The sequence below is a fragment of the Ceratotherium simum genome, chromosome X (genome assembly GCF_057802395.1).
Source record: "Ceratotherium simum simum isolate JZ-2026a chromosome X, ASM5780239v1, whole genome shotgun sequence".
NCBI lineage: Eukaryota > Metazoa > Chordata > Mammalia > Perissodactyla > Rhinocerotidae > Ceratotherium > Ceratotherium simum.
In genome coordinates this window covers 18,763,942-18,836,030 of record NC_141940.1, presented here as the reverse complement: position 1 = coordinate 18,836,030, position 72,089 = coordinate 18,763,942, and the positions used below count along the sequence as shown (strand labels likewise).

The 72,089-nt window shown below is 41.9% G+C and overlaps 1 long non-coding RNA gene and 1 other non-coding gene across 4 annotated transcripts; one reads left to right on the top strand and one right to left on the bottom strand.

Moving 5' to 3' along the window:
* Positions 1 to 30,441: 30,441 nt before the first annotated feature.
* Positions 30,442 to 71,777, bottom strand: LOC147911771 (uncharacterized). 3 transcript variants are annotated; one of them, XR_015550368.1, is made up of 4 exons: positions 71,563 to 71,777; positions 34,233 to 34,352; positions 33,526 to 33,672; positions 30,442 to 30,567 (listed from the first exon to the last, which is right to left on the bottom strand). It is a non-coding gene; the product is annotated as an uncharacterized LOC147911771 (long non-coding RNA). The 3 variants fall into 3 exon arrangements; XR_015550366.1 differs by lacking the exon at positions 30,442 to 30,567 and adding an exon at positions 32,094 to 32,582; XR_015550367.1 differs by lacking the exons at positions 30,442 to 30,567; positions 71,563 to 71,777 and adding exons at positions 32,094 to 32,582; positions 36,813 to 37,136.
* On the top strand, positions 42,929 to 43,035 carry LOC147911772 (U6 spliceosomal RNA). Its single transcript, XR_015550785.1, has one exon. It is a non-coding gene; the product is annotated as a U6 spliceosomal RNA (small nuclear RNA).
* Positions 71,778 to 72,089: the final 312 nt, after the last annotated feature.

Genomic DNA, 72,089 nt, shown 5'->3' with positions numbered 1-72,089 from the left:
CCATTAAAGCCATCTTCTCTGCTCGGCTCTCTTTGGTTCTGGGCCTCGGAAAGGGGGATTAGAAGATTCTCCCCTCCTTTTGGATACTCAATTTCTCTGTAACTGCATTTAGAATGTAGAACTCTGATTGGTGGAGATTAACCACAAACAGGTGAGGGTTTGAGAGTTTTCCTGCTTGTCTGAATTCTGATCTAAGGCAGGGCAGACTGTTTGGATTTCATTCAAACACAGCCTCAGCCTAAAGTATCATTGTGTACATTGAAGGGAGTAGACAGAAAGAAAGGGTGGCTGCTAGAGACGTGCATTCTGGGGGAGCGGGAGAGAACCCAGGACACACAGTCGCAGGCTGGAAAATGGCTCAGAATTCCCTCTGCTGGGGATGGTAACTCTCGGGCTGCTCTTCAAGGCTCCCAATACCAGGCCCCACCTTACCGGGGACACTGAGACCCATCCCCCCTGTCCTGAAGTTCCTCCATTAGAGATTCAGGCCTAGTGGTGAGGCAGTCTCCTCTGCCTCCACTGTGCTCTTAAAAAAGGTAATTCTCCTGGGTAGGATGCCACTTGAAGATGTCACCCCCTACATGTTGAATGAGGCCTTAGCTTCTTTCTCCCAAGGAACTAGAGAGAACTCAGAAGCACTCAACTCAGAATGCCGAGAGGAGCAGGGCCAGGAAAGGGGGGAAGGAGGAGAACAACAGAGCTCAGCCCTACCTGCTTCCTGATTAGGCCTCAGGCCCTCCCTGGCAGTCTAATGGCCCAAGAAGGCCCGAGCCTTAGGAACCTTAGGAACCAGGAAGGAACTCACACAGGCCAGCTGCCTTTGCTCCTCAAGAGCTAGGCCAGAGAAGTGTCCCTCCCCCAAGCAGTATCGCCATGTCCTTTCTCTCTTCCACCAGCTGTGAGTCAGGTAACATTTTTTTCCTATATACACGAGATAATATACATAAGTCAGTGATTTCCTTCTGAACTCCACCCTTCCCCTTTGGAATTTGAACATTTGTCTTCCATTTCCTGGCACATTCCCCTCCTTAGCAGCCAACTCCTTCAAGGAAGGCCAAAAGAGCCTCTTCTTTCCAAGAGCAAGGGGCTCCCTCTGTGGATGAGCAGCAGAGGGGCTGGAAAGGCAGCTCCAGCTCTGGGTCCCCAGCCAGAGGGCCACCTCGCACGCACCTCTGCCAGCACCATGGCAGGCATTCCTAGACACAGGGCCCACTAAGGGTCGTGAACCAACCCTGCCACACAGACAGCTCCTGCAAAGGCCTCTGGGGCTCCTGCTGAGACCCAAGGCTCCAGGAACCTGAAGTCTTTGTAGAGTAGATGATGTACAGAGGAGCTGTCTAACAACGCCAAGGGAACCAGGTCCAAAACGACTGGGGAAAATGTGAGTTGGGCAGGTAACAGCCCTCTCTGCATTCCCAACCCACCTTTCCTTCCAAATCAAACAAAGCCTTGCCTCTGTGGTCAGAAAGGAGAGGAAAGGCATCTGAGAAACTCATTCATATGGAGGAGCTAGCAGCTTAACGGGTACTGGTACTAGGGTGATCTGTGTTTTTAAAGACGGCAATGCTTAATGCAAGAATGCTCAGGTGTAATTGCTGGCATCTGGGGTGGGGGACAGTAAGTAGTGAGGGAAGACTTTTCTGATGCCCCTCAAAGTACAACATACAAGTGATTGTCTTTCTGGAAGACCAGGCCTGGCTCTACCCTTTTCATACATCTACTTCTCAGCTCCCATGGTCATACTTGAGCCACAGAGGAGGGCTGAAATTTCCCTCTGAGATGCACTTCATGAACCTCTTCCCTTGGGAACACACAATTATGGATCTCACTGCAAAACCACAACACTGGATACTCATTTTCTGTCCCCAGAAAACGTTCTTCCTAAACCCACAATTGGATTGCTTCTTGAAAGCTATATTTTCTCTGAGAAGTGAAAGATGTTATGCCAGGGTTGCTCTCTCAAAGTTTCTGAGAACAACAAAACAATGCTGGTACCACCAGCATTCAGGCTTAGGACAATTATACAACGAATCAGCAACATTATAAGGTTGTCTCTCATGAAACTTATCTTGCATCATTGTTTCCAAATCTCTTAATCATCCAGAAAGCTATTATATCTAGGGATTACCAAGTTAATTGAAGGGAAAAAAAAAATCCCGGAATTCAATAAAACCTCAATGGCCCTAAACCACCTACTACACCTTTTATGATTTTTTCAGTTATGTAAAGGGTCATTGGTTTTGTGGCTTTGTTTTAATGGTGGTGGTAATGAGACATGAGGAGGGAAGTTATTGCCTCATTTTCTACTAGCAATCCTAATGCACAGAAGAGCTCTGGATTTAAGAGTCAGAAAATCTGGGTTCAGATCCTGCTACCTACCTATCAAATATTTCCACTTTAAGATGAAGGACACTATTGAGCTGCCCAAGGAAAATAAAGAAAATATTTAAAGGATGCTTCCGAATCTTGCCCCTCATGCTCTGGAGAAGAAAAAAATTATGAAGGAAAATCTATGCAAAACTAATTGAATTGGGGCTATTATCACAAGGATCCAACCAAATTGAGGTTTCTTTTGGAAAGCAATATATTTCAGGTTCTAGAAAAACTGCAGCAAATTGTCAACATGGTCCGATAGGGAAATTGCACATTTTTATTTCCTTTAATTCTCACAACAATCTTGTAATATTTGGTTCATATTTAATAGAAAAGAAAATTGAGGTTCATAGGGAGTACAGGACTTGGCCAAGGTCACCCACCTAGTGAATGGTGGAACTAGAACTTGGATGGGTCTGAACTCTACATGCAGTATCCCTTTCACTGAATCACACTGGCAGAATACCCATTATAGGAACAGTAAATATGGCTTGAATGCTCTTTTTTTTTTTTTTTTGTGAGGAAGATCAGCCCTGAGCTAACATCCATGCCAATCCTCGTCTTTTTGCTGAGGAAGACCGGCTCTGAGCTAACATCTGTTGCCAATCCTCCTCCTTTTTTTTCCCCCAAAGCCCCAGTAGATAGTTGTATGTCATAGCTGCACACCCTTCTAGTTGCTGTATGTGGGACATGGCCTCAGCATGGCCGGAGAAGCGGTGCGTGGGTGCACGCCTGGGATCCGAACCTGGGCCGCCAGCAGCGGAGCGCCCGCACTCAACCGCTAAGCCACGGGGCCGGCCCTTGAATTCTCTTCTAAAATGGTAAGTGACAGACTGACTAAAAAATATATCTCATTGCCCACAAGAAACTTATTTTAATAAAAAGACATAAACTGATTCAAAGTTAAGAGCTGGTTTAAGGTCTATTATAGTCGATGCAAATGTCAGTAAAACAGTGATTCCTAATTATATTAAAAAAATAGATATCACAGCAAAAGAATAGGAGATTAAACAAGGAAACCATGATAAAAAGTTAACAAAACATAATATTCTGAATTTTTATGTCCCAAGCTGCAAAGCAACAACATGCATTTAAAAATAAAACCCACAGGGGCCAGCCCAGTGGCATAGTGGTTAAGTCCCCGCGTTCAGCTCTGGTGTCCCAGGGTTCGCCAGTTCGGATCCCGGTGTGGACCTACTCACTGCTCATCAAGCCATGCTGATGTGCCGTCCCACATAGAAGAGCTACAACTCCACAAGTATGATATACAACTATGTACTGGGGCTTTGGGGAGAAAAAAGAAAAAGAGGAAGATTGGCAACAGATGTTGGTGCAGGGCCAATATTCCTCAAAAAAATAAATAAATAAAATAAAACTGGCAGAAATTTCAGAAGAAAGAATCACATTACATTTAATTAGAGATCTTAATATTTGAGATAGGACAGTTCAAAGAGTATATTAGTTAGGGTGATGCTAGCTTCTGTAATAAAAATAAATCCCAACATTTCAGTGGCTTAACACATTAGAAGTTTCTCCCTGACTGAATAGTAGAAAGTGGATGCTCCTGATCGGTGGGCAGCTTTCCTTCCTGTAACAATTAAAAACCAAGTTGCTTCCATTCTGTGTTTCCACCATTCTCATAGGACCCCAGAGTCCTCTGCTGCTGGCCGTCAAAAGAGGAAAGGAAGTGTGCAAAAACCCCACCACTTCTCAGAGGCCCCAGGCTGGAAGTGACACAGACCATATCAGCTCACATGCCATTGGAGAGAACATGACCATGCCTAGATGCAAAGGGGGCTGGGAAATTTGGTCCCTAGTTTTGCAGCCACCTCGCAGGAACAATTCCACACTAGGCAAGAGGGAGCAGGGTTGTTTTTGATGGACTAGCTAGCCACCTCCACTAGAGAGAGGCAAAGAACAAACAATTAAACAGAGTCAAACATGGAAAATAAGGTACCATTTGTCCATGAGTTCATCGCAAGTCTGAACTGCAGACGAAACTAGGAGATGAATTACCGGAAGTGGCCTAACGTTAGAGTCAAAGGAGCACCTAACTTTGTCAGAGGGAAGAATGAAGTACTCATTCATTAATTCCAAAGGGCCAGTTAAAGGCATACTAGAAAAGGAATAACAAAGTCAGTGGCTAGGGGAGTAGAACAAACAAACAAGCCACCTCCCCCTACAAAAAGAAAAAAAAACAAATCAGGACAAAGTTTGAGGTTTGAGTCAGATTAGTTGTTCAGATTTGGTTTAAAAAAGGAGGGTATGGGGGCCGGCCTGGTCGCGCAGCGGTGAAGTGCACGCGCTCCGCTGCAGCAGCCCGGGGTTCACCAGCCAGACCCCAGGGGCACACCTCCGCACTGCTTGTCAAGCCATGCTGTGGCGGTGTCCCATATAAAGTAGAGGAAGATGGGCACGGACATTAGCCCAGGGCCAGTCTTCCTCAGCAAAAAGAGGAGGATTGGCATCAGGTGTTAGCTCAGGGCTGATCTTCCTCACAAAAAACAAACAAACAAAAAGGAGAGTATGTTCCAGGGAACTCTCTTTAAGAAGTGGCACATGGTGAGGGAAGCAGGCGCTGGAATAACTTTTTAAAGGAGTCTCACTGGGCCGAACAGCATTACTACATAGAAGCAACTTCATGATCAGACAATAGAAGACACTTTGTTTTTGGTTAATATGGAAATGTCACAAAAATCGGTCACATCGAGAAAATGCAAAAATTCATTTTGTAAATATTAAAAATTCGACATAGCATATTCTCACACTACAATGAAATAACATTAAAAATATATAGCAAGAATGGAACTAAATAATAAACAACAGTGTAGAATTTTAGAGACTCGCTTCCGTTACTCCCAGGTCAGGGAGGAAATGCAATACAAAATGACACAATATTTTTAATTGAAAATAGAAATAAAGAATTTCATCATACGTGGCACGCCGCCCATGCAGTACTTAAAGGAGCATTGTCACCGTCGGTGCCTGCATTCACAGGTACGAAAGAGCGGGAGGAACACAATGAGCCAAAGCTCTAAATCCCTTTACAAGAGAATAAAGCAACTCCCCGCAAAATATAGAAATAGAACAGCCAAATAAAAATAAGCAAAATGGAAGAGATAAAAAGAACCATTTGGTAAACAAACCAATAGTTGTTTCTCCGAAAAATTAGCAGAATTTTTGGCCCAATGATTTACAAAAAAAGGAAAAAACAGACAACATGATAAAGCAGAGATAGGAAAAGAGACAACAACGAATAAGAGAGAAATTCAAAACACTTGGGGTTATGCGCCCCTCTTCTCTGTTTCTATAGCACCCTGTGTATATCCCTATTAAAACATTTATTGCGCTAGACTTTAATTATATATTTATTTGTCTGTCTCTTTGTATTAGCCAGGCTCCCGTCGGGAAATAGCTGGCACACTCCAAAAGGTTTTACTGAAGAAACTAACGAAGGGACTATTTGCAATAATATGCGCAGGGTTAAGGGAACCAGCAAGGGACACTGAAGTACCGCGGCTACCGACAGCAACAAGTCAATACTGCCTGGAGCCCTAAGGGGCAAGGAGCAGGAACGGTGTTAGGGGAACATGACAAGAGCTGGAGCTATGAGAGAGGGGCTGCCTGACAGGAGCTGTGGTGCTAGGTAGAATGAAGCCAACACCCAAACACAACCTGGAAGGGAGAAAGCCAGGGGGAATAAATACCCCAACCCCTCCTACCTCCTTACCTCTCATTTCCTGCCATTCTTCCCAAAGACGGAATCCTACCTGAAGCCAGAGGGCAGGAGAGCCTTGGTGGTTGAGTCCGTAGAGGTCAGCCTCCCAGGGCACAGAGCAGAGCAGAGAAGGGCAGAGAATGGATTGGGATGGGCTAAGGGGGCCACAAACAGAGACTAACCAGCACCCTCTACAACCTGACTACCGAGTCCTTGAGAACAGAGACTACGTCTTATTCATTTTGTGCCACCAGTACCTAGGGGCAATGATTCAGAAAGTATTTGTTGAATGAGCGAGTGATTGAATTGAGTGAGTTATCATTCTCAGCTACATACTAATGAAAATGATAACTGAATAGCTATGAATGAGGACCTACACAAATATATACAATACCAACTATGACACAGGAAAATTAGCATGAATAGACTATTCATAGAGGAAACAATAAAAAAGGAATATTAAAATAATATAGTCAATTATATCTCAGTAAAGCTGAAATAAAAAATAAAATAATATAAAATCAGGCACCTGGCTCTGATCGATTCACTGGAGAATTTTTCCAAGAAACAATCCTTCTATTAAACAGTCTGTCCAAAAATACAGAGAAGGGTATACTACCAAACTTGCTTTATGAGGCAAATATGGCTTTTATTTAAACACTCAAAAACAACAATATCAAGAAAGAAAATAATAGGTTAGTTTTATGAATATGGACACAAAAATTCTAAACAATATCATAGCCAAAAAAAAAAAAAATACAACAGAACTGCTGTGAGCTAGGTACAAAAATGTTAAAACCTTAGAAACAGTTTTTTGTGGGGTTTTTTTTGCTAAGGAAGATTTGCCCTGAGCTAACCTCTGTTGCCAATCTTCCTCTTTTTGCTTGAGGAAGATTGGCCCTGAGCTAACATCTGTGTCAATCTTCCTCTATTTTGTATGTGGGTCACCACCACAGCATGGCCGCCAATGAGTGATGTAGGTCCATACCCGGGATCCGAACCCGGGCTGTTGAAGTGGAGCACGCCAAATTTAACCACTAGGCCACAGGGCTGGCCCCCTTAGAAACACTTTTAACATAGGATATCACATTAATGGATAAATTATAAAAATTATATCCATTTTTGCCTTCAAAAGATATGTATTGAGTACCTAGTATGTATCAGGCACCATTCTAGGCACTGGGGATACAACAGTGAGCAAGACATGCAAAAAGCCCTGCTTTCTTGGAGCTTCCATTCTCATGGGGGAGAGAGACAATAAAACGATAAGTGACTAGAAGTTTCACATAGTGACAAGTACTCTGAAGAAAATAAAACAGAATGATACGATAGAGTGTGACCAGAGGTGAGTGGTCACATTACATAAGGTTATCAAGGAAGGCCTCTCTGGGGATGTTTGAGCTGAGGCCTGATATTTCAAAAGATGGTGAGAAGACATTTCTTAAAATTCAAAGCTTCCATTGGTTAAACAAAATAAAAAGGCAAGGAAGATTTTCTTTCTTCACAGGACCAGAGGCACTGGAGACACTATTAAAAACAAATATGACAAGGATGTCTTGCTCATCAGTCTTAATTAACTTTGTAATAAAGTGAGATTGAAGAAGAAAAATAAATGAGTTATAAATATGTGGAAGGAAGAAATAAAAATATCACTCCACTTAAGTGACAGGATTATATAAAGAAGTCCAAGGCATCAACATAAAATTCATTAAAGATAACAAATATGTTCAGCAAAGTAGTATAATATAAGATAACTGACAAAAGTTAGTCGCATTCCTAATAAGAGTGACACAAAGCTAGACAACATAATGAAAAAGGTGATTCACTATAATGACAAAATGTTAAATACTGGATTTTTCACTTAATGTGAGAGAATAAAAATATATTAAAAGAAAATTATAAAATGCCAATGGGAGAAGTAAAGGAAGACATGAATAAAAGATGCTGTTTACCAAGAAGAAATCATACTTGAGAGACCCAATATCATAAAAGACAGCTAGGTTTACATATAAATTTAATGCAGTACAAACAAAAGTGACCGAGAGAAGTTTTATAGATTTTGACAAGTTGTTAGAAAAATTCTTCTGGAAGAATACATTTATTGTAGACTCATTCCTTAAGATGTTTTAAAAAATTATCAAAACTATTTGATTTCTGCTTTTTAAATGCTCAAGGAATTATTAATATTCCAGAATAGAATTGATTATTTAATACCAACACAGCAAACCAGAAACAACAGAGTAATAGAAAAAGAAATCACTGCTTAATTAATGGATTTCAGTATGGGTAAAAGTAACTTAGATCTATAGCTTAAATCATAGTGTAAAATAAACTCTAGATGATTCAAAGACTTACTATAATAAAAAACATTAAGAAGAAAATGCACTAAGATGTTTGCCCCAGCTGCAGAAGACGGGAATCATTCTACTATCAAATAAATGAATGCTATCATTTGTCACATTTTAATAGACATTTTTGCAATGACATAAAATAAAACAAATATTTTTAAAGCTGCAAGATGGAAACACAAATGTGAAAACATAATCGCTGAGATCGTACTATTGAAATGTATTTAGAAGTGAGAAAAAGATATGAAATCAACATCCAGATACCACTAGAAAAGTGGTCAAAGGAGGTGGGCAGCTTACACGTGAGGACTACAGTCAATCAACTACCCCATAGAAAAATGAACAGTCACCCTAGCCATGACAGAGTAGAAATTAAAACAGATGTACAGTGTTATTACACACCTTATAAACTAGGGGCGGAAAGGTTAAGACGATAACACCTAATGTTTGTGAAGCTGTGGTGAATTAGGTATAGTTACACATTGCAAGCGGAACTAGAAATTAATTTGTGTTTTCAGAAAAAGCAGTCCACCAGTATTTGACATGCTTTTTGATCCATTAATCTTGCTTTGGAGAATATACTCTATAAAAATAACTTGGGGCAGCAGTAATATATATAAAAACGATCATAGTATTATTCATAATTTTGAAAAATCAGAAACAACTCAAAAGTTTTCCCCTAGATAGGGAAATAGCTAAGCAAAGTATGGCATGGCACCATGATGCACTTTATTTTTGCTATGCAAAATGACAAACAGATGGGTGTAACTCACTTTGAGAAAATTCACTAAGATGTACTCATATAATTTGTGTACTTTTCTGTATATTACATATGTTACACTTTGATGAAATTTTATTTTAAAAACAGCAAACATATAAACTAGGTTAATATAGCCCATGGAAATGTATGTGAAATGATATTAAATGAAAGTATAACACAAAATATTGGGCACTCACTGATTACAAATATAAAAATAAATATACATGTAAGCACTGACAAGGACTGCAAGTGAATTGAGGTGATAAGGCATTTATGTTCATTTCCTGTTTTTAATAACAGCTTTATTGAGATATAATTCCCATACCATAAAGTTCCCCCTTCTAAAGTATACACTTTAGTGGCTTTTAGTACATTCACAAGGTTGTACGACCACTGCCACCATCTAATTTTAGAACATTTTCATCACCCCAGAAAGAAACCCTTACCCACTAAGTAGTCACTCCTCATTCCTCTCTCCACCCAGGCCTGACAACTACTAATCTACTTTCTGCATCTGTGGATTTGCCTATTCTGGACATTTCGTATAAATGGAATAATACATTACATGGTCCTTTTTGACTGGCTTCTTTCACTTACCATAGTGTTTTCAAGGTGCATCTGTGCTGTAACTTGTATTAGTACTTCATTTCTTTTTGTTGCTGAATAATATTCCATTGTGAGGATATACCACATTTTGTTTATCCATTCACCAGTTGATGAGCATTTGGGTTTTTTCCACTTTTTTTTGTAGTTTATATATATCTTTAAATTTTTTCCAACTTTATTACTATAGTTGGCAATTAAAATGGTATATATTTAAGATGTATAACTTGATTTGATATAGTATACATTTTGAAATATTAATCACAATCAAACTAAGTAACAAATTCATCACCACACAGTTATTTTTGTGTGTGGTAAGAACACTTTAGATCTACCCTCTTAACAAATTTCAAGTATACAATATTGTTAACTATAGTCACATTGTTGTACATTAGATCTCCAGAATTTATTCATCTTGCATAACTGAGACTTTGCACCCTTTGACCAACACTCCCCATATCCCTTTCCCCACATACACTGGTAACCATCATTCTACTCTCTGTTTCTATCAATTTGACATTTTAGATTTAGAGATCATCCAGTATTTGTCTTTCGGCATCTGGCTTATTTCACCGTAGCATAATGTCCTCCAGGTTCATCTGTATTGTCACAAATGGCAAGATTTCCTTATTTTTTTAAGACTGAATAATATTCCATTGTATATATATTTTTCTTTATCCATTCATCTGTCAATAGATACTTAGGTTGTTTCCATATTGTGGCTGTTGTGAATAATGCTGCAACGAACATGAGAATGCAGTTATCTCTTCAAGATGCTGATTTCATTTCCTTCAGATAAATACTCAGAAGTAGGATTGCTAGGTCATATGGTAGTTCTATTTTTAATTTTTTGAGGAACCTCTATACTGATTTCCTTGGTGGCTACACCAATTTACATTCCCACCAACAGTGCAACGAGGATTCCCTTTTCTCTGCACCCTCACCAACTCTTACCTTTTGTCTTTCTGATAATAGTAATTCTAACAGGTATGAGGTGATATCTCATTGTGGTTTTGATCTGCATTTCTCTGTTTAGTGAAGTTGAGCACCTTTTCATATACCTGTTGGCCATTTGTGTGTCTTCTGAGAAATGTCTAATCAGGTCATTGCTTATTTTTTAATTAGGATATTTGTGTTTTTTTGCTATTGAGTTGCTTGAGTTCCTTATCTATTGTGGATTATTTCCACTTTTTAGTTATTATAAATAATGTTTCTATGGACATTCACAGATGAGTTTTTGTGTGAATACTCGTTTTCACTTCTCTTGCGTACATACCTAGGAATGGAATTTCTGGGTCCAATGATAACTACGTTTAATCATTTGAGAAGCTGCCAGGCTGTTTTCCAAAATGGCTGAACCATTTTACATTCCCACCAGCAATGTAGGAGGGAGCCAGTTTCTCCACATCCTTGCCAACATTTATTATTATTATTATTATTATTATTATTATTATTATAGTTATCCTAGTAGGTGTGAAGTGGTATCTCATTGTGGTTTTGACTTGCATTTCCCTAATGACTAATGATATTGAGCATCTTTCCAGGTGCCTGTTGGCCATATGTGTATCTTCTTTGGAGAAATGTCTATTCAGATCCTTTGCTCATGTATTAATTGAGTGGGTTGTCTTTTTTATTGGCGCATTGTAAGAGTTCTTTATATACTCTGGATGCTCAATCCTTATCAGATAAATGACTTACAAATATTTTCTCCCATTTTGTGTCTTGACGTTTCACCTTCTTGATTGTACCCTTTGCAGCATGCAAGTTTTTAATTTTGATGAAGTTCAATTTATCTGCATTCGTTTCTTTTGGTGCAGTTGTTTAAGTTCCAATTAAATAAATATAGACTACACGAAACATTTAGAAAGGAATGACTACTGGTGGGAACAGGAAACAGCAGACTGGAGACTGCACGCTGTATATTGCATTAGAGGTTGTTTAGTCCTGGCCCACGCCTGAGCCACAAATGAGACTTTTTGCTCTTAAGATGGATCCTTCATCCTATTGCATCCATTCATTCAACAAATATGCCCTAGATACTACTACTGTTAAGCATTTTGCTAAGAGCTTGGGATACAAAAATGAAAGAAGACAGTCCCTGCCCTCAATGAGCTGACAAAGTAGGATGGGTGGTACGATGTGTAACCTCCTAACTGCAACACTATCTCACTATGATGAGAACCACATAAGGGCCTTATGGAAGATTTCAGATTACAGAGAGAACACATCTGGTTGGGGGTTTTCATAAATGCTGCTTTGGCTGAAGACATTTTAAACCATGGGAAAAAAAACAACCACTACTAAATCAAGAAGAAAACCATAGCCAATGAGTAAACAACAGTTAAAAGAATGCTGAAATGGGGCAGAAATTTTCCTAGATGCTCTGTCTCAATTCAAAAACTGCAGGGTTTGTTTTCTTTTTTCTGAAATACAAACTCTTCATTCTGATCTGTATATTTGAATTAGTGCAGCTAGGTATATATCATTATACTCACTGCTGATGAAAGACAGCCAATCATTTAAAAAATTTTCTTCCTTATTATAAAGTTAAATTTACCACTGGCACCATATGAGTTTGTGTGAAAAAAACTCTCCTTGAATGAGAGCTAATGAACCTCTGGAGTTCAAGTATTCACTCAACAAACAGCTAATGGGTTCCTACTATGTATCAAGGACTGTGGGAAGAGATGGGAGAGAGAAATAATCATGAATAAGATAGGCAGGCTTGGGCCGGCTCCGTGGCTTGGCGGTTAAGTGCGCGCACTCTGATGCTGGCGGCCTGGGTTCGGATCCCGGGAGCGCCCCGAGGCACCACTTCTCTGTCCAACGCGAGGCCGAGTCCCACGTACAGCAACTAGAAGGATGTGGACCTATGACATACAACTATCTACTGGGGCTTTGGGGGGAAAAAACTGAATAAATAAAATCTTAAAAAAAAAAAAAAAAAAAAAGATAGGCAGGCTTTCTGCACTCCGAGAGCTCACAGTCTTGTGGAGATGACAGAGACATAAATGGACAACTGCAATACAGTGTAATAGGGCAAGTACAGGGTGTGTGTGTGTGTGTGTGTGTGTGTGTGTGTGTGTGTATCTAGGAGAAGTATCTAGCCTGAACTTGGGGTTGATTTAGGATACTGGAGAATGTGATGTCCAAGCGAGGACCTGAAAAATGAATAGGAGTTATCCAGTTAAAGGCAGAAGTTGGCAGGAAGAAATTCCAGGCAGAGGGAAAAATATGGACAAAAGAGAGAGAATATAAGGTCTTTGAGGAATGGAAAGATTAGGCAACCCGGGGTAGGGAAGAAGCGGTTAGTGGGGAGGGAGAAATGAAGTTGAAGCAGAAACAGATTATGAAGGCATGGCAATGGGCCGTGACGTGATCAATTTTCTATTTTAGATTACCTGGCAGCTATGAGGAGAATATGTGGGAAGGGAGCAAGACAGGAGGCTGAGAAACTTTTTCTATTGAATTTCTATGGAATTCTAAGTAAGACGACAATACCTTAAGGGGGCAGCAAGAGAAATAGAGAGAAATGGGTAGATTAGAGAGATTATTTAAGAGGTAGAACCAACAAGACAGGGTGATTAATCGGATATGGTGGGTGAGAAAGTGTATTAGGGTTCTCCAGAGAAACAGAATTAACAGGATACATATGGCTATATGAGAGAAGCTTTATTATAGGAATTGGCTCACATGATTATGGAGGCTGAGACATGCCATGATATTCCATATGCAAGCTGGAGAACCAGGAAAACTGGTGATATAATTTAGTCCAAGTCCGAAGGCCCGAGAACCAGGAGCTCCAAAATCTGAGGGCAAGAGAAGATGGACATCCCAGCTCAAGAAGAGAGAGAGAGAACTCTCCCTTCATCTGCCTTTTTGTTCTACGGGGGCCCGCAATGGACTGGATGAGGCCTGCCCACATTGATGAGGCCTGATCTTCTTTGCTCAGTCTACTGATTCAAATGCTATCTCTTCCAGAAACACCCTCACAGACACACCCAGAAATGTTTTACGAGCTATCTGGGCATCCCTTAGCCCAGTCAAGTTGACACATAAAATTAACTATCAGATAGAGAGAGGAGTCGAGTTTGGTGCCCATAAGGAGGCCTCCAGAGAGCACTTGTCAAAGTGCTGGGGGAGGCAAAAGATGTTTGCAATCTAGTCCCTGTCCTCATGGAGCTGTTAATCTAACAGATGGAGCTGCTGGCACACACTGTGTCTCTGTGTAAATTAGAAAAGGTGCTCCCTCCAACCATGACTTGGCAGGTGAATTTCAGCCCCTGTTTGCCCCCTCAGCCAGGCACCTTTATTCAAGGCACAACCAGAACAACTGTATTTGGCAGCCCCGGTATCAGGAAAGAAACACGAACCACTAAAATACAGGGTTAGAAGAGATTGACACTGCATGTGCAGTACATAAAGAGCTCAGAAGAGAAGGAAGGAACATGAAGTGGAGGTAGAAATTGAACCTGGCCTTGATGGCTGAATAGGATTTTCACAGGTGGACATGGGGATAGGTGCAGGGGAGAGTGGAACACCCTAGGCAGAAGAGATAATGTGAGCCAAAGGGTGGAGTCAAGAAAAACTGAAACAAGTTGAAGAAATAATGGTAGTTCAGTTGGTAGCAGCACAGACTACAGAAGTGGCTCTTTCCAGCTTTTTCACAGCTTAAGTCCTCTTAGAGCATGAGAAAAGTTGTCTGCATTATACACACACACACACACACACATACACGCATGCATGTGTGTACACATACACACCCACACAGACAATTACTGAAATCCCCATAGTAATTCTCCATTTTTTCCTTCCTCTCTTCTGTCCTTCCCTTCTAAAGCACTTTCCAGGAAAGCACATGTTGTATATAGGAAATAACAAAAGGTTCACTTTGGCTGTTAGCCATTTAGTGATCCCTTAGGACAGAGCAGTATAAGATAAAACTATAAAGTTCACACAGATGGCGTTGACTGCCAGGCTGGCAAGTTCTGAAGTTGGTAGGCAGTAGGGAGCCACTGGACTCTATTGAGTAGGGAAATGCTACTCTCAACTTGTTGTTTCAGGACAAGAATCTACTGGTGTTGTTTAGAATGAATCAGAGAGGGCCGGCCCCGTGGCTTAGTGGTTAAGTGCGCACGCTCCGCTGCTGGCGGCCCGGGTTCGGATCCTGGGCGTGCACCGACGCACCGCTTGTCCGGCCATGCTGAGGCCGCATCCCACATACAGCAACTAGAAGGATGTGCAGCTATGACATACAACTATCTACTGGGGCTTTGGGGGAAAATTTAAATAAATAAAAAAATTAAGAAAAAAAAAGAATGAATCAGAGAACCAACCTGGGCAGAAGATGGGGAGATCAAAATGTTTTATTAAATTACATAAAAACTTAACTATTTCTACAAAAAATCTGAGTTAGCTTATAATGCAGAATAAAATGACTGTTATACAGACCCCAGTTCAACCAGTGAAGATACTTATATTTGTAAGAGAGCAGAATTTGTCACCCCAAAATACGTCTCTTTGGCATAAAGATCATTTTAGGCCGATTATTTGTAAAAACCAAAAGACTCAGGAAGAACCTTTGACCTTCCCCCTAACTGTCTAAAAGGATTTAGATAGAGGACCTGTTCCAGGAAGGAGATATCACTGTATATTACTATAATATAACAGTAACTAGGTATGGTAGACAAGGAAGAACCTAACAAGGCCTGTTTGATCAAAGTCCTCTCTGTGTCCCCCTGTTTCTGGAAGCCCAGGAAACATTTGTTTACCAAACATTTACTCTTTTCATTTTTCCTGTGAATTGTCTTCCTTCCTTTTGAAATCCCAGACCCTTGCCCGCTTCTCCTTAGTCCAGAATGGCAGATATACCTCATTTTGCCTGACTTTGAAATCTCTCATGTTAATGTAGATTTCCTGTACATGCAGAATTAAATTTGATTCTCTCCTGTTAATCTGTCTTATGTCGTTTTAATTATTTGACCAGCCAAAAGAACCAAGAAGGGAAGGGGGAAATTTCTCCATTCTCAACATATTCTCCTCATAGTGTAAATGTGTTTGTTGATTAACATATATGAAAAATGTTGCCATAAAATACTTAATAAAGGTTCCAAGAGTCAATGCTGTAGGAGCCAGAGAGACTACCTCTCTTTCCAGTGATTTTTTTTTTTTCTTTTGAAGAGGCAACCAAAACATACTTTTTCTTTCTTGGCCTACTATTTTTGGAACATTTACTATGTACCAGTTGCTTTACATACAGTATCACATTAAATCCTCACAAAAACTTTTCTTAGTTTTCATATAGAAACTAGGGCTCAGAGGACAGTAAGGACTTTCCCCAACATTAGCCAGCTGATAAGAGGAGCTGAGATTCAAACCCCAAAGTGTCTGACCCCAAAGTCTGTGTTTGTCTTACTACAGCACAATAGTCTCCCAGCTGAATTAATCAGAAGAATGAAAATTAAAAGTAACCAAATTGAAGGGGAGCAGAATTTGCCACCCTAAAATATGTCTCTTTGGCATAAGGATTGTTTTGAGCTGATTATTTTTCTTTTTAATAATTTTACTTTTTTTATTTATTTATTTTTTCCCCCCAAAGCCCCAGTAGATAGTTGTATGTCATAGTTGCACATCCTTCCAGTTGCTGTATGTGGGACGCGGCCTCAGCGTGGCCGGAGAGGCAGTGCCTCAGTGTGCACCCGGGATCCGAACCCGGGCCGCCAGCAGCAGAGCGTGCACACTTAACCTCTAAGCCACGGGGCTGGCCCTGAGCTGATTATTTTTAGGAAAGAGCAGACACAGAAGTTCTGAAAACCAAGTAGAAGTTAACTTTTTCTAAGAGACATTTACATTTATAAGGGAATTTCCATTTGTAAAGGTGTCTCCCACTCTGTACCAGGAAGAGAAGGATGGCTCTGAATCTCTAGAAACTCTTATCAATGGAGAAGGCAATGACTTAAATCTGCATAACAACCTTACCCTTGTTTACTGTGCTTTTCCTGGTCACCTCTCATTACTGACTCCCTCACTTCCAACATCTTCTTTTGTCTTTGGCTAGAGGTAATATTTAAGGTGGTATCTTGGGCCTCTTCCAGGAATTACTCAGATTTCCTGGGTCTATCCCATGTATACAAGGAGGTATACATGTTATTAAACTTCTGTTTTTCTCCTGTTAATCTGTCTTTCATTACAGGGGAGGTCTCAGCCAAGAACCTAGGAGGGTAAAGGGAAAATTACTTTTCCTCCCCCACAGAATCAAGCATTTTATGTTGTTATGCTCAAAGCACAGATTGATCTGCATAAGTCACAATTGCATTTTGTTCTTTTCTGAACATATCGGAAAAGTGGTTTCTGCAAATTCTTAGGATTCTATGGTGCCAGGCACTGGGGATCCATTAGATCCACTCCTCTTGGGCCAAACATAAGGTACCAACTTAGTGATACCAACAGCAATGACAGATCACCAAGTGGGTTGGAAGATATGAAGAATCTACATAAGGAATAATATACCAGATATATATATGGATATAGCTATAGATATAGATATATCTATCAATGGAGAAGGCAATGCTTATATATCTGGTTATATGTATATAATATAACCAGATATATATCTGGTTCCCATATGCTTTGTGCTTTTCCTTTGCCCAGTAATCAAATCAGTAGAAGTAACCTCTCTGTGCCTATCTATGCATTAACTTGCCCCTCCCATTCTCCAAGTAAATCAGTTTGGTATTTCTACCATAGCTCAGGGGCTGAAACAATTTGAAGAGTCACTTGGGAGGATGAGGACAGGGAGAGGGACTTGGAAGTAGAGATAATAAAAAACTCCAAACTTTAATTTCACTACCACACTTCCAAATTGGTTTCGATATCATTCATTATCACAGCAGAAGGAAAATTTGGCAATCTCGAGAGTTCCCAATCAATTGCCTCAAACTTAGAAACAATTTAAGCAAAGATGAGACATGATAAAATGCAGATGATTTCCTAGGCCTTATCCTCTATCTCTAAAAGGTGAAGAACAATGAATATCATTTTTAAACTAAGTTAATATAATAATAATAGTAATCTAATTAACACTTAGTCTAGAGTCTTTATCTCATTGGGGCCGAGGGCAGGCCACTCCAAAATATTCCACAATGGCACATTGATTATTTTAAATTAAAATTACTTGTTTTGACTTGTAAAGTTTCAACCCTTATCTCTGTTCCCCCTGCAAGCAGGAAGTAAATATCCCATGTGAAAGGGAGCCTCCTTGCACCAGGAGATAGAGACATCCTTATCAGCAGAGCTAAGGAATTCAGGGCCAAGAAGCCTGTATTAAAAAAACTTTGTTACTTTTACTAATTTACTACTTCAAGCCTAAACTCTGCTCAAATTCCTCACTAATTACATACTCCAAACCTAAGTTTCTTTGTCCTGTCAAATCCTCACAAATTTATTGTTTCTTTGTGTTAAAAGATATATAAACTGTCTGCCTTGTTCACTCTTGGAGCATCATTTTTTTATGATCTCCCATGCACACATATTAAATTGCTTTTTCTCCTGTTTATCTGGTCTCATGTCAATTTTATTATTCGTCCAGCCATAAGAACTCAAGAGGGGTAAAGGGAGGGAATTTCCCCCTCCCCACCACTCTTTTTGGAACTCCTATAGATTTTATAGAGAATGAGGTCCATCCATGTGAAACTTACCATTTCCAGCATAGCACTGATGTTATCTAGAATACTAATACCTCTTTAGTTCTATATACTGCTTTTCAGTTCACAAAGCACATTCATATACAATTATCACATAAATTCATAACACATTGTGAGGTTTATTATTATTATTATTCCCATCTTAGGGTTAAGGAAACTGAAGCTCAGAAAGGTTAACTGACATTCTAAAGGCCACGTAGCTAATAAACAGAACTAATAGTCAAAACCTCGTTTTCTGGTTTTAAGTTGAGTACCTGTTCCCTCAAACCCCCAGATGCCTGTCCACATCTCCCTGCCCACCCCCTGCCCTCACCCACGATGTCTGCAAACTCCTGAAGAGCAGGGGCTATATCTCATGCTTCCTGGTTTTTCCAAAAATCACTAGGCAGCCATTAAATTCATTCTACTGTACTGTAAATATTTTTAATTTTCTGTATATCATGATGTTTCAATATCTTAAAAAACCTTTCTGGCTAGGGAGAGACTGTCCCTCCTAGGGCTAGCCAATTCTTAGAAATAGCAAAGGACCTAGCCAGAAGCATGCCTTTGATATGCAAACTAACCAGTCCAAAGCCATATCTCATCTGTCTGGCCCCTACACCTCTGAAGACAATATTCCTCTGCCTTAATCATCCCAGGGCCAGGTGCCAGACAACTAAGGGCCACCCCTACAGTCCAAAGCCCATGGAAATTATTCAAATTAGCCCATCCAAAACTGTTCACCCTGCCCTGCCTTGCCTTTCCCTCAGAAACGCCAATAAAGGCCAGCCTAAACTTTCCTCTCGCTGCTATCTTCTGCCTCCTAACCACCCTAGTGTCTTTCCCATGTGGCCCTGTGGGGCACGCAGTGACTCCTCTCTGTAGCACCTGTGAGTATAACAACGTTGTTTTCCTGAGCTTCTCCTCTGCCTCTTCTTGTGGCCACATCCCACTAACCATCTCATAAAAGAATACAAAACATCCACACATGTTTCTTGAGTAACTACTATGTCCCAAACCATGTGCTAGAGACTGGGCCTACAATGGTTAAGAAGTCACACATACGGGCCGGCCCCGTGGCTTAGCGGTTAGGTGCGTGCGCTCCGCTACTGCCGGCCCAGGTTCGGATCCCGGGCACGCACCTACACACCACTTCTCCGGCCATGCTGAGGCCGCGTCCCACATACAGCAACTAGAAGGATGTGTAGCTATGACATACAACTATCTACTGGGGCTTTGGGGGAAAAAAATAAATAAAAAATTTAAAAAAAAAAGAAGTCACACATAGCCCCTGCCCTCAAGTAATTTATAAAGTAAGAGAGGAACAAGACAAGGGAACAATCTCTTAGCCTGGTATCTTATACATGCTAACAATAGCAGTTATCATTTATTAAGCTATCAGTGTGTGTCAGATACTAGGCTAAGCACTAGGTAATGTCTCAGATAATGCTCAAAACAACCCTATGGGGTAGGCTCTATTACTGTTCCCTTTTTATAGATGAGAAGACTGAGGCATAGCAAGATGAAGTAACTTACCCAAGGTCACACAGCTAGTACATAGTGTGCCAGGACTTGAGGCTTGGTCTGTGTAATTCTTAGCCACTATGTCATGCTGGGTCTAATAGTCCAACTTACTTGTTGCATGAGAAATAAACCCTGAACAAAAATGGCACTTCTGTACTGCTTATCTCAGACTTGAGACAGTCCCATTGGTAAACAGAGATTGTGCCTCCAGGGCTTACCCCACATTGCACCAAGGTGACAGCATTATTGAGGTTGTATTTGTACAGCTATATCATCCCAACAACTTAAGAAAAACAAATACTTCCTTCTCTCTTCCACATGTGTCTATCAGCAGCAGCCCATTATCAAAATCAAGACTTGGATTTATATTAATGTCATCATATAAATTAAAAAGAAATACACTCAGACCTGATTTTGGTCCCAGGAGAAAGGAACTTTGAAAATGGAATGACTGTCTCTCATTAGTTCTCTTATTCCAAAACCATGGCCTCATAAACATCAGCAAATATTTGACAGCAATGTGATTTCTGCTGTACGTCATGATGAAATCAAGACCACTCAAACATGTGCAAAGAAAACAGTTCTCAACTTACTTTCGTTACCCAGAGACTGATTCTGAGTTGGCTAAGACAGAATGGACCACAGAATATTCTCCATATTTGATCCATTTTAAAAGGAATCTCAAATTTTCCAGTAAAAATGCCTATTCAGAACAAGTAAAAGTCACATTTGGGCCGGCCCCGTGCCTTTGTGGTTGGGTGCGCGCGCTCCGCTGCTGGCGGCCCGGGTTCGGATCCCGGGCGCATACCGACACACCGCTTCTCTGGCCACGCTGAGGCCGCGTCCCACGTACAGCAACTAGAAGGATGTCCAGCTATGACATACAACTATCTACTGGGGCTTTGGGGGAAAAAAATAAATAAATAAAAATTTTTTAAAAAGTCACATTAAAACCAGTGGAAAAGGCTTGATGTCTCTTTCAAAATTTCCCCTTATTTTATAGTAAAAGACAAAATAATATTAAATAACATTTTGAAAAAAAGAAAATCTCTTACCCCTGATTCCACAGCCTGAATGCAACTGTGTGTATGTATGTCCCTTATAATCCTGTCCATAAGTAGTCATGTTCTCCATAATTACATTCGTAGTGAATATACAAGGTGCTATTTTGCTTTTATCACTTGATATCATACCATAAGTGATTTTGATGTTGCCACATAGTCTTCTTAATTATCATTTAAAGTTTTTTCATTGGTTTCATTAATATTCCATAAAGTAGGGGGACCATAATTTATTTAACCATTCCCCTATCGTTAGACATGTAGGTTGTTTCCAATTGTTCAGTATTATAAATAATAGAGAAGTGGAGACCCTCATTCATGTAGGGCTTTCTTTCCTTACTTTTGGATATTTCCTTGAGATAAATCCCCTTAAGTGGAGTTACTAGGTCAAGTTACGTGAAAAAATTTTAAAGCTATAGAACCAAATGAATTGTTGTTGGACATATGTCTTGCTCATCTTTCAGAATCCAGCTCAAAGTTTCCCTCTCCCCACTCCTACTTGCACTCCAAGCATAGTGAATCACTCCCTTATTTGCACAAGAACGAACTGTTCCTTGTCTATACCTGAATTACAGCAATCACAGTGCAACGTTAGTCAACTTATTCAACTTCTCTAAGCCACAGCCTCCTTGTCCGTAAAATGGGGTTAATCACACCTAACTCACAGGGCTATTGCAAGGATTAAATGAAATAATGTATATAAAGTCTTTAGCACTGACATAGTCAATGCTTAAAAAATGAAACCCATTATTATCATCACATCGTATTGCAATTTTGTGTTTACTCGGCTACTTGACTGTGATCTTCTGAGGGGAAGGATCATGTCTTGGTCATCTCTGTGTCTCCAGCACATAGCACAGTGCCTGGCACATAATAAGCATTCAACTAAAATATATATTGAACAATATGGATAAATGAATGAATGCATCAATGAATAAATGAATTTTAATTGAAAAAATATACACTGCCACCAGCACTGTTTGAAAATACCATTTTTGCACTAACCTTACAAGCATTGAATATTTATGCTTGATATCTATAAAGAAAAGTAAATTCAATTTTCCCCATATCCAAGGCTATCTCCTTTCACTAATGTTAAAAATAAATACTACTTGGGGATAACTTTCAATTTTTACTCTGCTGGAAAAGATCGGGGATGTAGTTTATAACTGTGGTAGCCACTAACCACATGTGGCTATTTAAATTTAAATTTTATTTTTATTAAAATTAAATTAAATTTAAAATTCATTTCCTCAGCCTCACTAGCAACATTTCAAGTGCTCAATAGTCAGTCACACGTCCCTAATGGCTACCCTACTGGATAGTGCAAAATGTTCTGTTGTATAATGCTGGTCTATAATCCAAAAATAATTTCCTGTTTGGTTTTGAAAGCATTTCATGATGAATTTGCAATAAAACTTACTTGAAGGCTTGCATCTGACTAATTTTAGACTAAATAGATTATTTTTAAAACCAATTAATATCCCTTGAAAATCCACCAGCTGTGGAGTGGAAGAATATGGCCATGGAGCATGAGAAGTGGCCAGGAGAAGTCAGAATGATATTAAAAATTTGCCACACATTAACTCAAAAAGTTAAACATAGAATTACCGTATTACCCAGCAATTCCACTCCCAGAGATATACCCCAAAGAATTAAAAACAGCTACTTAAACAAGTACATGTACATACACATTCATATGTAGTGCTATTTACAACAGCCGAAAGGTGGAAATGGCCCAAAGGCCCATTGATGGACAACTAGATAAACAAATTGTGGTATACCTAGACAATTAAATATTATTCAGCCACAAAAAGGAATGAACTATTGATACATGCCACAACTTACATGAACCTTGAAGACAAAATGCTAAGTAAAAGAAGTCAGATACCAAAGGTCACATATTGTATGATTCCATTTATATGAAATATCCAGAGTAGGTAAATCAATAGTGACAGAAGGAAGATTGGTGGTTGCCAGGGGCTGGGGAAAGTGGGGAATGAGGAGCTATTGCTTAATGGGTATGGGGCTTCCTTTTGGGGTAATGAAAATGTGTTGTAACTAGATAGAGGTTGTTGACCTAAAACAAATAAACAGTTGTTTTACCAGCAAAACTGGTTTATTTGGGAACAGCAAAGAATTGCAATTAAGGACATGTCCAACCACAGGCATGTCTGGAGAAACAAAATGGATGAATGTTCTTTTATAAATTTAGGAGGGGCTGTTATAAATGAAGAGTCCATTGGAGGAAACTGGGAGTTTCAAGTATAGTGGTTTTTCATTGGCTGAGTTATGGCAGTCTCTCATTGGGTGAGCTGTTGCTGGGCAAGGAGGAATTTCTTCCTTCCTTCCTTCTGCTGGGATAGTAAGTAGTATCACTTCCTGTCCAGGATGCAAGGTGTGTCTCTTCCTGTTGGGGTCTGTAGTATGCATTAAGTGGCAAGTGCTTGAGGGTTCTCTATTCTGGACTCCCAACTCCATTTTATTTTATTTATTTATTTATTTATTTATTTATTTTTTGTGAGGAAGTTCAGCCCTGAGCTAACATCCATGCCAATCCTCCTCTTTTTTGCTGAGGAAGACCAGCCCTGAGCTAACATCTATTGCCAATCCTCCTCCTTTTTTTCCATTTTTTTCCCCAAAGCCCCCCAGTAGATAGTTGTATGTCATAGCTGCACATCCTTCTAGTTGCTGTATGTGGGACGACACCTCAGCATGGCTGGAGAAGCGGTGCATTGGTGCGCGCCCGGGATCTGAACCCGGGCCGCCAGCAGCGGAGCGTGCGCACTTAACCGCTAAGCCACGGGGCTGGCCCCCAACTCCATTTTAAATGTGGTTTCTCTTTATTAATTTTCAAGAGGTGGTGGATACACAACATCATGAATGTACTAAATGCCGCTGAATTGTTCACTTTAACATGGTTAATTTTATGTTATGTGAATTTCACCTCAATAAAAAAAATTGCCATAAATGTTCCACTAAGTGAATCCCTGGCACATAGATAAACTGTCTTATTCAAACTATAAAATGGGCAGTGGTTTCTTCAGCTGCATTTTTGCAGAGCAAGAAAGTTGCAGACTAGGGGAGGTGGTCCTTGGAGGGTATCTGGTCAACCGCAGGTCTCTCTGGATAGTCTGTTGAAGATGAGCTCTCCTCAGGAGATATAGCCCAACAGACTGCATATGCTTGGGCTGAGCTTGGCCCATGGATTCAAGGAAACCCATTCTCCCCTGTCTTCCCTCTCCTTTTCTTCCCCCTCCTTTTCTTCCCCAACCCGATTCACTCCAGACACACCTTGTGTGAATCTTATAGAATGAATACAGTGCCCAGTTTAAGTTTAGAGGTGTGGAAGCAATAATTGAGAAAGAAAGTAATAGGAATTTTCCACTAGGGGCTAGCTTTTAGCTATAACCTGAGAGACCAAGTGATGGGACTGAACCTGGTGGAAATGAAGAGATCTTTTCTTGCTCAGGATTCCTGTACCAGTTGGGGGCCTTTAGAACCTTGGATTAGAAAGCAATATCGAAATGTCCTTCATCCTGGGTTTGATCTCTGTGAGAGCCAGGTAGCTTAATTCTATTGCCTTAATTTGGTTCCCCAAATTTCTTTACCTGGCAGTGCACTGCCCTGGCACTCAGGTAGCTTGGAGGCTAGTCCTGACTCTGTTAGTGATTTACTGAGTGACTTTGACAAGTTCCTTCCCCTGTATTGGACTCAATTTCCTCTTTTGCAAGAATGTTGGTCTAAAAGGCCTAATTTTCAGGATAAGCTAAAGTGTACCATATTCTTCATGAATCTGCAGAAGCTAAAACATTTAATCTTATGGCCCAAGTAACCACCTAAAAAAAGCTTTAAAAGGCTGAATAGTACATGTGGCCATCTCAGACTCCTTCATAGAAGAAAGTCTTTTTTTTTTTTTTTTTTTTCTGAGGAAGATTTGCCCCGAGCTAACATCTGTGCCAATCTTCCTCTATTTTGTATGTGGGACACTGCCACAGCATGGCTTGATGAGCGGCGTGTAGGTCTGCGCCCAGGATCCAAACCAGCAAACCCAGGCCACCGAAGCAGAGCACACCGAACTTAACCCCTATGCCACAGGGCCAGCCCCTAGAAGAAAGCTTTTTATATGATTGAGATACTTTCCTAATGCTCCTAGAGTGTCCTCCCTAAAGGACATGAAGAAAGTCCTGCAAAGTAATTCTGTCCCTTAAAACCTAAATATGCTACTTCATCAATAGGTGTGGGGCTCCAATGTTCTCCCAGCAATGGCTCAATTTGCACTGAGCAGTCCAAACTTTGCTGCCCAGCCTCACCCGTGACCAACATCGCCTCACAGATGAAAGACATATCTCATCCTGCCAATCAATGGTAAACTAGAGCATCCTTTAGCTTGAAAACCAGAACCAGCAATTTGAGGGAGAAACAAAATAGGACCAGTGAAAATGAGCTCTTCCACTTTTGTTCTAGAAAGGAAAAGATGACGGGGTGCTCACACCCTCCAGGTGGGAAATAAGATGGCGACCACTGCGTGGCGACTAATAGGGAGCTAGTAGGGCCAAAAAACAGCTAAGCTTCTGGTGAAATTAGAGCAGTTATCTGGGAGGGACTACAAGTGAATTATGGCAGCATCAGGAAAATATCTCCTTGGGAAGCCTGTTTTGAGGACTGCTTGTATTCTGTGTAAAGCATTTCTTTTGGTTCTCTCATATAGAGAAAAATAATTTTTAAAACCATCTGCCTGTTTCAACTCTATCTAGAGGAATTCCTCCAAAGGAGTGCTCTGTCCACACTAGGACCAGACAGTTCAAGGAGGAACACGTTGGGGTTGTGATGCTCACAGCAGTAACAACTGGAGAGGCCCTCAAGGGAAAGAGCCCAAGAAGCCGGAGTCAACCCGCTGGGGCAGCCCTCCTTCTTCCTTCCTAGCAGATCTGCCTACCGCTTGTTCCGCTCGCCTCCCACCCTGCATTTTATTTTAATAAAAGCTCCACGCTCCCTTCCAGCGCCTCCCTACCTCCTCCAATTGCAAAGTCCTTTTTGAAGCCGAGGGAGACGTTACCTTCCTGGATGGAGTCAGACTTCCATAGATAAGTTCCCTAAGTAACATCTCTCTCTTTCTCTGGGTGCAATCTCCGTTCATGAACATGGCTCTATTTCTTTCAAAGACATATCGTTCTTTGCCTTCAGATAATTCTGCCCTACTAATGCAAGCATTTCAGCCTTGTCCCCAGTTGAAGTTCTCTCTCCCTGCCCACCAACTCCCCCCACTCCCCTGAACACATTCCCAGGCCGAACCCCCATGTAAACCTGTAATCTTTTTATGCCACTATCCATATTGGTTTATAAAACAGAGGTATGCAACACACTGGAAAGAAAAATGGCACCTGTCAAACACCAAACCCTATGAAATGCCTGTGCAATTTCACTTTTCACCTAGTAAATATCCAATTATTTTCCAGAATAGCTCTTTCCAGAATTCAAATCTGTTTCCATTAATATTACAAGTTTAGAGGTCTGGGAGAACAGGAAGGGGCTGATTAAAAGCAGACGGGGTTCATTATCTGGTTAATCACAATCCAGCATTTCCCACCCCCATTTCCCACCCTCCCACCCTCCCCCTCCCCCCTCCCAACACAGTGTTCTGCCTCAGAAAAGGTCACACTCAAATTCTGCAAATAAAACCTTATCCCACAACATATCCAAGGGTGGAGCTCCATTTTGGAGGCTTTGTGACTGGTATCATAATAAAAGAAATTTATTTCATACCGTTTCACCAGGGAAAGAAAATATCTTCCTAAGTATTGCTTACCATTCTGTTGCACAGAGCGGATGCCCAGTGTATTTGTCAGAGCCAGACTCTGTCTGAATGTTAATCATAGAATATTTAGAGTTGGAAGGGCTCTTTGGAGATCCCCTGCTCGGTTAGTAGATAGGGAAACTGAGACCAAGAGAAGGGAAGGGATTTGCTGAAACTGCACCTCCAGTTAGTGGCAGAGCAAAAACTAGGACACACATCACTGCAGGCAGTGCTGGTGTGTGGGAAAAGAGCCGAATGGGCCTGAATTGAATGAACTGTAGTCATTTTTCAATCCACTACATCTCCATGGGCCACATGTTAACGGCTCATCTTTTATTGCTCCCCTGAGAACTGATTCAAAGGCAAAGCCAAAATGTGTATTTTAATGCAAAGCATATTAAGAGGCCAGAAGGCAGGAGGAGGTGTCCTCTCAGGCTGCCTGGCTGCACTTGGCTGGGAAGGCTTTGCTCCAGGCCTTGGGAGACTGCTCACTCAGATGCTCGTGGTGCCAGTGCCAAAGGGAAGCTAGGCAAAAGGCTGAACACCACAGCAGCACCCGCCCTTTCCTTGAGTCCAAGTCTAACAAGCAGGGCAAGTGGAGTTATATGACATGGCCCTGGAAGGTGCAGTGCAGCTTTCTCGGTGCCATGAGGTTCCTCCAAAATCTTTTAGGGATTGAAAGGCTTCCAAGGTGGAGCCGCTGTGGTAAGACTTGGTTAAAAAAAAAAAAAAGAATTTGTTTTTTAGCACAAGGGGAACTGGCTCAAAAATAAGTACCAGCCAGTGCCTTCCCTATGCACAGGTGACCTTGGTAGTGTCGTCTCTCTCTCTGGGACTAATCAAAGCCATCTCCTAGACCCCTTGTACATTGCCTGTGAGAATGTCAAATGGTGCAACCTCTGTGGAAAACAGCAAGGTGGTTCCTCAAAAGGTTTAACATAGAGTTACTATGTGAGCCAGCAATTCCACTCTGAGGTATATACCCAAGAGAATTGAAAGCAGAGACTCAAACAGATACTTGTATGCCCATGTTCATTATTGCATTATTCACAATAGCCAAAAGGTGGAAGCAACCCAAGTGTCCATCAACAGATGGATGGATAAACCAAATGTGGTATATCCATACGATGGAATATTATTCTGCCATAAAAAAGAATAAAGTACTGATACATGCTACAGCGTGGATGAACCTTGGAAACATTATGCTGAGTGAGATAAGCCACACACAGAAGGGCAGATATTATATGATTCCACATATATGAAATATCTGCATAGGCACATTGGATAGAGACAGAAAGTAGAATGGTAGTTGCCAGGGACTGGGCGGAGGGGTGATTGGGGAGTGACTTCTAATAGATGTGTGATGATGGAAAAGTTCTAGAACTAAATACTGGTGATGGTTCCACGCATGGCAAATGTACTTTTGCAAATGTGCCATTGAATTGTACACTTTAAAATGGTTTAAATGGTAAACTTTATGTTGTGTATATCTTACCACAAAAAAATAATCTCCTAGAAATCTGAGTTGCAGGGGTCCTCAGTGGGTATCTAAGACAGCGGTTTTCCACCCTGGCTGCATGGGAGAATCACCTAGGCAATTTTTTAAAATATCAATGCCCAGAGATCCAACTCCAAAGATTCTGATTTAATAATCATTGTTATTTTTAAAGGGTCCACAGGTAACTGTAATCAGGGTCCAACTCAGAGATTTCAGCAGGTTCTAACATCAAGAGAAGCCAGCTGAGGGATGGCATGGCATGTGAAAAAGGCACTTTCTTCTGCCTGCCCTCTCTTTTTTCCTTTAATTTTTAAAAGTTGTGGTAGAATACACATAACATAAAATTTACCATTTAATCACTTTTAGGTGTACAGTTCAGTGGCATTAAGTACATTCACATTGTTGTGTAACCATCACTACCATCCACTCACAAAAGAGTTTCCATCTTGCAAAATGGAAACTCTGTACCCATTAACAATAACTCCCCATTCCCCTTACCCCCCAGCCCCTGGCAACCACCATTCTACTTTCTGTCTCTATGAATTTCACTACTCTCTGTACCTCATATAAGTGGAATCACACAGTATTTGTCCTTTTGTGACTAGCTTATTTTACTTAGCATAATGTCCTCAAGGTTTATCCTTACTATAGCATGGATCAGAATTTCCTTCCTTTTGAAGGCTGGATAACATTCCATTGTATGTATATACCCCATTTTGCTTATGCATTCATCCATGGATGGACACTTGTGTTGCTTCCACCTTTTGACTATTTTGAGTAATGCTGCTATGAACATGGCTGTACAAATATCTGTATCTTTTGAGTCCCAGCTTTCAATTCTTTTAGATGCATACCCAGAAGTGGAACTGTTGGATCACATGGTAATTCTAATTTTAATTTTTTGAGGAACTACCATTCTGTTTTCCAGAGCAGCTGCACCAGTTTACATTCCTGCCAGCAGTACAGTTTTTCCACATCCTCGCCAACACTTATTTTCATTTTATTTTATTTTTGAAATAGTATCCATCCTAATGCTTGTTAAGTGGTATCTCACTCTTCATTGTGATTACTGACTGCTCTCTCTTATGGGTATCATGGTCTTGCTTTCACACTGATTACTCTAGTCTTTTTCTCATAGTTTTAACTGCAGACAGGTCAACATATGGTTGGAAAGATGCCCCTTTGAGAGACTGTACTCAAAGAAAGCAACAGCTCCCTGTGCTGCCCCCAGCCATACCTTTGGTGCAACCTTTTCCTGTTGATGAACCAAGATCTCCCCACCTAGATTCTCACCCAGTTTCTTCTCACCACACCATGATATCTGCATAAGCTCCATCACTATTCTTCTCTACTACTTTGAAAAGAATCAAACATATTCATCTTGCTTGCTTCCAGGCAGCAAATGGTTGCTGGGTAGACAAGCCCTGATTGCAAGCTAGGAGCCTCCAACAGTCTGAAGGGGACTGATGAGAAGCAGATGTGTTTGCTCCTATAGACCCATCTATCATTTCTTCCCAGCCATTGTCCCATAAGGAAAAGCTGGATCTGGGCTCCTGCAAGGATTCTTTCTTCATCTTCTGGTCAAGAAGTTTGCTGTAGAGGAATTCAGGTTTCCTCTCTCCACCCAAATATCTGCACTTAGGCTTCCGGGATGGATGGAGTGGAGATGGGAAAAGGGAGTTAACAACATACAGTATCATTTATTTCTTGGGCTTGGGACAATCAATAGACTAAGGCCACCATCTATACCTCACTTTGGAGGCCACACACATTGCCAATAAGAAGAACTAGAGAGGAAACAAGACAAAGCCTAGCAGTAGCAGAGGCCCAGTGTCAGCCTCTCTCCCTCCCACCTCTCGTCATAACCGTGCCCATCACCAAACATGCTAATGACTGTGCTGCACAGGTTCTCCCTCCTCAGGCCTGCTCCTCCACTCCGCACCACCTTCCTCTGGTGGCTCAGCTTTGGGAATGTGTGTGTATGTGCACACGTGCATACGCCTCAGCCTGGAACTCACAGAAGTGCTGTCTTGGTCTGCTCCAGCTGCCGTAACAAAAAATCATAGACTGGGTGGCTTAAACAACAGACATTTATTTTCTCACAGTTCTGGAGGCTGGAAAGTTCAAGATGAAGGTTCCAGCACGGTTGGTTTCTGGTGAGAGTGCTCTTCCCATCTTGCAGATGGCTGCCTTCTCACTGTGTCCTCATATGGGAGGGAGGAAGGGAAGGAGAGAGAGAGAGAGAGAAAGAGAGATCTCCTTATAAGGCCATAGTCCTATAGGATTAGGGCCTCACCCTTATGACCGCACTTAACTTCATTACCTCCTAAAAGTCCTATCTCCAAATACAGTCACATTGGTGGTCAGGGCTTCAATATATGAATTTTGAGGGGGCACAATTCAGTCCATAGCAGGTGCTCTACTGCATTCTCTCTCGGCGCCCTCTCAGTGGTGGCTGCAGACAGGTGGGCTTCACCGTACTCCTTAGGCATTGGCAGAATCTCTCAGAAGCTTTGCACAGAGCACAGGCCCCAGTAGACTGAAAAATGGCTCCTGACACCTAATTGTTGACATATTTACCAAGCCTCTCCATGCGCCCCTAACATTTGATGGGCCCAGAGCAACAATACAAACAGAGGCCCGTATACCACATGCCTAATAATTAAAAATTATAAGTCAAAGCAACAAACGATTAAAATATGTTCTATCCACTACTTTGACAACTATACCTTATAACAACAAAATCAATGAATATGTATAAAGTGATGGTTTTTATACTTTTGAAAGTCAGCACAATATCAAAGAGGACTGACTTTAATTATGATTGTGCATGTCTGGATGTTCTTTTGATGGGCCAACAATATTTGGGTGAGTAATAACTTAAGGACATACATAATTTGGGAATTATCTTGTATTTATTCCATAAAATTTATTTTTTTTGCCTTCATTACAGCAAAATCACTGTTTGTATTATATGTTATTATAATCAAGATTTTTCACATAACTTGTGGAATTGTCAGTTATGATCTAAAGCAGGGGCCAGCAAAATTTTTCTATTAAGGGCCAGAGAGTAAAAATTTGAGGCTTTGCAGACCATGAGGTCTCTGTCTTAACTATTCAACTGCCATTGCAGCCCAAAGCTCTGCTAGACAATATGTTAAAAAATGGGTGTGGCTGTGTTCTAATAAAACTTTATTTATAAAAGCAGGCAGCTCACGTGTGGGTCGTAGTTCTCCAACCCCTTACAAAGGATTAAAAATAAAATGTAATTGTATTAAATGTATAAAATTTAAACATATTTCATAAAAAACATAAAGTAGGGGCCGGCCCGGTGGCACAAGTGGTTGGGTGCGTGTCCTCTGCTGTGGCGGCCTAGGGTTCGCCAGTTCAGATCCCGGGCACGCAGCAACACACCACTTGGCAAGCCATGCTGTGGCAGCATCCCATATAAACTGGAGGAAGATGGGCACGTATGTTAGCCCAGGGCCAGTCTTCCTCAGCAAAAAAAAAAAAAAAAGAAGAAGAAGAAGAGGATTGGCAGATGTTAGCACAGGGCTGATCTTCCTCACAAAAAAACCCACAAAAAACCATAAAGTAAATGTAAAAATTCCTTAAAATATTTCATGTTTTCAAAAAAGTTATTTTTCTTCTCAAATATTCAAAGTAAAAAATAAAAGACAAACTATAAATGATAAATATCAAATTTTTAAATTAAAATTATTTTGCTAGAGCTCAATTATCATTGATTCAATCTTATTACACGTTTATAAAAATAAAACTATTTGAATTTCTAGCATCTAATGTCCATCGTAATCATGCTACACATGTTGCACTTAGACCATGTGATATGAATTTGAGTGATATGAATTGTTTAACATTGTGAAATGTCCCTCAGCCACCAAGTATAACCGTTGTAAATTCAATGCTAATTTGTGAATACCTTCAGAACCACAAATTGAAAGCAAGGAAATGGACTACTGGGAAACAATTTGTTATGCAAGAATCTATTGCATTTATGCTATCAGACAATAAGGATTTGATAAATTAATTTGTCTTTTTTTTAACCTTAGCACTCAAATCCTTTCTGTACTCCAAAGTAGTGCCCATTTCTGACATCAGCAGCCACACAACCCAGAAATCTTCATGATATTCAGACATGTTTTGCTGTTGTCATTGTTGGTGGAGCAGGAAATAGGCCAAGAGATATGAGGTGTTTTCTCTGGAATACGAATAGAATTATTTGTGAGAATAGATGTTCAGAATTAGGGGTCCTGAGTTACAGAAGCACCCATGTGTTCTTATATTCGCTCATTCATTCACTCATTCATTCATTCATTTGGCATTTGAGATATGTCACAGCGGTATACTAGAACTGGCTCATACAGGCTTGTGAGAACCAATTGGGGGCATCTCTTCCCAACTGTGGGTTTGGTGACATCACATTGGTAGCCTGAAATCAGCTGTGGTGGGACTGTTTAGAACATGGAAATCAACAAATGCTACAAACCAAGGCTTTCCCTTACGCCACCCACCCCACTAGACAGCCATTTGCTCAACATTTACCAGCACACCAATGGACAGGTGGGGCCTTTTAAAGTATAAGGCCTAGGGCAGAGGCCCTTCTTGTCCAAGTGTAAGTGTAGCACTGGCCTTATCAGGACTGGCTACATAATTTGTGGGTATTATGCAAAGTAGGAATGTGGAGTCCTTTATTCAAAAATTTTTAAAGACTTTTAAAGTGGTGATAGTGGAGGGCCGGCCCTGTGGCTTGGTGGTTAAGTGCGCGCGCTGTGATGCTGGTGGCCCGGGTTCGGATCCCGGGTGCGCATCGAGGCACCACTTCTCCGTTCATCCTGAGGCCGAGTCCCGCATACAGCAACTAGAAGGATGTGCAGCTACAACATACAACTATCCACTGGGGCTTTGGGGGGAAAAAATAAAATAAAATAAATAAAATCTTTAAAAAAAAAAAAAAAAAAAAAAATAAAGTGGTGATAGTGGAGTATTAAAGCTAGTGCTGGGCCCTTCTGGGTGCAAGGACCTATGTGAGCTATGGACCTCATCAATGATTTTTAAAGTTTTGGTTGATACTCATGCCCTCCCAAGAGATTCTGGTCCCTATGAGTTTGTTTGCTTTGGTCAAGGATGTAAGCAAAGCTTACCAGCCTTTGCTTACATCTCCTATCACAGCAGAACCATTGGGGAGGAGGCAAGTGCAGGTTACTGGAGGGATCCAGGAGTCTGCCACAAGGTTCCAGAAAGTGAAGATGCATCCAGTGCTTCTACAGAGCAAAGCAACCTCGGATCACCTAGAGAAAGAAGGACAGAATTAGGAAGAGGCATTTCCTGACCTCTCACAGAAGAGGGCTCACACACATTTTAGCTATGTAAAAGGGGAGGCAGCTTGGCCTAGTGGAACAGATGGGGGTCTGGCAAACAGACGGATTCCAAGTTCTTCCCCAAGACTTGGGGAAAGTCACTTGACCTCTCTGCCTCGGTGTCTTCACTTACAAAATGTTGAGGCTTGCAGGTGCTCAAAAACTATCTATCCCTTCATTTGCATAAAAGAGATTGGCCACCATTTGGTTATCAATTTAGCTTTTGTTTAATATCTGTCTTTATTAATTTTTCCTCAGAAGAATTTCAAGACCTCCCAAGAATCCACAGAGTTCCCACAGAAGGCAAGTTGTCAAAACAAAACCCTCCTGGCCCTTCAGGGTACACGAGGGAGAGCTGAAGGAGGGTCTGTGGGCGTCCCACCTTCTGGTCCCCTTGGCTCAGGCCTGTATATGTGGTATTGTTTGGATGAGATTCCTGAGCTCCTCTTGGGGGATATCAGGGAGTATGCCCATGGTCCCTGGAGTCTTACCATTATCATCTCAGCAAGAGTTTCCGGGACAAGGGTAGAATTTGATGCTAAGGAAAATAACTTTTCTCTGGAGAAGGAGAGACATGGTGAAAGCTATCTTCAACTATCTGAACAGCCATCCTGTGGAAGAAAGCACAAACTTGATCTTTGTGACTCCAGGGGAAAGAATTAGGAGCAGCAGGCAGAAGTTACACAGACGTGAATCCCAGATTAATGTAAGAAAGACATTGCTAATGATGAAAGTGGTTAGACAAAGAAAAGTGCTGTTCAGGCAGTGGTAAACTCTCTGGGCAGGTAGTATTCAAGCAGACGCCACGTGTCTATCTGTTAGGATGCTACTGAAAAGCTTACTGGCCAGATGGGCAGTTGGGATCTATGGTCTCTCTAAAGATCCTTCTAACACCATAGGAGTCTATATGAATGCATGGGACACAATCAAATTTAAGTAGGTTCAGTCTCACAGGGCCTGACTCACTTTACAGAATTAAAAAATTTAATTACTGTGATGGCATGCCACTTTGGGGTTATGTGATTATCTTTCCCTCAGCAAGCTCAAAACATTTTGCGCATCTCTTTTCTACCATCTGACATTGTAGTCAAGACGTGCTTCTCTACTGATGGTGAAACAAAGGCCCCCAAAAGGTGTGACTTCCCAGAGGTCATCCTGAACGTGGAGCGGAATTTGAAGCAGAACACAGATTTCCTGACTCACAGCCCAACTCCAGTGACAGCCCACACAATGCAAACCATGCTCCATTGCTCTGGGATAGAAGAGGCTCACACAACCAATTTGAAAATCCTCTCACTGTGTTGAGATGAGTAGAAAACAGAATGTGAACTTTCCAAGTTCAAAGTCTATTTCCTACTGGGAAAATGAGACATCTGGTTCGTAGTTAAATAAGATGGATCCTAAGGGATCTTTGACAATGAGTTGCTTTTCTAAATCTGCCTTTTAGTGATTTAAACATACATGCACCAGAAACATACGGATTAAATGTACAAAAAGCTGAGGGTGCTGTTGGATTCACAAACAATGAGGAAATCTTAGAATAATAGGGTAGAAGGGATTTCCAAAGGATTGACTGTCTATTCTGTCTTCTCCTTTGCCTAGACATTTTGCTTCCATCAAGCAAGAAGTGTGAAGTGAAGTCTACTGTGTTTTCAGCACCAATTGTGTTAGGGGGCAGTTAACAAAAAACAGGCCAGAAATGAGTAGGTTTTCAGCGAGATAGTCATATGATTCCGAAGAAGATATCCTATGGGATAACCCTGTTCTGGTGACATGCAACTATGAGGAGCATCAAAGGCCCAAAGCATTAACTGCATATCTCATTGTCTTCTGGGAAATAGAGCAAACTTCCACTGTGCACACTGAGTATGACAATGTAGGGTTGGGGTAGGAAGGGCGAGCATGGGAAGTACACAAAACTTATAGACAGGAACCCCTCAGTTAAATGACCTGCCATTAGTTGAATTTTCTGATTAAGCTTCTGTGGATAATCCATTTTGGCATTAAAGCTACCTGAAGCAAAGATATGCCTCCATTGGAGGCCTCATAAGTTCAGGTTCAGTCTCTCTGAGTACATGTGTGCACACGTGTATATGTGTGTGTATATGTGTTCGCGTGTGTTGGTTGATCACTCACCAATGGATATTTATAAACACAGCCTTTTACTGAGCACAGGCTGTAAGTCTTACAGCCAGACTGTCAGTCCTGCTGTCAGCTTACTTTGGGCTCCTGAAGGCCCAAACCCCGGCTGCCTCTCACAGCTCCAGCTGAGCAGAAGCAGGCTTGGGAGAAATCAGATACTTTCTCTTACGTTTCAAAGGGGCAGAAGGCAGACTGTCTTTACAAATCCAAGAGGAATGAAAGGAATTTAAATAAGAAAATTTGATTAGAAATGTAAGGAGCTACAGCTCTTTCTGAAAAACAATCAAGCAATTGAAATTACGGACCACAGACTTAAAAAGGCACTGATAAAATGTAAATCTGAAGTATGACTGCATTTTTTAATTTGAAGAATAAATATAGATCACAGGCTAAGTATATATTTTGCTTAAATTTCTATAACAAAAAACAGAAAAGAAATTAAAAAGCTTTAAGTGTCTGGGGGAAATTAGTGGTAATTTTTTAAGTATTCATAATGGAATATTATATAGCTATTTTTGAATGAATGAAGTCTGAGTGAAGAATATACAGGAATTCTTTGAAATATTTTTGCATTTAAGTCTGAAATTATTTCAAAATAAAAAAAAATAAAGAATGATATAAGTGTTCACCAAAATACATGAACTAGAAATTTTATAGCAGCACTGTTCATAATAGCCCCAAACTGAAAACAACCCAAATGTTCATCAACAGTAAAATGGATAAATAAAATGTCATATTGTAATAACATGAAATGCTACACAGCAGTGAAAAACAAATTACAGCTGCACAAAACAACATGGATGGATTTCACAGACATACTGTTGAGTGAAAGAAACTAGACAAAGATAGATATTGTATGATTGCATTCATATGAGGTTCGAAAAGAGGCAGAACTAATTTACAGAGACGGAGGTCAGAATAGTGGTTACCTTTGGGCAGGGGATGTTGACTGATGAAGGGCAGGGCAAGAGAGCCTGTGATTTGCTGGAACTGTAACAACTCATGGAGCTGTAAGGTGGAATTTGCGCACCTGAATGAATGTTAACTGCACCTCAATAAACAAAAAATTAAACATTAAAAAAATAGATGGAACAAAAGGCATGGCATTTGATACCTCCTCCTCTGGCTCTTCTTCCTCTATTTGCCATCCCTCAGATCCATTATCTCCTACTGTATCCTTTTCTGTGTTCTGGGTTTCAGCAAAGAGAGCATTTATTTATCCCCCTACATTAGAGTGGGCTATGTACTTGTACGTCTGTTTCACCAGGTTGTAAGTTCCTGGAGGGGAGGGAGCATATTTTAATCATCTTATCCCCAGTACATGGCAGATACCTGGCCCCATACTTTAGAAACCTCACTCTGGCCCTCCTCTGGCTGAACCTCCCAGGAGCAGGAATCCACTGGACCAAAGGAACAAGCCCAACCAGAGTCCATGTTCTTCTCTTCTAGTCCATACTATGGATTCCCAGTGCCCAGGAATTTCCTGCCTAAATAGTCTGGTGCCTGCTTCCAGAGCCTGCGCAGGCCTCTGATCCCTGTCCATCCTCTTAGGGGTAGAACACACCACCGTTGTGCAAAACCCTTGGACAGGAGGGCTAGGGAGTCCACCGCATGTGCGAGGCCCCTTGTGGTATGGGACAGAGATGGGGTGGAAGAGAAGGGGGACAGGAGATCAGGCTGGGGGCTGGAGGCCTACAACTGAGCCTTCTGTGCTGTCATGATTGGCAAGAAATGCTGAAGGACCCAAGAATTTTAAACTTGTATTTGAGCTTCCAGATCATAATGAAGATATGCTTTATTTGTCAAGGTAGGAGGACAGACACGTTTTATTAAACAGTGTTAGCTTAATTTACAACTTGTAAATCTTTAGCCATATGGTATGTGGGACTCCCTTTGTACATTTGCCCTGGGCCCCACATATGTTAGGGGCAGGCTTAGCCGACATATACTAGCTACTCAATACATAATTAGCTGAATGAATGTCATAGGCTGCTGTTTTCATTTCAGATTTACATTTCAATCACTGAGTCTAAATGTGATTACATTAATAAGTCCTAGCCACTTATTCTAAACAATTCATGTCACTAACATAGCATACCAAAGATGGCCAAAATTTCGGTTAATCAATCTAACCCAAATATCCCCCCACCACCCCCAGGACACACACAAAATCCATGATAACAAAAGTTTTGCTGTATTTTCTGTCTATCACCTTCAGGGAATGTGCTAGCCTGAAACTGTGTTTCTCATGCCTACTTCATGACCCTTTATGAAATCAATCAGCACATGTCAAGTCTTTGGAAGCTTTTTCCTTTTACTTGCACACAAAGGCTTTAGACAGATGGTTTCTGACTACAGATCTTCTAGCCTTCTGTGCAAGGCAGGCCCTCCTGGGCTCCTGCTTACTACTTCTAGGAGTGGGGCATATGTGGTAAGCTTGCATTTTAATAGAGGTTTTAGAGGTGGTGAGAAGCATATATTGGCAGAGAGGAGAAGGGCAGACATTTCCACAGAGGACCAGGAGTGTATACAGATGCAGCAGCAGAATGGCACATACTGGGTGAAGGACCAGAGGCAGAAAAGCTTGATTAGAGCAGCAGGTCTGTGAGGACATCTCACTGGTTCACAGGCATGTCCCCAGCACCTAGCCCAGTGCCTGGTGCATAGTAGGTATACAAGAAATATGTCTGAATGAATTAATGAATTAGTTGGTTAGGTGGGTAGTGCAGTTGTGAAAAAGAGACAGGCTGAGGTGTTTGGACTTGGTGCTAGAGGCAACAGGGAGCCACTAAGAGGTATAGAACAGAAGAGTGACTTGGTAAATGAAGTGTTTTAGGAAGCCGCATCTGACATAAAGGAGAGACTAGTCAGGAGGAGGAAATGAGGAGGAAGAGGAGGTCAGCAACAGAAGGTTTTAGTGATTCACTCTGCTCTGCAGAGAAATCACGTGTTTCATTCCCATGTTTTCCATCAAGTGAAATCTCAATGCTGGAGGAAAAAGTATGATTGTGAGTCTTCATTCAGTTTTCCATGTTCTAGATGTTGCATTATCTCCCCATTGTAGTGGTGGATCCGGCGACAAGTGCCATATGTCACATAACAGGTTTTTCATGATGGAGTGAGACATAGGCCTTAATACTCTGGGGGCCAGGAGCTGTCCATCAGAGTAACCAAACTCGTTATATGGAAAGGCGTTTATGTCTCATTGCAAGGGACATTTTCTTGCCTGCAATGCACTTTAGAGCCCAGTGTCTTGTATCAACCATTGGATTTCTGAAAAAACGATGTTCCCATAGGACCAATTTGCAAACACGCAACAAATTCCAATAGGAATATTACATGAATACCTTAAATTGTCAAGAGCTCCCTGCCCAATTTACCCAAGCTAATAGAATTGGCACACATTCCAGTGTTGGCACTGGAGCATGCACACTGCTCGATCAAATGAGGGAGATACAAACAGATGTGCATTCTGGCAGCTCAGTGAAACGTGCACATGGTCCACCATAGAGACAATTTCAGCACTAGGTCGCCAAACCTGGGGATCAGGTTCCCAATAAGAGCAGCTACCATTTACTAAGCACTTACTACATGCCAGGCCCCGTGAGACACTTTGCAGATGTTCTCTAATTCCATCTTCATCGCCATTTTGTGAGGTAGGGGCTTTATCATACAATTTTGCAGAAAAGGGGATGGAGCTGTTACATAAGTTAGAAAGACCAACCTAGGACTCAGACCCCAAGTCTGACCAACCACTACGACTGCTGCTTACTAGCTGTAAGAACTTGGGTAAGTCACCTACACTCCTTCACCGTCAGTTACCCCATTGATAACAAGGTGGATAATAATGGCACTACTTCACAGAGTTGTTGGAAAGATCAAATTAGCAGACAGCCTGGCGTCATGTAAGCATTCAATAAATGGTAGCTAACATTAGTGTTATTAACATGACTGAACTCTCCACCATTAGGCCTTACGGCATCCACCTTCAGGATTCATCAATAGATCCTAGCTTCCTTGCCCAGGTTGGGTGGTTAAAAACCAATGGGCACAAATACCAATAGTACTAATACAGATGAGCCACTTCCACTCTCTGGACTTCATTATCCTAGGTACCATCCTGAGAACTTGGATTTCCAAAAGGATCTTCTAGGGAAAAGAACTAGGAAGGAAACCAAAGGAATGGTATGAGTTAACATAGGAATGAATGTAAGAATCCTGTCCATTCTCAGTATGCTGTTGTAATTAAAAGCAAAGATCCAGCCTAATCCAAGAGACTAGACTGCAGTGTTCTTTGTGGAAAAGTAGCCAGAGCTGAGCTCACCAGACACAGCTACCACGCCCACCCAGCTTGGAAGCCCACAGAAGAAACAACTTCATCAAGCCAACCAAAGCCATTTGGCCTAGGTGTCTGGGCCTTTGTAGATATTTTTCTGCTCAAACTTGACAAAAATGTCCTAGTCACCTCTGCCTTCAAAGCCTATCCAAGCTAGAAAAGGCCATCCATTTTCCTATGGCAATTTACATCATTTACATAAACTAGAAGCAAATTAGGATTGAGGCCAATTGTTACCTTAGGCCGAGGTTCTTCGGAAATTGGGGATACTGTTATCTCGTTGATTTTTTTTTTTTGTTAGTGCCACGGAGTTGACTGAACTTCTAGCAACCCTGTACAGCAGAGAGGAACCCTGCCTGGTCTTTTTGTCCATCCTCTCACCTTATGGCACTCTACCAGACAACGCTCCACTGCTATTCATAGGGTTTTATGGCCAGTTTTTGGAAGTGGGTGGCCAGGTCCTTCTTCCTAGTCTGTCTTAGTCTGGAAGCTCCACTGAAGCCCATCCACCATCGGTGACCCTGCTGGTGTTTGAAATGCCAGTGGCAGGCCGGCCCCGTGTCTTAGCAGTTAAGTGCGCACGCTCCGCTACTGGCGGCCTGGGTTCGGATCCCTGGCGCGCACCAAAGCACGGCTTCTCCAGCCACGCTGAGGCCGCGTCCCATGTACAGCAACTAGAAGGATGTGCAACTATGACATACAACTATCTAATGGGGCTTTGGGGAAAAAAAGGAGGAGGATTGGCAATAGATGTTAGCTCAGAACTGGTCTTCCTCAGCAGAAAAAGAGGAGGATTGGCACGGATGTTAGCTCAGGGCTGATCTTCCTCACAAAAACATAAAAAATGCCAGTGGCATAGCTTTCAGCATCACAGCAACATGCAGCCGCCACAGTATGACAACTGACAGATGAGTGGTATGGTTCCCTGACTGGGAAACGAACCCAGGCCATGGTGGTAAGAGCGCTGAATCTTAACCACTAGACCACCAATTTTGTGGATCAGAGTTCACTTATTACATGGCATGCATAAACACTTAAGATTTTAGAGAATGGAAGTGTTACAAATGTTATGACAACTCTAGACCATGGATCATAATGGCAGAGAGGATGGGGCTGGCTAGCATGACTGATTTAGCATACATTTTTCTCAGGAGTGATCATCTCAAAAGGGTTGGCATTTTGCTCTCTCATTCCTTCCTTCTTCCTCTCTGCGTATGTTTGAAGGCCCAACCTGAGCCTCTCTACTTCCAGGAAGCTTCCCCTGACCAACTGCTATAGTCTATGTTATCTGAACAACTCACTAATTTGTCAACTATTCATATGTGTATGTCTTCTCACGCCATTTAGTCCTTAAAGACTGCCATTGTATAGTTCTAAAAAATTACAATTTATCCCAAACATTTCCAAAAAGGCTTCAAGATGGATGGGCCTATTATCTTAGAATTATTTGTATCTTTCACAGAATTTAGCACAGTTATACCTAAAGAAAGTCAGTCATAAATGCTTGTCGAGTGGAGGAATGAATAAAGGAATGAGTCATTGAGCCGTATAAATCCATTACATTAATTTGGGTCCTTAGCCTTACAGTGAGAGCCAAAGGAAGACTTCCCTCCTTCCTGAGTTCTCTAGGCTAAACGCACACAGCATACGCAGGCGTGACCCAAAGGTCCACGGCACAGGAAAGGAGCAGTCTGCCAGGGATTGGAGAATCCACAAAGAATCACCAGACTTCACAATTCGCTTTCTTCTCCATGACTTTCAGTATTCAGGACTTTTAAATAAATATACAGATCTTGACGGTCATGTGTCCCTTAAAGCAAACACTCGGATTTACAAAACTAATAAGGCCTCCTTGCTGTTCCTCAAACACATTAAGTGCTCTCCAGCCTCAGGGACTTTGCACTTACTCTTCCCTCTGCCTGGAAAGCTCTTTCATCAAATATCCCCATGACTCATTCTCACTCTCTCATGCTTTCAGGTCTCTGCTCAGATGAAACTTCCTGTGTGAGGCCTTTCCTGACAACTTGACGCCTCACCACCACAACTCCCCATCCACCCACCCTGCTTGAGTTTTTCCTTAGAACCTGTTGCAACTTGACTTAATATATATTTCCTGGTCCGTTTGTTGACTCTCTCTCTTTCTTAGAATGTAAGCTCCATGTGGGTGGAGGGTGGTACTTTGTCTTGTTCATCATGTTCCCAGCAATTAGCATGATCCCTGGCATGTTATAGGTGCTCAATAAATATTTGTAGAATGAATGAATGGGGTGAGGACTTAGTTATAAAAAGGGTTGACTCTTAGAGACCTCAAAACTTTAAATGCTCCCTAACAGCATTTAAAGGATTTGAAATTCTTTTTCAGAGTAATGCCAACTTTTATTCATGTATTCATCTCATATTGTAAAAAAATAATAGCGAAAGATGTAATATAGTGAGATAATACAAGACTTTACTATATTCAAGGCATGGTGCTAAGAATTTTATACATGGTATTTTATTTAATCCCTACAACAACCCTATAAGGGAGTATTTTTAATATCCTCATTTTACAAATAAGCAAACTGAGGATCATAGAAGTTAAGCTATTTACCCAAGACCTTACAGCTAGTAAGTCATGGTCTGACTGTTTTCACCATGTGCCATAAGTAGGATGGGGGAAGGGGGTTTGTGCAGCCATTGAAGACTAGATACGCAGAATGGGAAACCATCGTGCTCGCTTCGGCAGCACATATACTAAAATTGGAACGATACAGAGAAGATTAGCATGGCCCCTGCGCAAGGATGACACGCAAATTCGTGAAGCATTCCATATTTTTTGCAGAAATAGAAGTACAATGATGTACACCTGAAATTTTTACAATGTTATAAACCAATGTTACTGCAATAAACAAAAAATTAAAAAAAAAAAAAAAAAGAATGGGAAACCATCTAACTGAGCATGGGCAGTTAGGAGAGTGTTTATTAAACAGGGGGGATGTGTGTGGGGTGAGAGAGGACTGAGGGATGGGATCATGAAAAGAAGTAGGAAATGGCCAGACTAGAGTTTGAACCCAATGTCTATGCTTTAGGCCTCTATACTAGAGTAATCACGCCTTTTGTGTGGTTGCCTCTTACTGGAATGTCCTTTCCCTGCCATGCTCACCCCTCAGGGCCCAGCTCACATGCAGCCCCCTGCACGAAGCCTCCCTGATCCTCTCTTCCCACTTCAACAGGTAGTAGGCTCTCTCCTGCTTCTATGGGGTGGGGAATATGGGAAGACATCAGAGCCAGGGTGCAGGGGAGTGTTGGGGGCTCTGGGATCAGTTAGCTGGGCTGGATGTGGTAAGAAGGCCCCAAGGCTTGTACTTGGAAGTTTACACTTGTGTTGAGGTTGCAGAAATTCTGGAAAGTTCAGGATAAACAACAAAGTAACCCATACCTGTCTCCTGATTGGTCAGAGTAGGCTAACTGCAAACTGCAAGTTGAAAGCAAACTTGGTAAAAAACAAACTTGGTAAAGAAAGTAATGCACAGCAGCCACCTGGAATGGTCCCAACAGCAAATTCAAACAATACAGCAACCACTCTTTCCAGCTTTTTTCATATCATTGCCTCCTTCTAGAAAGTTCCTTCTAGAACTTTGGAAATCTGCCTATGGAAATCCAGCCCCACCCTTCAAGGCCCAGGCAAATGTGACCTCCTCTCTGAAGCCCTCCCTAATTTCATGCGCCCCCACTCCCAACAGTGGTGACCAACAGAAGTGTTACTATAGGAAGGGGATAAAGGGAAACCACACCATTCTTAAGTGGCAGAGGTGGGATTGGAACCCTAGTATAACTGCAAAATCCATGCTCTTTTCCACATAAAAATTTGCTTATTACCTGACATCAAAGCCTGTGCACCCCAATTCCACATCAGCTGAGTCCATGGAATGAGCAGTAAGGTACACAGAATGGACAACTATCTGAGCACAGGCAACTAGGAGACTCACTTGGTATCTCTTTCTTGTGGCTATGCTTCCTGCCACTCTGTCCCTTTCCCCTTATCTTATAGTAACTCAGCAGCAGCAATACGCGGTTAGACTTTTCTCCTGGAGGTCAGCAAAGCATAAGGCTGGGCAAGAAAACAATGCTGTACCGGTAGGGGCTGTACAGGGAGGAGGTGCTTGGGGCAGAGCTGGCTACAGCTCAAGAGGCATACTCAGGAACCCTTGGTCTGGATGTCCTTGCCTAGGCCCAGGTTGAGTATATCCTACCTTTTAGGAAGTGTGCTGCAAAGCTGATCCTTCCAACTCTGGCTATCTAAGAGATGGACTTCTTAACTCCAAATGTGGGTTCCCTCTCCAGCATCTGCTAGACTAAAGCCAGCCCTTTTTCTCTCTTTGTGCTCTGTCTACCTCCATTCTCCACCCTGTGTCTCAGTATCCCTTTGATCTGTTGTCTTGGTTCTTCTGGAAGTGACAAGAAGTGTCTGAACTTTTCAGCCTGATTACCCCCAGGGATCATAACCTCCAACATATTCACTGGCAGAAGAGGGAGCTGTATGAGAAGAGAGGACCATTATGAAACAATAAAAGAAGCATGGGAAACATGCAAAGCTCCAGGGTAGAATTCTCTAGCTAGGGTTCTCAACATGTGGTCCATAGACCACTAGTCTCAGAATTACCTAGGGAGCTTTTTACAAATACAGAATCTCAGGCCTCAAAACCAGACCTACTGAATCTGCATTTTAACAAGTTCCCCAGATGATTCCACTATGGACTAAAGTTAGAGACCCATTGCCTTTATCAGCCTTAACTGGTTAAAGCAGTGGTTCTCAACCTTAGCTACACCCCAGAATCACTTGGGGAGCTCAGAAAAATACGGGCTCCTGGGTCCAACCCCAAGCAATTGTGATTTAATTGGTTTTGGGGGGAGGTGGATGGACATTCAAGAATTTTAAAAGCTTCCCAGTTGATTTTCATATGCAGTCGTAGTTGTGAACAAATGGATTACAACAAACCCAGCCAGCCCCCTAGAAAAGAGGTCCTCCTCCATCCAAGGTTGTGTATGTGCGTATTTATATATATATATATATTTAAATTTTTTTAAGTCTCTACTAGGCCTGAAGTGTAAAGCAACATCTTCTGAGCAGATTTGGGATTCCATCGGGGGTGACTACAGGCTCCCTCAGGAGAGATAAGGTATGGGCTGACTGGTCCAATAGGGGAAATGATCATGTCTCATCACTCAGTTGCCTAACCACCCTCAAAGATCAGGGTCACAGCTACATCCCTGGCATGGATGACCTGGCAGTGCCCACCCTTAACACTGTGGCATTTGTACCACTTAAGCTTTCTCCTTTGTGTTGGGCACATTTCAGGCTCTCTTAAGATCTGGTGATCAGTGTAAAGGTGAAGATCTAAAGACCTGACTTTTGTTTTTCTATTCCCTGCCCCTCTCTAAAGAAATAAGATTTGCCTGAAGTAGCCCCCAAGTTTGTGGCTTCAAGCCTCATAAAAGGCTCCAGGTCCATTTATGTGTCTTAGCTGTGACTGATGAATAGCTATCCATCCTTCTGTGATTGGAGTTGCTGCCTGTTGTCATAGTAGGTGAGCAATTGTATAAATTACCTCTCATCCAAGTTACAAAATATGTTTGCCAAAATCATTTCTTCTAGTATTGTAAAAGTGGAAATAGTGTGCACAGAGAGAAATTGAGTTTGCTCCAAGGGACTATGAATGCACCGTTAAGGAAGCCTCGAAAAGAGATTAGCAATCCATCTGGTGTGTTTGCACATCATTTATTGCCATTTTGGGGCATTTCTAAAGCAATGACAGTCACGGTGAGGAGGAAGAGGAGGACGCTCCATTCGCCATTAAGACCATATACTAAGAGGCTGTGGTTATTAGGGCATATGCAGCCGGGCAGCGCTCCGCCAGCTCTGACCTCAGCTCAGTGAGAATTAATTGCAAGAGCTCCAAAGTTTAATAAAAATCAATGCTTGGATTCCAATGCCAGGAGATTCGCTAAGGCATTGTTATAAGCTTCAGGCCAAGTTCTCTGAATAAAACGACTCTATATCCTCTGATATATCTTCTCTCTCTCTCTCTCTCTCTCACACACACCCCTCACCAAAGAAAACTGACCAATGGATGGAGCTATGCACTTTGATCCATCATTTTCCAAGCCAAACTGTGAACTATCTGGATTAAATATGGGACATCTTAGTTAATTTTTTACTAAAAACTCCCACACTTGTTAGCAGTCTTTTTGTGTGTGTGTGTGTGAGGAAGATCAGCCCTGAGCTAACATCCATGCCAATCCTCCTCTTTTTGCTGAGGAAGACCGGCCCTGAGCTAACATCTATTGCCAATCCTCCTCCTTTTTTTTTTCCCCCTTTTCTCCCCAAAGCCCCGGTAGATAGTTGTATGTCATAGCTGCACATCCTTCTAGTTGCTGTATGTGGGACGCGGCCTCAGCATGGCCGGAGAAGCGGTGCGTCGGTGTGCGCCCAAGATCCAAACCCCGGGCCGCCAGTAGCGGAGTGCGTGCACTTAACCACTAAGCCACGGGGCTGGCCCCTCGTTAGCAGTCTTAAACCAAGATATCAATATAATCAGAACATTGTGTAAGAATCACATTGCAACATGGTCACTTACATTTTATATAAAATAATTCTTCTATGGCGTTCTCTCCTACTGTTATTAGAGAACTGTACTCCCTGCAATATACCTGTATACAGTAAGACAGACTACACTTTCATCCCACCTCATCATGAAAGTTAGGAAGTTTGTCTATCCCCAATGCTCATCCTTATCCCAAAAGCTGAAATCTTGGCCTCTGGAGCTATTTTCTGAAATGATCATGCAGAGTAGATTAAAGCATGTGTTCATAATGAAAATGCTTATTTCCTGGCAGACACACAACCTGAATGAAACAAGGAGATAAGGTCCCAGAGATCTGCCATTCCTCTGAGAAATGTGGACTGTAGTCCAAAGTTAATCTGCTTTATTTTCTTTTTTGATCAGAACTGGAAATGCAATATCAGGTTTGACAGAGTCTCCACAACGAGTATATAAAGTCTATGAGGGAAGGAAGTTGTATCTGTTTTGCTCACTGGTTAGCTGCATGGCATAAATAAATGTCAGACACACAGTAAGCACTCAATAAATACTTTCTGTTCTTGTTGTTAACTGGAAAGCAATATGAATTTAAAATCCAGGTGATGGCTGTAAGCATATGCTCAGCTGTTCCTAAAACCAACAGAGAAAGGAACAAGACTCCTCCAACCCTACCCTGTGTCCCCTGGTCTTGGCCCCACTCACATCTCTACCTCTGCTACAAGTCCAGGATGTGTAACCATATGGGATATGAATCAGAGCTTCATGTCCTAGTCCTGAGCTGGCCACCACGATGATGTGGTATGGAAGGGGATGCACTGTCTAGGACAGGATGATGTCCAGCGGTTGATGGAGAAAAAGAACAGTCTGCAGGGGCCGGCCCCGTGGCACAAGCAGTTAAGTGCGCGCACTCCACTGCGGCGGCCCAGCCTGGGATTCGCTGGTTCAGATCCCGGGCACGCACTGACGCACTGCTTGGCAAGCCATGGTGTGGCAGCATCCCATATAAAGTGGAGAAAGATGGGCACAGATGTTAGCCCAGGGCCAGTCTTCCTCAGCAAAAAAAAAAAAAAAAAAAAGAGGAGGATTGGCAGATGTTAGCACAGGGCTGATCTTCCTCACAAAAAAAAAAAAAAAACCAGTCTACATCCCAGGGGTACTCGCAGCCCTGGTAGGCACTATGCTTCTAGCCTTACAGAAGGGCAACCCAAATGGGCTGATGCACACAAGCAGAGCCTCCATCCTGGCCAACACGACAAGAGCTTCTTAATTTCCAGAGCCACAGAACAATTCAGCAAGTTATGGCTAGATCCACATGACACTGAGCACCAGAGTGAAAATAATTGGGGTCTACCAGAAAGAAACTAGTTAACAGATTGGTCAAGGCATAAGTAGTCCATCTTATATATTTAGGTAATTCTAGAAGCTGAAGAAGAGTCCCCTCTCAGAATACTGCCTGTTGAAAACAGCCTAATCATTTATTGACCAAAAATGAATTTGATCAGCATGAAAGCATAGGAATGATTTAGAAAATAATTTCTATAAACTAAAAACTTTCTTGCAAAGATAGCGAAACAATAACAAAACAGCAAATTTTGGGGAGTAGAAAGCACTCATATCCTACAACCCCCTTTTTTTCTCAATTTTTCATTTTTCCCTGCCTCACAGCCCTGATCTATATTCATGCATTTATTATATACATATATGACATTTAAAAAATCATTTATTATGTCTTATTTATGCAAGTAGTACATATTCATAATATAAAAATTAATATAGATAAGCAAAAAGAAAATTAAAACTGTCTATAATCCAAAGACTTGAAGGTAAGATGTGAAACCATAAAACTCCTAGAAGAAAATATAGGCACTACACTCTTTGACATTACCTTAGAAACATCTTTCCAAATACCATATCTACTCGGGCAAAGGAAACAAAAGAAAAAATAAACAAATGGGACTTCATCAGACTAAAGAGCTTCTGCAAGGCAAAGGAAACTCGGAACAAAACAAAAAGATAACCCACCAACTGGGAGAAAATATTTGCAAATCATATATCTGATGAGGGGTTCATCTTCAAAATATATAAAGAACTCACACAACTCAACAACAAAAAACAACCCAATCAAAAAATAGGCAGAAGATATGAGCAGATATTTTTCCAAAGAAGATATACAGATGGCCAACAGGCACATGAAAAGATGTTCAACATCACTAATTATTAGGGAAATGCAAATCAAAACTACAATGAGATATCAACTTACACCTGTTAGAATGCCTATAATTACCAAGATAAAAAATGAAAAACTGGTGCAGCCGCTATAGAAAACAGTATGGAAGCAACTAGAAGGATGTGCAACTATGACATGCAACTATATACTGGGGCTTTGGGGAGAAAAAGGGGAAAAAAGGAGGAGGATTGGCAATGGATATTAGCTTAGGGCCAGTCTTCCTCAGCAAAAAGAGTAGGATTGGCATGGATGTTAGCTCAGGGCTGATCTTCCCCACAAAAAAAAAAAAAGAAAAGAAAAGAGAACAGTATGGAGATTTCTCACAAAATTAAAAATAGAAATACCATACGACCCAGCTACCCCTTTACTGGGTATTCATCCAAAGAACTTGAAATCAACTATTCAAAAAGATTTATGCACCCCTATGTTCATTGCAGCATTATTCACAATAGCCAAGACGTGGAAGCAACCCAAGTGCCCAGCGACTGATGAATGCATAAAGAAGATGTGCTATATATACAATGGAATACTACTCACCCATAAAAAAAACACAAAATCATTCCATTTGCAACAACATGGATGGACCTTGAGGGTATTATGTTAAGCGAAATAAACCAGAAAAAGAAAGACAAACACAGTATGATTTCACTCATACGTGGAAGAGAAACAAACACATGGACAGAGAGAACAGATTAGTGGTTAGCAGTGGGGAAGGGGGTTGGGGGGCGGGCATAAGGGGTAAAGGGGCACATATATATGGTGACTGACAAATAATAATGTACAACTGAAATTTCACAATGTTATAAACTATTATGACCCCAATAAAATAAAGTAACAAAAACCTGTCTATAATCCTACCCATCAGAGATAACCACTGTTGGCATTTTGGTGCATACTTCCCAATTAAAAAAACTACATACACACACAAATATGTATATGTGTGCACACATACACACACACACAAATGCATACAGACCCCAAACATCCTATTTAAAAAACTGCCTTTTTGGCTTAACAGTACATAGTGAACATATGTCCATGTCAATAAATACATCATAGCAAGATAACTTCTTAATGACCTTTCCCGGCCTTATAACTCCAGAATTGTTATTTTATTATCCAGGTCTCAGGGATACTGCATTAAAAATGTATTAATTAATCAAGTCATGATTATAATCCATTGTGTGCCCTGCAGTGAGTAGATATAATGGAGAAGTACATACTTATCTACCATTTATTACCTGTTTCTGATGTTCCAGGCATTGTGCTATTGGCACACTACAGACGTTCTCTCACAACCCTTTGAAATAGACACCATCGTTCCTGTGAGATGAAGAAACTAAGGGAGGCTCGGAGAGGTATTTAAACTGTTCTCACAGCTAGAAAGTGGAGGGGCCCCAAGTTGAAGACTCGTCGGTCTGCCTTTCAGGTCCACTCTTATTCTCTGAGAGACTAGTTTGGGAGTTGAGCTGTGGCAGTTGTGATATGATTAGAGAATGGACTGGAACAGAGTGGCTGGAAACGGCAAGACCAGCAAAGAGTCTCAACTTGTGTGATACAGATAACAAATCCCACGAGCTGGGAGAAATTGGAGAGATCCCTATTGGCTGGAATAGTCAAAGAACACTTCATGGGAAGGTGGAATCAAAGATGGCTCTTGAAAGATAAGCAAGGAAGGCACTCTGTATGGGGCAGGGGGAACAGCAAGGGCAAAGGCTCGGTGGTAGAAATTTAACATTCCATGGGCTTGGCCTAGTAAGGACACTTATCTTAAGAGAGGAGAGGGTTTGCCCTGGCAAAGCGTGCAGCTGAGGAGGGATGATGCCTGCACATATGGTCCTGCACAGTGTCAACGCGAGTCACTCATACTCTGACAATATTCGAGAAGCCAAGATATGAAGAACATCCTGTTTCCATATGGTTAGTTAGTTATGAATTCCAGAACTTGGAAACCTTGCAACCTTTGGAAAGAACCAGACTACATATTAAGGGATTAAAGTTTGAAATGTCATTTCCCATTTCTTTCCAAATGAGGTTGAGACATTTTTTGATGAAAAAAAAAATTAAGCTTTCCATGACTGGTTTCTTGCATGGTATCTGATTTGGATTGCCAGTTGACTTGATGGTAGCCACTAAATGCTGAGACACAAATCAACTCTGATCACATAGATTTTCAGCATCAAAGACAGATCCTGATGCTGAGCAGCAGGAGTTGCATTTCAGAGTTAAGCATAATGCTTAAATCTCTTCTTTTGATTAGCTTTGATAACTCCATCTCTTTAAAAAGAAGTCTTCCTCTCTAGTTTGATCTATCACTTGTGTCTGAGCCACCCCTAAAGAAGTAACTTTCTTTTAAACACCTTATTTGATGAACTATACACATTCTAAAATTAGGCTCCATCTTTGGATACAAACCAGTTTCCTCATTCTGTGTGCAGGTACAGACTGTTTTGGTGCATTTTTGACTAGATGACACCAAGAAACTGCTTTAGCTGCATTTTTTACTTTGCAACCAATTGTTTTGATGATAAGTAGATCTAGCCTGAAGATAAGCAATAAGACTTGTATTTGTTCCACTTCAACTACCCAACAGTAGAGAATGGTTCAAAGGGCATCAATAAGAGGTTGGGTTTCGTTTTTAAAGTTCTCTTTGAAACCACTGCAAACAGAGTGTTGCACCAAGCCCTGTCTGTAATGTCTGGCTTGGATGCAGGTAAGAGGCTCTTGGGAAGACAGGATGCAACAGAGTCTTCAGAGAAGACTTTGGAAACTGGCACTTCCCCAGTTTACTCTTAGCATCCAACTTCTGGCACTGATCAGAGTTGTCACTTATTTGTAGAGAAGATAGAAAGAATGTGAACCCTCAGGCCTGCTGAGAAGGATGAAGCGATCGGTCTGAGAGATTCACAAGGTAACCGAAGTTGAAGATGACTTTGGCCAAGCGGCTTGGACTGCTATTAATCCTTGCTGTCTTCAGATGTGCAGTAGTGAGTCATCTGCTGGAATGATTAATCCTGTTTTGTAGGAGTGGACAGCACAAAGATTCCACCCAAATCTCATATAACACGCTGGCCCTGGAGCTTAACATCATGCTCTTTCTGTAATAATTCTTACCTACAGAACTTTCTACCAAGTTTAAATAAGCCCAGTTCTCAAGGAAGAATGGAAGTGCCACCATCCAAAGCTCAATCTTAGAGACCACATACCAACTGTCTCCAACCCAAATCTTTCCATTTCATACAAACAATATCCTCAGAAATTGGTTTTCCTTATCAACCCAATTAGTGTGGTCCTACAGTCTAGGAGTTAGAAGATCTGAAATTGAGTTCTGACCCTCATTAGCTGTGTGACCCTGAGAAAGTCATTTCAATTCTCAGGGCCTCCATTTTCTTATCTATAAAGTGGATATCTATGTATCTGCCCTGCCTATCCATCAGCACTACTGTAAGTATCAAATAAGATAACATACATAAATGTGCTTCGAAAACCATATACTATAACAAGTACAAGAGATTATTATAATTTTTTTGGTTTTGTAGGGTATGTTATGGTTATGTTGTAATAATTGAATAAAACTTTCTAATACATAAATAATATTTTAAAAAAACAAGCATTTGGTGCACTGTGAAGATTTGGAAATTTGGGCAGAAAGTTTGAGCACTATATGGGGGTCTTTGTCCCTAAAACTTCATTTGACATAAGCCAATAAGAGAGAGTTTTTTTTTTTTACTTTAGAAGCTCCAAATGCCCACCCTGGCAAATGGGCCCCAGATGTCAGGGACAATGGGACCCTTGAAGCATTGCCAAGAGCCTACCACCCAGATGTTCTGTGCATCTGTTCCATGTTTAGAAAACTCCTAAACTTACCAGAAACTACCTAAGACACTTTAAGATATTATTTACTCAAGGCAGTGGCACAGGAAACAAGCTCAAATCAAAGGGAGAGGTATGCCTTTTGTGCTGGAGCTCTACAGCAAGGGCTAGCAACTTCTCTGAAGAGAGAGTCAGACATAGCAAACTCTTGTTCTGTGCACAGAGAGGTGAAGAGAACTGAGAGAACATAGATCTGGAAGTAGACAAGGGTCACTAGGATGGGCCTCATGATGATATCTCACATACACTACCATTTCAAGATCCATTTGAGCTAATAAGCACCTCTTTCTTTTAAATGTAATTAATCTCTGGGTGGATAAGAGTCTATCAGCCACTCACACCTTAGTATAAATGTCTTTAGTTAATCCTCAGTCATGTTCCCCTATCGGAGATCTATTACAATGTGACAATGAAAATTTTTATCGAGAAGTACTTTTAGAGCTTTTTAGAATACTTTTAGAGTATTTTGAGGAAGGGTAGCTCTGAGTAGGTAGTCAGAGGGGGTATCATACATTTTCTGTAGGTAAGATAAAGAAGGGCCACTAGAAAGGAAGACCAAAGTATAAAAGTGGAGGATGAAGGGTGCTCAAAAATCCAGGCTAGGTTGTCAGCTATCTTTGCAACCCGGTGAAAATAATAAAAGCATGACACTTTGGGTATGCAAGCTGTGGCTGGCCCACGCCTAATCCAGAGAAATCATAATGAGATTGAAGATTAATTTGACTTCAGGGAGAATGGAGTGGAAGGAGAGGAGGGAAGACTATGCACATGCTGGTACCCAGTCACTCATGGTAACCTAAGCCACTAAGGCTGGAAAACCCTTCATTTAGTCTGAGCCATAGGCACAGCACAGAACTGGGGCAGGTTGACCTTGAGCTCACTGGGCCATGGCTAGCAGTCCATCCGCAGAGCAGTGCTTCATCCTTTGACCGAGGCAGCACAAGGGCAGTTTGTTTGTATCTATGCAGAGCAGGCTCATCAGAGAAAATGAAGTCTTCAGGTGAACATCGATTTTTCTTTTTAAGTAAGTGGTAAGAGTGAACGCTTTGCAAGAGTCTCAGCAGATATCATTTTGAGCAAATTCAATAGGCCAAAATCCACATTAGTGCATCAAGAAAATAAGATGCATTAGTGGATGGCAGAGGGATGGATGGATCCATAGATTAGTAATAAAACAAATATAGTCAGACATTGGTGGCAAAATCTAGGTGATAAGTATATGGATGTTCACTATAAAATTATTTCAAGTTTGCTGTATGTTTAAAATTTTTCATAATAGAATGTCGGGGGTAGAAAGGAGAATCTCCCTCAGAAAAAATATCCACATTTGCAAAACTGATCATTTAGGGCATGGTCATTTTTATAGAAAAGGATTTACCTGATTTATTTTTAAACAAGTCCATCACTCCTGAGGAGTGCAGTACATTAATGAAGTGGATGTAATCCTTACTGAAATTGTATTAGCAGACTCTTCATTCCCAGGGAGAGAGGGAACATGAAAAACAGAGATGTCCAAAATTTCAGAGAAAATGAGACCAGGTTGTGACGGTTTTTAATATAATGTCCCAAAAACTCACAGGAAAGAAAATATTCCTTCAGTTTAAAATGCCTGCTAAATTCTGCTTAAGTGTGTGTGTGTGTGTGTGTGTGTGTGTGGTTTACATTCTCTTCTGTGAAAGTTAACATGATTTATTTAACAGAAAGTGGACTGATGCAAATCTGCACATTAAAGTGGGTTGAAAAGATCTTGTGTGCAGAATTTCCTTTATGAGGGAACAAGAGCAAGAGACAAAAAATGCAAAAATGTAGGTGAGGAGACACCTTCTAAATGTAGGGTGGGAGGGCAGTCACTGAGGTTCACACTGCTGCGATCAGTCTGCACAACTGGACTGTCCTGTTCTTGCTGCTTCTGCTCAAAGTCAGAAGACAAGAGAAGTGCAGTCTGGGCTCTCCCTCCCCTGCTTGGACTAATGATACCGTGGTATGGCATGGCCTGCAAAGTGCCTTCCAGTCTGATCTGCTCCTCCATACAACCCTGTTATAATTCCCATCTCACACAGGAGGGGTATTTTGGATGCAGAGGCTCAGCGAGAGTCAGAGAGGTCACACAGCCGGGCAAGGGTAGAGCTGAGCCACACACTCACATTGCCTGGCACCTGACTGCTGTCTCTACGAAGACCAGACCTCAGTGTCTTGGTTACTTACTGCACGTGCTCTGACTAGGCATGAGATTTCAAGCTATTTCAGCATAGGTTTCAGCTGTGACAAGACAGCTCTCCTTAACATAGCCGAAGCCTTTCAGAATACTCACTTTTCTGCTCTTATTCTTAGAAATTATACCTGGAAGGCACTGCTCTCTGTTGCTCTAAGTAGAATCACCTCTACCTCTGACTTGACTAGCCTGTTGCCTGTCTGGCAGGGGCAAGGCCATGGTACTGCTACATGGCTGGGAACTGTGTGTGTTTTAGGACTTGCATCTACTAGAAGGCCAAAAGAGGCCCTTAAAGAGGCCACTCTCTAATAATCAGTACCTGATGGGCCAAGAATGTCTTCGTGTGATGGAGCTTTGCTTTTCCCTACAGGACTTGCTAAGCAAAGGAGAGGTTACAGTATTGTCAGAAGTGATCTAGTTATGGAACTGTAACTAGAACACCTGCTCCCTATGTTTTCATACTCAGCATTACGGGAAAGATAATCTTTCTAGCCCTGAACACAGGGAAACAAATATGTTGGGAACTTCAAAATGGCAGGGAAAACCTTGCCTTTTTATCCAAAGGGATGTTTGGAGAAGAGTGATCAGAGTCTTCCCCCACCTCCTGCCCCCTTGGCTGATTTCATAAAGGAAAAGAGGGAGGAGAAAAGTCTGTCAGGATTTCTCAGATGAAAAACACATCCACGCTGACAGAAATAGACTGTTTTCTATTAAGGAATCTGGTCATGGTAACAATTATATTTTTGAATTTATCATCATGTTTATAAAATGATACTCAAGAAAAGATTATAAAAGGTTTTGTGAACAAATTCCTCCCGCCCAGCTCTCTTCGGGAATGCCTCAATAAGCAACATTAGCCATATTGCTGATGTTTTTCTGTTGAACTTTGACAGGGAGATTTTACCATTGCTGCAAATTGAAGGAGAGGGTCTTCCTCTATTTTCCAATTTGTGATATTAGTGTTTTCTATTTATTAAGTTCTCCATGCCACCTAGTGTTTATCTGAAGAAATACCATATTCTTAGGAAGTACCCCCAATCCTGTGCAGAACTTCAAGTTCATGTTGCAACTCAGTTACACATACATACATAGACATGCTATGTGTGACATCTGCTTGGATGAAAAGTTGGCAATAATCTTCATAATTTCACAATTAAACACTAATACAGGTAACTAAATTCTCCTTGAAGAAAACAGCAGCTTTTTTCTTCTATAGGATACACTGACATCAAAGAATCCTAGAACGGTCATGGTGGAAACGACTATCTGGACCCTTAGTCTATGACCAACCCACTGTTGTACCAGGAAACCCTTGTCTACAATGCAGTGTTTCACAAGAACTTCTCTGGAACTTCAACTTTGCTCTTTGTTTTTTTTATTTTAAAGTATCTAAACTGCACTGCAAGAAAGCCAGGGAGGTCCTGAAAAACATTTCAGCATCTCTGTGTTTGCCTCTGTGTGGCGGCAGCATACACCAGGAAGCAGTGGGCAGAGAAAGCCCGAGAAAGAAAGGGCCTGCTTTAGCTCTGGCAGATGCTGGCCCAGCAGCATAATACAGGTCTTGCGGCTCACAGAGTTCTAGCTGGAAGGCTTGATTGAATTCCTCCTCCTTCTTCCTATCTCCGTCCAAAAACAACAAACTCTAACAAACAATGCCCATGATGTTGGCAATAGCAAAGCTGTCCTTTTCAAAATCTGTGTTCTATCATTTGCCTTCAGTGATTACCAAGGCCTTCTAAACGCCACCAAAAGCTGAATGAGAACTGGCGGGGTATGGGGGTGGGGAACAGAGCTGTAGGAACTAAGACCATGTTTTCAAAGGGGCCCCGGCAATCCTGCAGAGGCCCTTCTCTGGGTTCACAGAAAGTAGTGGTTGTCATAATTCTGGCAAACACATGTCCTGTATTTTATACAACAGTCCCGATTTCAAATATTTCCTTTTGCCATTCATGTAAGCACACTCAGCCTGGTCACATCACGGGTCCTGATTTTTTTTGAGGGGAGTGCTTGGAAATATGCTCACTATCTCTTTAGGGCTCATAAAGTACAGTCCTGTTTCTGCCACCTTTTGGCAAACTCACTCACAGTTGTCACTTCTCACAGGGGCCTGAAGGGCCACAGGTTGCTGATAGGGTCAGGGCTTGGGAAGTCAGCTGCAGGCATAAGAGCTGGCAACCTTGATTTACACATTTGGAGTCTATAAAGCACATTCACTGGGCTAGTAAACATGAAGTGGATCTTAATTTGTTTTGGGGGGTTTTTCCCCCTGCGTTTGCCGATCTGGGCAGTCTACAAATCTTACTGCAACAGACGAAATACCATTAGCGTGACTTGATTAAAACCTATCTGCAGTGAGACAGGGAGCCAATGATCAGAAGTGTCTCTGTGCATGGCCCCAGAGGATATCACCAGGAGGTGAGAGCTACATCTGACAAACTCCACAGGCTCTGGACTTCTTGTCAGTCCTGCCGAGTACGGCCAACATTCCTGCTGACCACACAACATATTCGACGTCCTTAATTGGAACTTTGTCACCCTAACATGGAGACCTCAGGTCCTGCCTAATCCTCAGCTTTGTTAGAGGCCTTAAAAATGGGGGACCTCAGGCCAGCTTGAAGGGAAGTGGTGCTGGCAAAGTGGGGGGAAAAGCCAAGGAAAGAGAGAACAGGAGCAAGGGCAGAAGGAGCCAGAAGTGGAGGGAGGTAGAGGAAGGGCACGCAGCGCACCAGAGCAAGAGGTCAGAACTGAGAAAACCCTCGGACCAAAGCCTCAGGGTCAGGGAGGGGCCAGGCAAGACGGGGAAGGAGACCAGTGTTGGCCAGGCCTCCCAGGCCTTCAAGCCATACCCCTAATCAAGTCTCTCCAGCTGGATCTAAGGAAAAAGATAAATGAGTCGGCTCTTACTTTAAATATTTTAATTTCTTTGAGTTGCATCACCACCACCTTCTGTCTCACTGTCTCTCTTTCCCTCCTCGTGAGTCTCTTTCTTGCCGTTCCTCTTGCACTCTCATCTCATTAGCATACGCGCCACCCCATGCATATCTTCATTTCTTCCTACTTTCCTCATCTGCTAGCTCCTCAACCACTTTCTCCCATCCGAGTACTAACCACGCCTGACCTTGCTTAGCTTCCGAGATCAGATGAGATCTGCACATTTAGGGTGGTATGGCCGTGCAATGCAGGTCCTGCTGAGGACCCCCACCATTGGCTGCCTCCTCTAGACTAAGTGACATCAAAATAAAAAGCAGAACATTCCAAACTGATATTCTTTGTTTAAAAAAATTACTACAAAAATTAAAAACCTCTAAAAAACTATTTGCCTAACTTCTATTCCCTGCACTTAACTTCTGAGGCAGGGGTGGGGGCTATACATCCCTTTAGTTTCCCTGCTCCATTACATTGACAAAATAGTTTCATTTAATGTTACCTTAGATTCATCTGGAGTGAACAGAATTAGATCCAACTCTATAGCCATCTCTTATTATGATGGAACATTCAAGGGAAAAATTCGTTGAAAGGAGATTTTCACACCATTGGGAGCAAATGAGTCCAAAATGGAAAAACTTGAGATATCCCAATCTTTGACCACCAGAGTCACTGACCTATTCTGTGAGATTCTGCCTGGAATGAAGCCTGGTCCTCCAGAGTTAGGAAAAAAGGGAAGAGGGCAATTAGATGAGAGGCTCTCTTGGGTCTAAAGATCCAGCTGACTGTGCTCACACAGTCCCTAAAGGGTAGGGAAGGGCCACTGAATAGGGCCCAGCTCTATGGCCCTTATTCAGCAGTCCCACTCAGGCCCTATCTCCAGCTAGCGGGAGGGGCCGTGGGATGGGAGAGTAGTGGAGGGAGTGGGAGTGGGTTGGAGGGGAGGGTGTGGAGGGCAGTCCCTGACAGCTATACTTTGCAACTGGGTTATAAAGCTCCAAAGCTTTGATCTTTTCTTCTCGTCCCTTCATGTTTAATCTTGTGTTTCTAATTTCCTTCTTCATTGCATATTTGACAAACCCAACTACTTCAGAATCTAGGGAATCTTGTAAATAATGTACTATATTTCCTCCTCCAAACCCAAGAGGCTTGGGCACATTTGACCTTTGTGGTTTGCACAAAATCACCACAGGCCCCAGAGGAATATCTACATTTGCAAAAGTCATATAATCGTTGAATCTCATGCTGAAAGGAGCAGTTGAAATCATCTAGTCCAGCCTCATCATTTTATAGATGAGGAAACTGCTGTTCAAAGAGGTTGGAGGGCATGTGAAATGCCACAGGCTGAGATCCAGGACTCCCAACTCCCAATCCAGTTTTTTAATGGCACATACTTCAAGTGGTTTGAATCTATGCCTGATTGGGGAAATATGTTTAATGGGCCACAGTCATGCAATGAACTTTCAGAGAGAATATATATATATATATCCATGGATATGTAACTTTCATTTAGGATCCAAAGAGAAACATCAGAACTCCCTACCAGGTTAGTGATTCATGAAATCCCAGCCAAATCCCCACGGGTGCCATTATACAAGACCTCAACAAGTGAGAAGTCTCATCTCTGGCCAAAAGTTGCTACTGTCATCCTTCTAGGAGTAAAGCCACAGAATATTCTATGGGCTGGCCACTCGAAGCCCATAGCCACTCTTATCTGCACAGCACCAAAAAGGCAACAGTGTCACTGAGGATGGTGTCTTTGGCTCTGACATCAGCTTTGTCTCCACTGGCTCCCCCAGCTCTCCCACCTTCCTGACAGAGCTGCTCCGATCTCTCTCCCTCCCAGTGAGGGAGGAAATGGAGGCTTAATAGGGGCTTTCTCACTCTTTGTCAGCCTTAGATAAAGAGATGGAGCTGACACGTGATCCATCTCCAGTGGTGGCCCTGTTTTGGTAAGGTCTGATGCCACCCCAGCTCCTCCTCACTTTTTCCTGTACCTTTCAACTCACCCCTCTTTCTCAGTTCAACCTTCCCTGCAGGCACATATCTTGTAATTGCCTATGCCAGATGGTGGTATGCAGGTGACTTTATCCACACCAAGCTCATGGCACCTTATCTCTCAAACCCTCCCCTTAGGAGAAGGGCATCTGCCTGTGAATTTCAAAGCCTAAAATTACCCAATAGCAAAAATCCTGGTCTTCAAAGGTGACTCATGTAGGCTCCTTCTTGAGTTAGAGCAGCATCTAACCTTGGGACATCTGGTCCTACCCACCCCATGACCTATCCTTGGAGGACAGTAACTCTCTATAGACAGCCATAGCTATACAGAGCTGTATACATTACAGAATGATAAACCTATGTTCATGCCAGAAAACAACTTACTTCTATTTATTCATTCTGTCAATATTTTATTTACTTATTCACTCATTCATTCAACAAACATTTACATGTCACATGGATGGCTCCCTGAAGCCTTGCCTGACCAACTCAAGAGCCTTCCAACCTCTAGGCCATGTCATCACATGATCCTTTTATTTCCATTATAGCATTTACCATAATCAGAAATTATCTTACAGATCGTGTTACTATCTCTCTCTTTCAACTAGAATGTAAGCTCCCTGAGGGCAGAGGTCTTGCCTGTCTTGTTCACAGCTGTATCCCAGCACCTATGTTCTTCCCTCTGACATCTAGAGTTTAGCACAGTGCCTGAGATATAGGAGACAATTAAATATCGATTGAAGACTGTGCAGCAGCTTAAAAGAATGGGGAGAGTTCTATATGTACCTCTACGGAAAGCTCTCCAAGCCAGAGTGTTGCATGACAAAAAAAAAAAAAATCTGCCTGGTCTGATATCATTTAAGTTTTAAGAAAACATTCTAAACAAAACTACAGATTTCTGGACATATACACTCCTATGTAAATGCACGAAAAGGATCTGGATAAAAAGGAGGGAACACTTGTAAACTCATTCTGTGAGGTCAGCACTACCCTGATACCAAAGCCAGACAAAGACACCGCAAAAAAAACTACAGACCAATATCCTTGATGAATTTTAATGCAAAAATCCTCAACAAAATACTAGCAAACCAAATTCAATAGCACATTGAAAGGATTATACGCCATGGCCAGATTGGATTGACACCTGGAATGCAAGGATAATTCAACATATAAAAATCAATTAACATAATATACCATATTAACAGAACGACAGACAAAAACCACATAATCACCTCAATTGATGCCGAAAAGGCATTTGACAAAATTCAACACCTTTTCATGATAAAAACAATCAACAACCTAGGAAAGGAAGGAAACTACCTCAATGTAATAAAGGCTATAGCTAACATCATATTCAATAGTGAAAGAGACTGAACACGTTTCCCCTAAGATCAGGAAAAAAACAAGGATGCCCACTCTTGCCACTTGTATTCAACATAGTACTGGAAGGCCTAGATAGAGCAATTAGATAAGAAAAAGAAATAAAAGACATCTAAATTAGAAAGGAAGAAGTCAAGTTATCTATGTTTGCAGATGACATGATCTTATATGTAGAAAACTCTAAATATTCCACATTAAAAAAACTGTTAAAACTAATAAACAATTTCAGCAAAGTTGCAGGATACAAAATTAACACAGAAAAATCAATTACATTTCTATAAACTAAAAATGACCAACCTGAAAAGGAAATTAAGAAAACAATCCCATTTACACTGGCATCAAGAAGAATAAAATACTTAAATAAACTTAACCAAGGAGACAAAAGACCTGTATACTGAAAACTAAAAAAAAAAAAAAAAAAAAAAAAATTGCTAAAATAAATCAAAGAAGATACAACTAAATGGAAGACATCCTGTGTATGTGGATTGGAAGAAATAATGTTGTTAAAATGTCCATACTACCCAAGAGATCTACAGATTCAATGCAACCCTCAACAAAATGCCAATGGCACTTTTTGCTGAAATAGAAAAAAAAATCCTAAAATTCATATGGAATCTCAAGGGACCTCAATTAACTAAAACAATCTTGGGAGAAAAAAGAACAAAGTTGGAGGCCTCACATTTCCTACTTCAAAACCCACTACAGAGTAACAGCAATCAAGACTGTGTGGTATTGGCATAAAGACAGACATATAGACCAATGGAACAAGATATAGAGCCCAGAAATAAACCCTTGCATATATGGTCAAATGACCTTAGGCAAGGATGCCAAGACCATACAAGAGGGAAAGGATAGTACCTTCAACAAATGGTGTATGGAAAACTCGACATCCACATGCAAAAGAATGAAGTTGAGTCCTTATCTTATACCATACACAAAAATCTTACCTTACCTTACACCATATACAAAAATTAACTCAGAATGTATTAAAGACCTAAACTTAAGACCCAAAACTATAAAACTCCTAGAAGAAAACATAGATAAAAAGCTTCAACACAATGGATTTGACAATGATCTCTTGGATATGACACCAAAAGCACAGGCAATAAAAACAAAAATAGATATATGGAACTACATTAAACTTAAAAACTTTTGTGCATCAAAGGAAACAATCAACAAAATGAAAAGGCAACCTATGTAATGGGAGAAAATATTTGCAAATCATATATCTGATACAACTCAACAACCAAAAATAAGCTGATGAAAAATGTGCAAAGGATTTCAACAATTCTCTAAAGAAGATATACAAATGGCCAATAAGCATATGAAAAGAGGCTCAACATCAGTAATCATTAGAGAAATGCAAATGAGAGCCGCAGGGAGATATCACCTCACACCCATTAGAATGGCTACTATCAAAAGAACAGAAAACAACAAGTGTTGGCAGGGATGCAGAGAAATGGGAACCCTTGTGCATTGTTGGTGGGAATGTAAAATGGTGTAGCTGCTATGGAAAACAGTATGGTAGTTTCACAAAAAATTAAAAATACAATTACCATATGATCCAGTAATCCCACTTCTGGGTAGATATACAAAAGAATTCAACATAGGATCTCAAAGAGATGTCTGTATACCCATGTTCCTTGCTGCATTATTCACAGTAGCCAAAAAATGGCCTCACAAATGTCCAGTGACGGATGAATGGATAAACAAAACGTGGTATAGCCATATAATGGAATATTATTCAACTTTAAAGAGGAAGGAAATTCTGACACATGCTGCAACGTGGATGAACCTTGAAGTCATTATGCTAAGTGAAATAAGCCAGTCACAAAAGGACAAATATTGTATGATTCTATTTATATGAGGTACCTAGAGTAGCGAAATTCACAGAGACAGAAAGTAGAAAGGTAACAGTTGCCAAGGGGTGGGGGGAGGGGAGAGCGGGCAGGGGGAAATAGTGTTTAATGGGCATAGAGTTTCAGTTTTGCAAGAAAAAAACGTTTTAGAGATCTGTTGCACAACAATGTGAATATACTTACTGCTGAACTGTATACTTAAAAATGATTAAGATGGTAAATTTAATGTCATGTGCTTGTAATCACAATTAAAAATAAAACTTAAAACAGAAGGATTTGGATAGATATGGAGGGAATGAGACCACAAGAATGAAGGGGAAATGCTGTCCTGTCTCTCTCTTTTTTTTTTAATACAATGAAACAGTTTTCGGGTATTACTTGTGTAATTGAAATAGTTGTTAAAAGCTTTAGAAAAAAATTAGAAAGGGCCCCTGCCCTGGAGGCATTACAGAGGGTAGTGAAGGAGACAGACATGGAGACAGAGCATGTGCTGGGCGGCGTGGTGGGCACTGTGGGAGAAGTCTGCACCAGGTCCAGCGGGCATGGGGAGGGCAGCCGCTCCTCCTGGGCAATCATCGGAGGAGTGGCCAGTGGGCAGCTGACCAAAGACAGGTAGGTATTCGTCTGGGGGAAGGCCAGTCTAGGTCCCAGAACCACACCATTCAAAACCTTCCACATTACTTCCAGAGGATCAGCTGCAATACATATTCAAAACACACTTAACTCAAATAATGCCATGAAATATGAGGGGGGGAAGAAGCCTTTTAAAGATCGCTTTGAAAACGGTTGATAAAATAACTAAACTAAACGTCAAGGAATGCTAAAGCCCTAAAGCTTATTATATGCATACACAAAGTGATCTAAAGCAGAGGTGGGGTATGCCAGACCCCACAAGCTGGTTCCAAGGTTATTTTCATACAGTCATTAGGTTTAGCCTAACAAAACGACTACAGAGAACTCCTTGGAGGATCCGCTGAATGAGTAAGAATGATTTTTAATCAGCATCTTATTTTTTTTACGTCAGTGTATACGTCTGCAGTGCTTGAGGGGGGTGACACATTTGTTCTCTTTAATTCATCCAGGCATTTGGGTTTACACCATTAATTTGCTCAGCAAACCATTTATTCATTGCTAGAACAAAAGAAGCTTTAACTCAACCCTTGTCCAAAATTCCAATGGAAAAGGTTTAAATTAGAGGGACCAGCATACAGTCAAGATATTTATCTAGTCAATTCTTAGTTAACTCCCCTAAGGAGAAGGGAAGTGTTCGCTCAGAGTGCTAAAAGCACTTAGCTCTCTTTCAGGAATACAATCAGTGAATTTTTCTTTTCATCATCCCATTTGCCTTTCCTGTTTTGTTTTCTTTAGGTGAAACAAGAAAACCAGTTTGCAGTCCCCCAGTTCCTCAGGGGCTAGAGTAACAGAAGAAAATAGCCGAATTCCAAAGCCTAACATTCCCAACGGGCTACCTCGCAGCTTCAATTGCTCACAGGGACCCTGTGAGCTCCTTGCTGCCTCTGACATCTCCAGGTTAGGCAAGGGAACGCCAGCTCTTAGGCTACAGCTCAAGGTTATTTTCAAGAACAAATTTTTCAGGGATTCAAGTCAGGGGCAGCTCTACTTTAGTCTGGAGATCTACCTCAGTAATCCCAGCCCCCTGGGAGCCAACCCAAGCATGGCATCTTCATTTAGGGAGCATTATAACATTGTGGTTAAAAGCATGGTCTTTGAAGCCAGTCTGCCTGGATCCCAGCTCTGCCGCTTGCCAGTTGTGTGACCTTGGACAAGTCACTTCACTTCTCTGTGCCTCAGTTTTCTCATCTGTAAAGTGGGCATAATGATAGTTGTGCATATTAAATGAGTTCATGTATATAAAGTGCTTAGGTTAATTTTAAAGCTCTCAATGTATGTTAGCTCTTTATTGGTTCCTCCTTCCATTGGATCAGCTTAGCACCTCCAGGCCTCCCCAAGGGCTTCATGGAGGCTTCAACCTTCTGGAGGCTATGCAGCCATGGGGACACTTGTCACATGGTATTGCATGGTATTGTTAATTTGTCTGCCTTCCCCACTAGATTGTGAGCATCTTGAGGGCAGGGCCAACTCTTATTCACGGTTATATTCCTAGCACCTAGCATAGTCCCTGGCGAAAAAAAAAAAAAAAATAGCAGCTCAGTGAAAGTCTTTGAGTTAAGCTCTTTTGAGGTTCTCTTAATTCTTAAATCAAATTCTCAATTCTGAACTCAGCAGTAGCCCAGTCAGGGGCCCCAAGTGGCTCCTTTCGGAGGTCAATGACCCTGTCTCCTCATCAGGTTCTTCTGTGAGTGGTGGGGGTGAGTCACGGAGAGTACCACTACTGGCCCATATGATGTCTCCCCCAGAGTTTCACCAAGTACCAGGAAGAAAACCTAAACAGTTACCGCTGATGGACACCCATTTTTCTGTAAGGTGCTTGAGAAGTAGATGACAAAGGAGCGTAGGCATGGCAGGGTAAATAATACCCCCTCCAAAGATGCCCACAGCCTAATCCTCAGAACCTGATACTTTGCATGGCAAAAGGGACTTCGCAGATGTGACTAAGTTAAGGATCCTGAGTTGAGGCGATTATCCTAGACTATCCAGGTGGATCCAATGTCATCACCTGGTCCTTATAAGAAGGAGACAGAAAGATCAGAGTCAGAGAAGGAGACACAACAGTGGAAGCAGAGGTCAGAGGGAGATTTGAAAATGCTGCATTTCTGGCTTTGAAAGCAGAAGGAGGGCCATCCACTAAGACATGCAGGCAGCCTCTACAACTCAAAAAGGGAAGGAAACAGATTCTGTGGTGAAGCCTCCAGAAGGAACACAGCCCTGCCGATAACTTGATTTTAATTCTTCTGACCTCCAGAACTTTAAGATCATAAATCTGCGTGACTTTAAGCCAGTAACTTTGTAATAATTTGTTACAGCAACATGAGGAAACTAATAAAGTAGGTGTTAGGAGTGGGCTGGAATGCCCTCTAACGGGTCTTGTTTATGTCTTTCTAAGAAATAAGTTAATAGATCATTTCCATGATTTTACTCCTCCAAATTGGAATCTCAGAGGTGGTGGCTGGAGGCAGAAGTTGTAGTTGATAGGAAATATCTGATGTCTCTTATTCAGTTTGGAACTCAGGACCATCTTTCAGCATTCCAAATGAAGTTGCTTCCCCCAGCCTCTCCTATACTCTTCCTTAGAAAGCATACATCACATCATTTTCTTATTCCCCTCCTCAAAATCACTCAATGGTTCCCCATCACCTACAGGATAAAAGTTAAACTCTTCAGCACTCCATTCAAACATCGGGCCCTCAATAGCCTTTCTGGACTTGCCTTTCACTATTTCAAGCCTCCCCACACCCTGTGCTCCAATCACATGGAGCTTCTTGCTCTTGCCTGGTCTTGCTCTGCGTGGTCCCACGTCCACCCTTGTTGCTGTTTCCAGGGGGAAGCTTACTCCCTCTCTCCCCTTCTCACATTAAGCCGAGGCACTGGATCCCCCAGTAGATTACCAATACCTCCCTTGAGCCCTTTTGCACACTCCACCTCGTTAGATATTTACACATTTGTCTATCATCCTAGAACATAAACTGTGGGGACAGGAACAATAAATAAATTTATAATACATACATAAATTTCTTGAAGATGTCTTTCACCTCTCACCACCACCATCTCCCCTACACACACACACACACACACACACACACACACACACACACACAGAGCCATACACATAGCAGTCCCGCATGGCCGTACATATAGTAGTCACTCACTCAATGCTAAAAGAAGAAATGTGTTTTGGGGTCAAACACGACAGAGTTGCAATGGACCAGTATCCACATTTCTCAAATACTCTTTCCACTCTGCTAAGAAGAAAAGGTGAGGGCCGGCCCCGTGGCTTAGTGGTTAAGTGCATGCGCTCTGCTGCTGGCGGCCCGGGTTCGGATCCTGGGCATGCACCGATGCACCGCTTCTCCAGCCATGCTGAGGCCGCATCCCACATACAGCAACTAGAAGGAAGTGCAGCTATGACATACAACTATCTACTGGGGCTTTGGGGGAAAAAATAAATAAAATTATTAAAAAAAAAATAAAAGGGTGGCAGGAGCCAGGACTAGGAGTTGGAGAGGTCTGGGTTCAAATATGTGTTCTGACACACACTAGCTGTGTGACTTGAGGCAACGTACTGAACATTCTTGTGCTGCAGTTTCCTCATTTATAAAATGGGAAGAAGAAGAATACCTTCCCTTATAGGACTCTGGTTAGTGTAATGAGAAAATATGCTCAAAGCCCTTAGAACAGTATCTGGCACAAAGGAAGCACTATACATGCCAGCTGTTATTGGTGGTAGGATGATGATGATGATGATGATGATGATTGTTATTAACATTATTTTTACTCTATAAGCCTTGTCAGCGTGGGCTAGTCCCTTCACCTCCTAGTGGCCTCAGTTTCCTCATCTCACCATAATAACAGCCCATACCTCTTAGGTTATTTCCAGGGTTACACTTTATTTAAATATGTGAAAGAATGACTTGATTTAAAAATGTTTGTCAACTTGAAAGTATTAGGCAAATGTGAGGCAGCCCGAGTCTAGTTCTGACGTTGCTTTACCACGTGCCTCTTCCTAGCACACAGCCTCCCCCATCACCAGAAGGGAATCTCAAGTTAAGGAAAATTAATAATTATGATAATTTCCAAATAATTTTCTAAATAATAGTAATTTCTAAGTCTTTTCCTTCCACTGTATATCACAGTGGACTTATCCTTATAAGAATGCCCATTTTGTGAACAGCCCAAGGGTTTTTTGTAGTTTTGTTTTTTTTTAACGTGAGATTTGACATCAGGCTCAAAATGGAGACGGTGGGAACTTTGTCAAGTTCAAGTCATCTCTGCAGCACGGCTGCTTTGCTGTTTTTAATGAGCTGGCGTCCTCCTTTTGAGACAGACTGAAGTGAACTTGGATCAGACCCTTCGTCCTGAAACAATGCGTCCTACCTTTGTTGAAGCCCAAAGAGCTTTTCTGTGCAAAAGCCAGTGTGTCTTAACAAATGGCATTCCGCACATTTTCTCGAGCCTCGGCTCCAGCCTCAGCGGGATTCCACTGCATTCTTGGCAGTCCGGCTCCTCTCCTCTGGCAGGGGGTCAGCCTGGGGCCACTGAGGTCAAGGAACCTCCACAGGCTGCCCCTGCCTCAGAGGAGGCGGACAATGCAAGCCCCCACCGCAGTGCTTCCTGCTGCAGCAGCTTGGGCCCGTGTCTGCACAGGGGCCCAGGGAAAGGGGCTCCCGGCCTGCGGAGGAGGGAACAGCTTCAGGCTGCACTAGAGATGGCAAGGAGGAAGCAGAGTGGGATAGTCTCCATTTTATTTCATGTTTTTAAGGAGAGGATTCCTGTGGGAAGGGGCTGGGAGAGTTATACTTCCTTAGGAAGGTCTTGCAAGCAGCCCCGGCTGTGGGAAATGCACCAAGTGAGCGTTACTGCTACCGCGGTCCCAGTCAGGGCTGGACCTCCTTGTAAGCTTATGAGGCCCATCAAAAGGCCTCCTGCAGGAAGGAAATACTAGGAGCAGTGCTTATGTGTGGGTAGAGGGATTGTGGGTGAGTTTCTTTTTCTTCCTTTATAGTCACTGTATTTTCTCATTTGTTTTAACAATGACTACGCATACTTGTGTAACAGCGTGTAACAACCCCACCCTTAACGCCCCTTTCCACTGCTGCAGCTCTAGTGTGTAAAATTTCCCACAGTCAGAGTTGGGATAAGGCTCCGATTTCCAGAAGGCCTCTTTTAAAATCCATGAGTAGGGCCGGCCCCGTGGCTTAGTGGTTAAGTGCACCAGCTCTGCTGCTGGTGGCCCGGGTTCAGATCCCGGGCGTGCACCGACGCACCACTTCTCCAGCCATGCTGAGGCCGCATCCCACATGCAGCAACTAGAAGGATGTGCAGCTATGACATACAACTATCTACTCGGGCTTTGGGGGAAAAATCAATCAATAAATAAAAATTATTAAAAAAATAAAAAAATAATAATAAAATAAAATAAAATCCATGAGTGTGTGTGAAGTGGGCTGGGGTGGGGATAGAGGAGGTTTCACATTTGAACACATTAGCACCCATTAACTACTGCCCAGGGGTTGGGTTGTCTGGTCTGTAAGTCTGGAAGGCTGGACCCTGGACAACAGGCCACAGGATAGAGAATTTCGGGTTGTGTGGGGCTAGGAAAGTGGTGTTGAAAGGAGAGTGGAAAGTAAAAGGCAAAGCATAAGAGCAAATACTGCGTGCATGCGTGTGTATGCGTGTGTGCGTGCACGTGCGCATGTGCATCTGTCTGCCTGCCTGCCTCTGAAAGTAAGAACAGTCATACCATAAAGGAAGAGTAACAAGCTGAGATAAGAATCCAGTTTTGTGGGGAAAGTTTACGAAGGCAGACCAGAAACTATAACCCTGGGGCATGGCTGTATTTCCTCATTTGTAAAATGAGCAGGTGAGGCCAGCTCTGTTCAACAGTGTTTTCACTGGCCACATGTGGCTACTGAGCACCGGAAATGTGGCTAGTCTGGATTGAGATGCGTGGTCAGTGTAAAATACACACCAGATTTCGAGGCTTAGTATGAAAATAAAAAACGTAAATGATCTCAATAATTTTTAAAAATATTGATTACATGTTGAAACGATAATATTTTGGGTATATCAGGTTAAAGTAAATATATTACTAAAACTAAGTTCACCTGTTCCTTTTTTCTTTTTAATGTGGCCACCAGAAAATGTCAATTATACATGTGGCACACATTGTATTTCTATTGGGCAGCACTGGGTCACAGAGCTGTCTTTGTGCTCCTTAAATTTTCCCATTGAAACATCACTCAAAGCTTACACAAGTGCCACTGACAGGGAGAGGGGGAGGCTGGTTCAGAGCAGGGGATTTCTTTGAAATCTCATGTTTTCAGGTTTAAAATGCACATGTGCTTGTTTTAATATAAAAATAACAGGTATAAAAGAAAAAAAAAAGAGTTCTCTCCCTGCCTCTGCTCTCAAATCAATATCTTTAAGTAAGAAGACATAATGTTTCTCCAGTGGTTTCAAGCCGCACCCCACCCCCAGCACACTATCCTTGAGTCCTGGGGGTCTGCGGACCTCAGTTTGGGAAGCACAGGTGGTGATCTCTAAAAGGACCCCTCCATCTTCCACTTTCTAAAGGAGACTCCTGAGTTCCTAATTGCCACATGTCTGCTTTTGTTCTGAGGTTCTCACCTTTGCTCCCCACCCCTTAAACTTCCCGAGGCCCTGGGAGTGGATTGAGCCAAGTAGAAAGGACCGAGACAGCCTTTCTCTCTCTTTTGTAGACCCACAGAGCTAAGCACACAGGTGCCCCATAAATACTTGTCGTATTGAATAGTTCAGTAACCAAACTGGGGACCCGGCCCTCCTTCCGCAGCCTGGCTGGCTCCTGCTGCTGCTAGTAGTGTGAAAAGTCCTTTCAAAATGGTCCTGCATTGAAAATTAACTAAGGAAGAAAGCTGCCTCCAATCCTTTGGGGGAAGCGGACAGGGTAGAAACCAAACGATAAACAGGTAAATGAGGTAAGAAATCAATCTGGAACCAGCATAATTCAGAAAGTCATGTGATGCTCCATCACCAAACTAGAAGGTATCCCTTATCGAAGTTACACCCCAATTAGTGGGGTAAGTCAGGATTGATCACTTGCTGAGCAGATTTCACATTTTCTCTTTCCTAACCCTGTATGAGCTCTCCAGTGAACCTGGCCACCTCATATTGACACCTTTCCCACTTTAATATTCCCTCTCAGACTAACAATTCTAACTGCCCTTCACTCTCACAGATGCCAACGGTGTTCAGCTCTGGGCCACTCGTCAGGCTGCAGCCTCCCCAAACCTTGGTGCAAAAAGATCACACAACACATTCTCGAACAGAACCCTTGGAAGTTACAAATATTTTCTTCTGAGTGACTTGATGACTGGCCTTGAATAAGCCTCCACGTGGGGCGCAGTTAAACTACCATCACCAAAGGGTGTCCTTGCTCCCTCAAGGAGTCTGCTTAGATCACTGTACCCTTCTCCAGCTCCCAGCCCATGAAAAAACAGGAGCTGGGAGCTGGTGCCTGTTGTGGCAGGGGACCGGGGGCTTGAAGTTGTTTCCACAAATGAGAAAACCAGGACTGCTTGCCCCGCTTACATCACAGGCCTCATACTTCCTTGGGGGTTCCTCTGATTAGAGACTGAGGGAGCTGCTTCTGGGTACAGAGTTGGACTTACCTTGAGGCTCAGATAAGGAAACCCCTGTGAGCATGCTCCGTGGATCAGAAGGAACTCGCTCAGCTGTTCAGCAGTTCTGGCAACTCTGAAGGGCTGCCGCCCTTTGGTTTAATGAGCTCCAGCCAGCTCACACTGCCGGGTCAGGTGGGAGTTCAATACTCACTCAGCTGGCTCCCTGCGGGGACACAAACTGAAATGCCCCCGGGTCAATGTGGTCCCTTTCCTGTTAACAGAAAGCAAACTTGAAATTCACAAGAAAACTCAAATTCCATGAGTGCACAATGATTGGACAAAGGCAGTTGTCTTTCTCCTGCGGTCAAGGAGGATGTTTAATGGAGTAACACAGGAAGTGTCATGGTGTTCATGTCACTTAAATAATTCCCATGGATCCAACTAGGGTTAAGCTTGGTCACATTTCTAGGAAATGGAGTGCTTCTTTAATCACAGAATATGTGAACTGGAAGGGGTTTTTGCTAGCAACAGGCCCAGTCCCTTCTTTGCACGTGTGAAGAAACGGAAACCCAGAG